This window comes from Gossypium arboreum, chromosome 4, assembly GCF_025698485.1.
Source record: "Gossypium arboreum isolate Shixiya-1 chromosome 4, ASM2569848v2, whole genome shotgun sequence".
NCBI classification, from domain to species: domain Eukaryota; kingdom Viridiplantae; phylum Streptophyta; class Magnoliopsida; order Malvales; family Malvaceae; genus Gossypium; species Gossypium arboreum.
The window spans coordinates 10,025,241-10,097,329 of NC_069073.1; the positions used below are offsets into that span (position 1 = coordinate 10,025,241).

General features: G+C 31.2%; 1 protein-coding gene and 2 non-coding genes across 4 annotated transcripts in view; 2 read left to right on the top strand and 1 right to left on the bottom strand.

The window, feature by feature from the left end:
• Positions 1-12,104: 12,104 nt before the first annotated feature.
• Positions 12,105-12,211, bottom strand: LOC128292552 (small nucleolar RNA R71). The gene has a single exon (XR_008282537.1). It is a non-coding gene; the product is annotated as a small nucleolar RNA R71 (small nucleolar RNA).
• A 20,133-nt stretch (positions 12,212-32,344) lies between these two features.
• LOC128292465 (small nucleolar RNA R71) lies at positions 32,345-32,451 on the top strand. The gene has a single exon (XR_008282450.1). It is a non-coding gene; the product is annotated as a small nucleolar RNA R71 (small nucleolar RNA).
• Positions 32,452-61,433: 28,982 nt separating this feature from the next.
• LOC108460256 (inositol hexakisphosphate and diphosphoinositol-pentakisphosphate kinase VIP2-like) overlaps positions 61,434-72,089 on the top strand; it is a 16,287-nt gene continuing 5,631 nt past the window's right edge. The window contains exons 1-20 of one of the 2 annotated variants that reach the window (XM_017759689.2): positions 61,434-62,023; positions 62,208-62,267; positions 62,832-62,878; positions 63,413-63,496; positions 64,398-64,461; positions 64,860-65,013; positions 65,734-65,804; positions 66,029-66,133; positions 66,546-66,638; positions 67,588-67,662; positions 68,539-68,624; positions 69,531-69,737; positions 69,828-69,927; positions 70,015-70,079; positions 70,622-70,703; positions 70,966-71,124; positions 71,438-71,480; positions 71,628-71,710; positions 71,877-71,939; positions 72,018-72,089. The exon at positions 72,018-72,089 is cut by the window's right edge and continues 3 nt beyond it. In XM_017759689.2, the coding sequence (XP_017615178.1) occupies positions 61,937-62,023; positions 62,208-62,267; positions 62,832-62,878; positions 63,413-63,496; positions 64,398-64,461; positions 64,860-65,013; positions 65,734-65,804; positions 66,029-66,133; positions 66,546-66,638; positions 67,588-67,662; positions 68,539-68,624; positions 69,531-69,737; positions 69,828-69,927; positions 70,015-70,079; positions 70,622-70,703; positions 70,966-71,124; positions 71,438-71,480; positions 71,628-71,710; positions 71,877-71,939; positions 72,018-72,089 (1,800 nt within the window). In that variant the 5' untranslated portion in view covers positions 61,434-61,936. The remainder of the gene's footprint in view (positions 62,024-62,207; positions 62,268-62,831; positions 62,879-63,412; positions 63,497-64,397; positions 64,462-64,859; positions 65,014-65,733; positions 65,805-66,028; positions 66,134-66,545; positions 66,639-67,587; positions 67,663-68,538; positions 68,625-69,530; positions 69,738-69,827; positions 69,928-70,014; positions 70,080-70,621; positions 70,704-70,965; positions 71,125-71,437; positions 71,481-71,627; positions 71,711-71,876; positions 71,940-72,017) is intronic. The other variant, XM_017759690.2, reaches the window with a different exon arrangement.

A 72,089-nucleotide genomic window follows, 5' to 3' on the forward strand; every position in this document is an offset into this window, starting at 1 on the left:
CAATGGTCAAATAACAACATAAGGACCTCTCATTTAATAAGCCAAGTCAATAGGCACTTTTCACAAACAGTAGGCAACTTTTACATTTTACGCGATTAGGTCCTTTTATCAAATTGAACACACAAATAACCAAATTTTTATACGAAACTTTCACACATGCTAATTCACATATCATAAGCACGGAAAATAATATTAAAATATTATTCTGACTCTGATTTGTGGTCCCGAAACCACTGTTCTGACTAGGGTCAAAATCGGACTGTTACATTTCTAATATTCTAGTATCATTCTGTTTTTATAGAAAAATAATAAGTTTGATTGATTTAAACATCAAACCCATTAAAAAATCATCTCCAAGGCCTTCAAATTCTAGTAAACCTGCTTTAATCCTTTCACTTTTTTGCATGTCATAAAAATTATGATGATCCTTTAGCCATGATCTAAAAATTGGGGGTTTTTTTACCCAAATAATATAAAAATAATTAATTACGAAAAAGGTATAGAAAATAGAATAATTACAAAAATAGTCATTTGTTACAGTGTTCTGACGATGCCACCTGACATATTGGCGGCACTAGACTAAAATGTGATAATCTAAAAATTTTAGGGACCTTATATGCAAATTTTTCGTTTTATTAGGTGCTGAAAAAACACTTCAAAGGGTGACGCATGATAGTATGGCAGCACCAAATTAAAAGGATAAATTGCACCCTAAACCCCCTTTATTTATTATTTATCCTCTTTAACACCAAAAATAGATTGGCCTCTTATCAGTTAGTCTAAAAAGATTTTCTACCAAAAATATTTTTGTAAGTAAGTCAATTCCAATTGGAAATAATTTTTTTAAAATATTTATAATTTTATTATCAATTTGATTTACGGTCACAATATAAAATTATAATTATAAAAACTTTAGAAAAATCTTATTATGTATAAATTATAATTATTAGTTAAATTTATAGTTTCTAAATATAATGAGAGCAAAAGAAAATTACTATAAATACCGTTATGTCAAACATAATTTGAACAATAAAATAGTTTTTGAAAAATAAATAAAATTTATTTGAGTTGAATCGCTTACTTACAAAAATACTTTTGGTAGATAAACATTTTAGACTAATTGATAAGAGGTCGATCTATTTTTAGTGTTTAAGGAGAATAAAAATTAATAATAAATAAGGGGTTTAGGGTGCAATTTACCCTTTTAAAATTTGGTGCCGATATATTATAGGTGACACTTTTCAATATTTTTTCAGCTGCCAATTAAAAAAGAATATTTACATATAAGATCTTGGAATTTTTAGATCATTACATTTTAGTTTAGTGCCGCAAATATATTAAGTAGTATTGTCGGAATACTATTATAAATACTTATTTTCGTAATTATTATGTTTTTATATTTTTTCGTAATTAATTATTTTTATATTATTTAGGTAAAAAATCCGAAAATTTGAGGTATAATCATTAAAAAAGAAAAGGAAGAAAAATGAGCTTCCATAGAGCCAACAATTTAAAGAACAAACATTAATTAAAAGCGGAGTTAAATAAATACATATATTTATAGAAGCCTATGTTTCTGCTAAGTAGTAGGTCATGGAACCAGTGGATGTTAGAAATGCGAATCTTTATTTGCTTTTTACATGTGTCCGAAATAGGATAATCATGAAAGGCATTGATTTCAACATTTAACACATGGCCACTTGCATTTGCACTTGGTTCAATCTTCAAGGGCAAAACAACAAAAAGAGAGCAACTTAATGCATATGGGTTACATTTAATCTTCTTTTTCCATATTCCATCATTGGCTGCCATCCTTTTCTTAAAAACAGTAGCGAGGTGATAAGTCCAACCTTCAAATAAAACCCACTCAGATATTCGTAATTTTAATAATTCAATAGTTATAGATTGCTACTAATCATGTGTAGCTGTAAAGAAATATTGCTATAATAATAATGCTCGAGTTTTGAGTTTTGCTTTTATTAATTCTTAGATATTTTATATTTTATATTTTATTTTTCAATTTTAATATTTTTATAATTACACACGGCTATTATTTGGATTTAAACTTTATGGGCTTATATATAGAATATTTAATAGTTATTATTAATAATTTAGTTAACTCGATTAATTAATTATTTTTATTTAAATTCATTTATTATAAAAAATTCCTTGGATTAATTTTTTTATTTAAGGAAGAAAAAGTGGGAGTTGAATATTATGGCTAAATTAGTTGAAAATGTCAAAAAAAATTATGGGATTAGGCTACTTTTGGGGATATTTAGGGAAATATACTAATTTCGGAGAGAAAAAGTAAAAACATGTCAAACTCCTTTGTTTTGAATCTCGGCACCTTATGAGGACGTTCAGGAGCTTGGGAAGACTTGATATCGCGTTCAAGAGCTTGGGATTTAGAAAACTTGATATTTCGTTTAGGAGTTTGAGAAGATCTAATATTTAATTTTTTCCCCACTAATAATAGAAGGTTGAGGAACTGATCGATCATTATTGTTTTCTAACACTCTTTTCTTATAAAAAAAGATTCAATCTTTTTTTGACCATAAATTTAATCGAAAGACCTAAAGGCTGTAATAATATATTAAACAATAACATATTAGGAAAAGAAAAAAATAATAAGTCAAATAAATAAATAACATAATTTATGCAAAAATATTTATCTAGAGGTCTTTTAAATAATGAGTCGAAAGGAAGATAATTTGTATTTTTTTCTCTATGCTCTCAATTTTGACATCAAACTCTTTTTTTTTCTCTCAAAAGTATTAGCACCTTACTGGAGGTAAATAATTCCCTAGTAAGACAAACAAATCAAAATATAAAAAAGTCGCTAACATAATATGTATGGATAAGGGTTAAATCAATTAATGCTAAAATTTTACTTTAATGTCTACATTCGGCCTCTAAGTTTAGTCTTTCAATGCCCATTATATATTAATATTTAATTATTATTATTAAAGTTATATAATTAAAATTAAAAATATTTTATTAGTATAAAATATAATCTTAAGGGAAAGAATTATATCAAATACAATTTTATTGGGGTGAATGTTTTACAATTTAAACAGTAAATTTAAAATTAATGATAATTTATATATTAAATTAAAAAATTTCAAGGAGGGTGATCGCTCGCCGCGCCCTCCTGATCCATCCTCGATCTACCATAAGTCTCCATTACAACTCCTTCATCGCGTCTGTGCTCCTGTCTCTTCTAAATCACCTACTCAATTCATAATTTATTTTTCCACTGTTTTCTATAAGGGGTTGAGATTTTTTATCTTCTTTCTCGAATCTAGAAAATTTATTATTGTTTTACAATTTTGTACAATTCATTTAACAAATTTCAATTATTTAACTAGATTTTTATTAGCTTTAGTTTTTCAAATGTTTTAATATAACAAAGTGAAATTTTAAAGTTTTATTTAGTTAAAATTTGAAACAAATTGATATAATCTTTTGTAAAATTATTTTTAAGTATTTACAAACTTATCAAATAATTAAAATGGTAAAATGTTGGTAATGCAAAAAGTATTTTCAAAATATTTTTAGTTGCGGAAAATTTTCTAACTGTTGCAGAAAATATTAAGAATATTTTTGGTTGAAGAAAATCTTCTGATATTTTTAGAAATTGACACTGTTATTTTATCATTTTGCCATTCAGAAAACTATATAAATAGGAGTTCATTCTCCTCATTTTTTACAGAACACAAGAAGAGAAAAACAGATTCTCTCTATTCTCTAAATTCTAATGTTTTGCAAAATTACACGAAAGGGAAATTTTGTCTAGGAGATTGGATTTTAAGCAGGACTGTCTGTGACCCCTCTAATGTTTTATGGGAATTAAACCTAGTATGGTTTCGTCAGTTTTCTTCCAGTTTATTTTCCCATCAGATTTCCAACCAACTGCTTTTGTTTTTTCAATTTTGATTCCTTTCGAGAAGAGCAATACAAATTGTATTTCACTTCCTTATTCGGGTGTACGAATATTGAAGCACTATGTTAAACTTGGGGGCAATGTCCATTACACGATTACACCAATCAAGATGGATTTGCTTCTAAGGCAGTGGTTCTTCCACGACATGGTGATTGCTTTATTTACTTACACTCAGTTTGGTTTCCTGTCAGCGCTAATGATTTTATTTTGCAGTAGTATATTTCCAACAATTTATAAGCAAATTATACTACTATTTAAACATGGGAATCGTTTTCATTTCCCACTGCTGGAACCAATGAAGGCTCCTACAGGCAATCGGTTTGAAGGCACCTGAGTAATGCAAGAGTGTGCCTAAGTAGGATTAGAGCGATTGCAAGCTCCATTTGTTTTTGCCAGTGGGCTATTGCAATCAAGATAGGCTTGGAAGGCCTAGCAAGATTGAGTCAAGATGGGTTAGAGGTCCTTTGAGTTTGAGTGGGTCCGAAGGTCATTGAGCTTGAGTTGGTCAGAAGACCTTTGAGTTTGAGTTAGCCAGAGGACCATGAGTGGATCGCTAGATCCTTGTGTTTGGGATAGGGCTTATGATGCCCTTATCGATGATAAGCTACTAATACATGAGATTTGTGGAGATAAACAAAGCATTACTAAGTTTTTAACCAAAGTAGACTGGAAGATTATCGATTCTTAAAGCTTGAACAAGAGAACTAGTAGGGTATGCCTTGTTCAGGAAACTTATGAGTTTGTGTGAATGAGCGTTAAAGTCTAAAATTGAGATTGAGGCTGACTTGGTTTGGTGGTGTCGCATGTGTTGCAGTTTGAGGTGACCATGGAAGGGCCAAGAGGGCCTAAGTTGGGCATGGCCAATGTTTCAAAATTTCCCATGTTGAAAACTTTTGTGTTGGCGTCACAAGGGATAGTTGGCATAAACCATGTCCAGATAGATACATCTAATAAGATGCTGCAAGAGTGTAGTTGGTGCCATATTCAGAGGGATTTTTTTTTAGTATCCAAGACATGGTAATATTCAGTCGACAAAGGGTCATGCCATTAAAGGTTCCTCAAGGTTGTAACATGATGATTATGTGTTGTGGCATTGAATCCGAATGTTTGGTAAAGGAATGAGCATTGACAATACTAGACCAATGATTGAGATAATACCAAGTTTGAGTCTATGTCCGATGAGCGTTGAATGAATCATAACCTTAGGCCTTGAAGGCTCAAAATGGTCTTGAGACTGAAATGTCAACTCGATGTAACAAGGTTACTAAAAGTGTGCATGTTGATGAGGGCATTGACATAGTAAGTGGGGGACTATCATGGTATGCAGTTTACTATGATAGTTATCAAGGTTGAGCTTTCTCCAAATGGTCTTGAGTGAAATTAAAGTACAATAACTGGGAAGTTGGAATTTTTCAGATACCGTGCAGTCTTAGAGGGATGTTGTGATGAAAATTGGATAATTGATAAAGTTAGCTTTACAAGTGGGTATGTCTTTACTTTGGGTAGAGCAGCTATTTTCTAGAAGTCTACTAAATAGACGTGTATTGCTCGTTCCATGATGGAATCAGAGTTATAACTCTTGATGCGTCAGGCAAGAGGCCCGGTGTAATACCCCAAAAATTTTTACAGTAAGATATTATCCTTGATATAGTAAAATAAGGAAATAAAGTGACAAAAAGGGAAATTTTGAGTTATGTCAAAATTGAGAAGTATATTATGATATATTAATTCAAGAAAAGACTGAATTGTAAAAGTGAGAAAAGTTTTGTTGCACAAGATTATATACTCAAAATTTGAGGGGTTAAAGTGTAAATATGAAAAAGTTGAAGGACCAATAGTGTGAATATTTTAAGAGTGGAATGATCTAGAAACTAAGGAAAATAGATGAATTAGGACCAAATTGAATAGGTGCTTATGAGGGACTAAATTACAATTTTACCAAATTAAATGATGACTCAAGGATGGAATTTTAAAAGATAATAAAGGGCAAAATGGTCAATTGGAAGAGAGAGAAATCTAGAAAGCAACGATGATGTTGGAGATATTTTAGATTAAATAAATAAATAAATCTTAGTTTATTAATATTTTAATTTAATTTTTTAAATGATATTTTATTATTTTATTATTATTTTATTTAGTATATATAAGGAAAGAAAGATGAAGAATCATCATCTTTTTCCCATGCACCCAACGTATGAAGAGAAAAGGAAGAAAGAAACTTTCTTTTCTTTACAATTTGGTCCTTCTACCAAAAATTCACCATTTTCACCCAAAAATCAAAAGAATTTCCATAGTTACCAAGAGAGAAAAATGTTAAGGAGGCTATGGGAAGTTAAAATATCAAGTTGGATTCAACAAATGGAAGCTGAAGGAGAGAGAAAATCAAGATGAAGATTGAAATCAATAGAACAAGGTAAGAACATCATGATTTCAATATATTTTTAAGTTTGATATTATTGAAAAAGCATGGGATTGATGTTAATGTAGAGTTTCCTTACATATGATCCTATGTTCTTGATATGTTAGTGAAGAGAAAATAAGAGAAAGTGATGAAAAATAGTGTAGAGAAAGAAAAAAAGGGTGTTATAAACATTGTAATTAATATCTTGCACTAAAACAGTTTTGGACAATAACAGTGGTCTAAATTTGAAAAATCATAAAATATTGTGGAAATTGAATTAGAAGTTGAATAAAATATGAAACTAAATTTCTGAGTCTAGTTTTTCATAGAAGAAATGGCGTAAGCAATGAAATTGTAAATTGTGAGATATAACAAATTTAGTTAGACAACGTCAGAATGATTTTGGGTTTCCCTGTTCTGACTTTGGAAAATCATAAAAAATTGGATAAAAATAATTAGGCTCTTAAATTTATATGTTTAAAATACTGAATGAGTCGATTTTCAATAGAAACAAACGAGAACACCATCCGAATCCTGTATAATGAGATAATTAATTTTTCGTAAATAAGAGTCGGAACATCCAGACAGCAGAATAAGGGTGAATTTAAAGAATAAAATGTAATTATTTCCTAAACGAAAAATTCTGAAAATTTTATGGTAAGAAGATATATGAGTCTAGTTTCAGATAAAATTATAAGATCTTAATTTGGAGTTCTATAGCTCTAGATATAAATAATTTAGTGACTATGACGTAGATGGACAGCTTGAATATTCATAAAAGTAAATAATAAAAATTATAGATAATGTTACTTACAAGTGTGTTATATACATTAAGGATGTGGAATGGAGAGGAGGAGGAGGAAAAATATGTATGAATATTCATCTAGCATGGCTAATTTGCATATTTTAGGCTCAATGACTAAATTGAATAAAATTAAAACTTTATGGGCAATTTTGTAAAAATATCAGAAATGACCAAATTGCATGAAATGGATTATTTTATTATTTAAATTAAAAAATTGAATGAAATTATTAATTTAGATCAAGATCGGGGGAAAACATGTTTTAGGTATTAAATTGAAATGTGTTGAAATTATGGAAAATTCTGATATTTTATAGAATTCATGGACTGTTATCAATATGTATGAGAATAATAGCTGGAAATAAGGATTAAATTGCAAGAATTTTATTTTCCTAACCCTAAGGATGAAATCATCATTAATTAAAAGTTTAGGGGCAAAATGGTAATTTTGACTAGAGCATTAATTAAATGCATTAGAATATGAAATGAATGAAAACGATGATCAAATTTATTTATAAAGATCCGGACGACTCAAATATGAGACTTAATCGTGGAAAAGAAAAGATATCGGATTAATGAAATTATAAACACAAACAAGCAATGAGGTAAGTTTGTGTAACTTAAATTGTATTTTTAAATACTTGAAATATGTGGTTATGTGATGAAAATATGATTTGAATGTTCAATTCATGATAATTGATGAAATATTGATAATACTCGATATAAATTGAAAATAAATCCCGGTTGAATGGAATGAAATTAGATGGATCATTGGAAAAGGAATTGATGGTAAAAAGGATCTAGCCCGGACGGGTGATCCTATCCTGATATAGCCCTCCCGAAGAATATGTGTAAAATGGATTTAGCCCGGACGGGTAATCTGAATTAGGGTCTGAATTTAGCTTGGATTGGTAATTCAGATCCAAGCTCAATAGAGTAATTGTCGTTGCAGGGGATTTAGCTTGGACTGGCAATCCCGCTGTAAGGATGAGGTCGAGAGTGTGCTTTCTGAAATGAAATGTGTAAGACCATGGTTGAAAGATACCATGGCAACATGATATGAAATGTGAGACCATGGTTGAAAGATACCATGGCATTATGATATGAAATGTGTAAGACCATGGTTGAAAGATACCATGGCAACATGATAGAAAATGAATAAAACCATGGTTGAAAGATACCATGGCAACGTGACATGAAATGAATAAGACCACGGTTGAAAGATACCATGGCAACATGATATGAAATGAATAAGACCACGGTTGAAAGATACCATGGCAACATGATATGAAATGAATAAGACCGTGGTTGAAAGATACCATGGCAACGTGACATGAAATGAACAAGACCATGGTTGAAAGATACCATGGAAACATGACAGAAAATGAGTAAGACCATAGTTGAAAGACACTATGGCATCATCTCAAAGATAAATAAGACCGTGGATGGGAGACGTTATGACATCTATTGAACAATTGATATTTAGGTAATATGTATTAGATGACGAATGGTTATATGAAATGGTTGTGTGAAATGTTTACAAGAACTGGTCATATGGAAATATATGTACAAAATAGTTGTATGAAATAATTATGAAGATAGATAAACGAAATAAGTATAAGTACATGGAATATAATTTATGTTAAGTTTGATATAAGCTTTTACGGAATAAATATACATAAAATCTATGAAAATGATAGAGTATAAAATATTGATATAATGAAATGAATGATATATACTTATGAAGAAACAAGATGAGAATGATATGTTTCATGACATGTACATATATGATTATCTTTGATATGTTGATACAAGGAAATTATGTAAGTAAAGACAATTATTAAACTCAAGTGTGACATATTGAGAAAATAAGTATATAAATGTTGAATTTATATGAAATATGTACTAGTATACTAACAATGTTGTTGTTTGATGCTTATCCAAGTGCCAAACTGTTGATTGAATGGTAATATATTTATTTATATGATGCATTGAATCGGTAAGTATTTAAATTTCTTTTAGGTGATCTGCAAATTCTAGTAATGCTCTGAAACCCTGTTTTGATGACGGATATGGGTTAGGGGTGTTACACCAAGTGACTTAAAAATATACTTACAGAGATTTCTTCATGGGAAAATGGAGTACTTGTTTTGGAGTACGTGAGGTCTAAAAGGAACCTAGTTGATCTGTTAACCAATGGGTTATGTAGGAAAACGATTCTTGATTCGTTGAGGGGGATAAGTCTTAAAGCCCAATGGTTGAGGAATTCATGGTGGTGATACCAACGTAGTTAAGCCTAATGGTTGACGAATTCATGGTAGTGATACCCAACTTAGTTCTCTAAGTTCAATTTTATCAAACAAAACTATGGAAGCACTCATAGTGTACATTCTACCTATCCTTATGGCGAACGATGTATATACATAAGATTGAGTTCTCACTTTTAATGAATTCATAATCCAGGATTTAGGTGGTCCAATTGAGACGAACTTGATGAATTCACCAACTTGTGAGATTTAGTTTATTACTCTTAATGAGTTTGTATCCTAGAGTTTGGGTAGTCATATTAAGATGGACTTGATGAATTCACTGAATTTAAATTTGATAAGATGAACTTAATAAATGCTCTTAATGATTTCATAGTCTTGATTCGGGTGGTCTATATTGAGATAAACTTGATGAAATCATCTACGTAAGTGTGAAGGATTAGCCACCTTCTATGAAAGACATTGGGTAACCTTTCTAAAGCACTTACCATCATCTCAAGGCGTATTGGATAAAACTTTTTGATCTATCACGGAACATCAATTGGTTCTGAGATTAGTTGTGTGTCATGAGTTAACCCCTATCTTAACAAGTTCAAGATTCATTCACTTGTTAAAGAGAAGTGATAAACCATAATTTATACATATTTTTCCCCATGTTTAACGCATTTTATGGATGATTTTCCATTAGAATTGGTGAATTCGATGCTCCTAATGCTTTAATTTCATGTTTTATACTTAGGAGAGCATGAGAGAGCGAAAGGAACGAGAAACGGGCCAAAAACGGAGAAAATGGGCCAAAGTACGAAATCAACACGACTTGGACCTCCTCATATGGGCAGACCACACGGCCGTGTCAATCTGGCAGAATTGGAGCACGACTCACACGGGAGCACACGCCCATGCCATTCTAACAGGCTCAAACACGGCCTGAAGTAATCGCACACGGGCGTGTCCCTGCCGAGCCCAAGTTAAGTCCAATTTGGAAAAGGCCACTTTAGAGGGCTTCTAGGCATTCCAAAGCCTATAAATACACCCTAGAAGAGGAGAAAAAGGGAGACGGAGAATAGGGGGTAAGGAATTACTCCAAGAAAGCCGATTGATCCATCTCAGAAGCTGAATTCATCATCAAGGTTGAAGATCTCTCCTCAATTTCCCTTTAAGAGTTTTGGGTTTTCTTTATGTTTTGTATTTGTTATTCTTCTGAGATGTCTTCTTATTTAGTTATGAATTAAATCCCCTAAATACCAAAGGGGAATGAAACCTAAGACGAATCTTGTTATTATTTTCTGAATCGTATGATAAATAACTTGTTCTTAATTATGTGTTCTTAATTCTTGTTTTGATATCCCAGGATACTGATTCAAGACATGCTCTTACTCAGAGGAGGAATAGACCCTATCTAAGAGTACTTTTTTCATAATTAAGCGGAGTTGATTCCGCGCCTAGAAATAGGGTGACAAGATTTTGCCGGATTAGGGTGAAACCTAATAAGGGGATCCATAGATCGAGTTAATGCAACCCTAGAGTGTTAATTAGAGAAAAGTCTTGGTTATTCAATCTAGGGATTAGACGTTATTAGTTTTGAATAAGGATAATAACATAACTTAGGGATCTCTACGGAACAAGTTGAATGAATAAATCGTCCAATTCGAAGCCAAAATAACAAGTAAAGTCTAGGTGGATTTTTCCTTAGGTATTGTCTCAAGTCAATCAATTTCCCAAAAGCAATTCCCCAATTCTTTTCTCTGTGCATTCTTAGTTTAGATAATTAGTTAATTAAAACAAAACCTCATTATTCTTAGGCTAGCTAATAAAAAGACAGTCATTACTAGTACTTTTAGTTCATTTGGGTTCGACAATCCGATCTTACTAAAACTATACTACTGTTTGATAGGTACACTTGCCTACATCGCGATAATAGTTAGTTCAAGAACGAGTAATTATAAATATTTAAAACCTATCACGAAACCCCACGATCAAGTTTTTGGCGTCGTTTCCGGGGAACTAAGATATTAGGAACGCTCAATTTTTATTACTTTAGCGATTTATTTTTCTTGCAATTTAATTTAATTTTATTAATTTACTTTCTCCTTCTCTTGGCAGGTTTTTATAGTTTACAACTAGAAGAAACCCGTCAGGACCATTACTTTTTGACGAAGAAATCGATCGTACAGTTCGTAGAAACCAAAGAGAAATAAGGCGCAGCTTAAGATACACGGAGAACAAGTAAGAAGACAATACTCAACCCCCAATCGAAGAGATGGCTGAAAACCAAGGCAATCAGCTACCTCCTGCAATTGCGGCCAATCAAAATTCTGCTCCACGCACTATATATGATTATGCTAAACCTTCTTTAATAGGAGCTGAATCTAGCATAGTTAGACCGGCTGTAGCTGCAAATACTTTTGAACTGAAACCTAACACAATTCAAATGATACAGTAGTTTGTTCAGTTTGATGGTTTGCAGGATGAAGATCCCAATGCTCACTTAGCAAACTTCCTGGAATTTTGTGATACATTTAAAATCAATGGCGTTTCTGATGATGCCATTCATCTTCAGTTATTTTTTTTCACTGAGAAACAAAGCTAAACAGTGGTTGAACTCATTACCACGAGGGTCAATTTTTACTTGGGAACAAATGATCGAAAATTTTTTACTAAAATACTTTCCGCTGGCTAAAATGGCTAAATTACATAATGATATCTCTTCTTTTGTGCAGATAGATTTTTGAAACACTTAACGATGCATGGGAGAGATACAAGGACTTACTGAGAAGGTGCCCTTACCATGGGTTACTGCTTTGGCTTCATGTACAAACATTCCACAATGGTCTGAATCCCTCGACTCGGCAAATGGTTGACACAGCTGCTGACGGAACCATCAACAATAAAACATCGGAAGATGCCTATGAATTTATAAAGGATATGTCACTAAATAACTATCAGTGGCAAGTTATGAAGATAAAGCCAACGAAAATAGTCGGTGTTTATAATGTCGACTCAGTTACTATGCTGTCAAATCAGGTAGAACTTCTCAATAAAAAGATTGATGGTTTACTTGGTTCTACACAGGTACATCCAGTAATGAGGTGTGACTCAAGTGGAGGAGGTTTGCATACAGAATATCAATCCTTCAATCCTACAACCGAAGAGGAACAAGTCAACTATATGGGTAACAATAACTTTAGATCTCAAAATAACCCATACAGTAACATTTACAATGCAGGTTGGAGGAACTACCCAAATTTCTCCTGGGGTGGTTAAGGGAATCAAAAGCCACAAAATCCTCAGGGTTTTCAATAGCCACCTTATCAACAAGAGAAAAAACCAAGCCTTGAGGAGATGCTCTCAAAATTCATATCAGTGTCACCGAGACAACACTTAAAAATCAACAAGCATCGATCCAAGGACTCGAGACTTAGATAGGCCAGCTATCCAAACTAATCTCCGAATGACCACAAGGTAGCTTACCAAGTAATACTGAACCTAACCCAAGGGAACACCTCAACGCAATTAGTACTCAAGATAAGGAAGGATTCATTGCTCTTGAGCTAGAATTGATGCAAGAAACTGTGGTGAGCAAAGGTAAAAGTGAGGTAAGTCATAACAAAACGGTAGATGAAGAATATAGACCTCGTGTCCCATACCTTAACGCGATAATAAAAGACCGCTCAGATGAACAATTCAGTAAATTCCTCAAACTTTTAAAAAAATTACATATTAGCTTACCGTTTATTGAAGCTTTGTCGCAAATGCCAAATGTAACGAAATTTTTAAAAGAGCTTTTAGTAAATAAGCGGAAGTTGGACGAAGCGTCGCATGTGGAGCTAAATGCAGTCTGCTCAGCTATTCTACAGAATAAGCTACCCCACAAATTGAAAGATCCAAGGATTTTTACAATTCCTTGCTTAATTGGTAGTTTAGATATAAGTCATGCATTAGCTGATTTAGGGGCTAGTATTAACGTCATGCCTTACAAAATGTTTAAGCAACTTGGTCTTGGGAAACCTAAACAAACTAGGATGAGCATTCAATTGGCAGATAAAACTATAAGATTCCCTAGGGGTAATATTGAAGATGTACTCGTGAAAGTAGATAAGTTCATATTCCCCGTTGATTTCGTTATTCTAGACATAGAGGAGGATAATAACACCCCTTTGATTTTAGGGAGGCCTTTTTTAGCAACCGCTAAAACAATTATTGATGTTGGCATAGGTGAGCTTACACTTCGTGTGGGAGATGAAACGATCACCCTTCAAGCTCGTAATTCTGGCATCACATCGAACATTGAAGGTAATAGTCCACACCAATCTACTAAAACTAACAATATGACGCAGCCTACTTTGCAGAAATTAAGTTTCAAAGAAGTTCACGAGCCATGTTCTAGCAATGATAGAGGATACACTCATGAAGAACAAAGGCTACGGATGGAGGAGCTAGACGAACGGCGAGCACATAAACCAAGAACACGCGATAAACCGAAATTACGCCAGAAGGAGTTCGATACATCTCTGAATCAACTTAGGGCTGGTGATAAAGTCTTACTAGATGCCCCAGATCCCCACATTGTCACTACCACACCGGATGAGGAAATCCCTCTTACAATACTCAGTCTTTTTCTATTCGGTACAGTGGAGGTGAGTCATCCCAAGTTCAGCACTTTTAAAGTAAACAACACCCGATTAAAACCTTATCTTGATGAGATTAATAGCAGGAATGAGGAGTACAAACTCCTCAAACCACCCTGACCATTCACTAGAGAGGTAAGTTGAGCTTAGACTATAAATAAGCGCTTCTCGAGAGGCAACCCAAGCACTAACATATTTTGATTTCTTTATTTTTAATTTCTAACACTTTAAATAATTAAATTTATCTTTGAATTACATAGTTTTTCAGCCCACACGGCATGGCACATGACCATGCTTAAAGCCGTGTGACCAACACGGATAGAAACATGGTCGTGCGATATGGCTGTGTAGAAATAGAGTAGAAGATTTCCCTAAACACGGGCTGCAATAAAATGCCATGGCCGTGCGACATGGCCGTGGTTAAATCTGCCAAATAAACACGAGCGTGTGACATGCCCATGTCTAGCACCAGTGGACAACACTGTCAGAATGACACGGGCGTGCGAAAACCTATATGACCATGGAAGAAGCGAACCACACCAGACACGGTCGTGTGACACGATCATATAGCCACATGGCCTATACACACGGGCGTGTGAGAAGGCCGTGTGACGACAACACAATTCGCGACGAACATGGACGGGACACGAACCACACGGGCGTGTGCACCGGCCGTGCCACTTGAAAAATTAGAATAATTATCTTATTTTATTTCTCTTTCATTAAGTTTTTAAGATTCATTTGTTTTCCTTTTAAAAATGGCTTACCTTCAGAGTGAAGCTTGCCATCCAGAGTTATCTCCAATACTCGATCTCGTCAATCCAAGAAAATCATCCATTCTTAATACAGGAAGTTTCACTTCTCTCCCTATCTTAATTTTATATATTTTGTAATACCTATCTTTGTACATTAAGGGCAATGTACATCTTAAATGTGGGGGGGTATTCATTTCATTATCAGAAAAATCCCTGAATGATTACCTTGTTCTCTTGAAAAGCTCTCATATCATATTTAGGATAAATTTTAATTGATTTATGATCTTGATTGATATATCTTTAATTAAAACATAGGGATTTATATATTTATTATTTAAATTTTAAGACATTAGAGAATCAAGCATGATAAGTTGATTTTTAAGAATTTAAAATTATAGGTTGTTTCCCCAAGTCTAGGATTACTTTGAATTGGAATTCACGAGTCTAAACATCAAAAAGCCATAATTTTTGTGATATTTTTTAGCCTTTTGAGCAACTATTCATCCTTTCATGTTCACTTTTATTATTGCTTTGAGTGCATCAGTATTGAACTGTTATTCTAGAACTTGCTTGATTATGCATGTCGAGACCACACCATTTGATTTGATATATCAAAATGATTAAGACACTTAGGATTAACCCACTCATGCCATGAAAATCCTACCTCCACATTAACCCCTAATAAACCCCCTTGAGCCTAACAAGCCATTCCTTGTATTAACCTTAATATTAACCCTTAACTCATTATTGTTGAAATCCCCTAAATTAATCCCTATTTTTGTCGAGATTTGAATTGAATAAATTGTTTAGCTATGTCTTGTTCTTAATAGCAAGTCTATGTTATGTAACTTGTTCTTAAAAAAAAAAAGAAAAACTATGTATGCATATCTGTAATTTCATATTCTAAGAGAAGCTCTGTTGTATGCAAGTGAAGATTAACTATTTTTCTAGTTAGGCAATTTTTCAATTCAATCTCGATTCTAACCTTTTCTTTCAGCTTGTGACCACAACCCATAACCAAGCCTCATTACAACCCTCTAAAAACCTTTTGATTGATGTATCATCTTAAATTATAGTGGTGGAGATTTGATTTTCGTGCAAGCCTATGGCAATGACTTTCCATTATTGACTATTGAGTGCTTCCTTTATTGTCCTTAAAACACCTCGAGTGATTTGAGGGAATCTTTAGTGAGGATATAAAACTCTGTGATATTCTAAATAAAAAGTAATTACTTAGATGAAGGAAGACACCTATGTTTTCAAAATAAAATGCTCAACTTGGAATGATTGAAACTTTTATGTTCTTTTAGTTAAATTCTCAATGTATGGTTACCTATGGATTAATTTGAGACATTATTGATATAAATTATAAGTTGAGAAGAATTTATTTTGATTATGAGTTGAGGATTTTGCTTGAGGACAAGCAAATGCTTAAGTGTGGGGGTATTTGATAAACTGTAATTTATACATATTTTTCCCCATATTTAACGCATTTTATGGATGATTTTTCATTAGAATTGGTGAATTCGATGCTTCTAATGCTTCAATTTCATGTTTTATACTTAGGAGAGCATAAAAGAGCGAAAGGAACGAGAAATGAGACAAAAACGGAAAAAATGGGCCAAAGTACGAAATCAACACGGCCTGGACCTCCTCACACGGGTAGACCACACGGCCGTGTCAATCTGGCAGAATTAGAGCATAACTCACACGGGCATAGCACACGCTCGTGCCATTCTAACAGGCTCGATCACGACCTGAAGTAATCGCACACGGGCGTGTCACAAGGGCGTAACCTTGCCGAGCCCAAGTTAAGTCCAATTCGGAAAAGGCCACTTTTGAGAGCATCTAGGCATTCCAAAGCCTATAAATACACCCTAGAAGAGAAGAAAAAGGGAGACGGAGAATAGGGGGTAAGGAATTACTCCAAGAAAGCCAATTGATCCATCTCAAAAGCTGAATTCATCATCAAGGCTGAAGATCTCTCCTCAATTTCCCTTCAGGAGTTTTGGGTTTTCTTTATGTTTTGTATTTGTTATTCTTCTGAGATGTCTTCTTATTTAGTTATGAACTAAATCCCCTAAATACCTAAGGGAATGAAACCTAAGACGAATCTTGATATTATTTTCTGAATCGTATGATAAATATTTATCTTGTTCTTAATTATGTGTTCTTAATTCTTGTTTTGATATCCCAGGATACTGATTCAAGACATGCTCTTACTCAGAGGAGGAATAGACCCTGTCTAAGAGTACCTTTTTCATAATTAAGCGGAGTTGATTGCGCGCCTAGAAATAGGGTGACAAGATTTTACCGGATTAGGGTGAAACCTAATAAGGGAATCCATAGATCGAGTTAATGCAACCCTAGAGTGTTAATTAGAGAAAAGTCTTAGTTATTCAATCTAGGGATTAGACGTTATTAGTCTTGAATAGGGATAATAACATAACTTTGGGATCTCTACGGAACAAGTTGAATGAATAAATCGTCCGATTTGGAGCCAAAATAACAAGTAAAGTCTAGGTGGATTTTTCCTTAGGTATTGTCTCAAGTCAATCGATTTCCCAAAAGCAATTCCCCAATTCTTTTCTCTGTGCGTTCTTAGTTTAGATAATTAGTTAATTAAAACAAAACCCTATTATTCTTAGGCTAGATAATAAAAAGACAGTCATTACTAGTACTTTTAGTTCCTTTGGGTTCGACAATCCGGTCTTGCTAAAACTATACTATTGTTCGATAGGTACACTTGCCTACATCGCGATAATAGTTAGTTCAAGAACGAGTAATTATAAATATTTAAAACCTATCATGAAACCCATAGATCAAGAAGAATCACTCATTTCATTCTGTATTTGTTCAAATCCACAAGATACTAGTGCTTAAGTGAGTAATTTCACTATTACTCTTCTCACGCTTTATCTTTTCTCATGTTTACAAAAATTCAATCTTTTACATTAGTGGGGGAATGTTGATAATGTAAAAAAGTATTTTTAGAATATTTTTAGTTGTGGAAAATCTTCTGAATGTTGCAAAAAATATTTTCAAAATATTTTCGGTTGAGGAAAATCCTATGCTATTTTTGGAAATTGACACTATTATTTTACCATTTTTTCTTTCAAAAAACTTTATAAATAGAAGGTCATTCTCCTCATTTTTTACAGAACACAAGAAGAGAAAAACAACTTCATTTTGTTCTCTAAATTCTGGTGTTCTGTGAAATTACACGAGAGGGAATTTCTGTCTAAGAGATTGGGTTTTAAGCAGGACCGTCTGTGACCCCTCCAATCTTTCCTAGGAATTGAACCTACTATGGTTTTACCAGTTTTCTTTCATTTTATTTTCCGATCAGATATCCAACCAACTTATTTTGTTTTTTCAGTTTCGAGTCCTTTCGAGAAGAGCAATACACTACCTTTTTTATTTTGGTGTATGAATATTGAAGTACTATGTTAACCTTGGGGGCGACTCCCACTACACGATTACACTGATTAGGATGGATTTGCTTCTAAGGCAATGGTTATTCAATGACATAGTGATTGCTTTATTTATCAACACTCAGTTTGGTCTCCTGTCAGCACTAACAATTTTGTTTTGCAGTAGGATATTTCCAACATAAAATGTCTTTGAAAATATTGATTCAAGACCATTTTTATCTTATTGGGACATTTCAACCGATACAAATGCATACTTGTATCGATAGAAGTAAGTTGGAGAGGGCCCCAAGCATTCCTCCAGACTTCTACCAATACTTAGGGGCTTTTCTATCGATATTAAGGAGAAGTTCTACCAATACAAGTAAATCTGTATCTTCTCTGATACTATTGTCAGTACAAGTCTGAACCCTTGAAACCCTCAGATTTCTATCGATACAAGTGCTCTTCTACCGGTACATCAGGCTCTAACAATCAAATTTTTTAATACTTCTATCGGTATAAGGTCATTTGTATCGATACAAGTGGTTTGCATTCTGCAATTAGTGCTCAAATTTAATGTTACAATGGCTCTAATTTACTCCCAACGTCTCCAAATGTCCCCAAGGTTTTTAGAAGGCACAAATACAAGTCAATTATCCATATCGAAGACAAGGAACAAGTTTATAAAGTCAATTGTACAAAAACTCAATCTTTTCAATGATACTCTCTTTGTAATGCATACACACACTTGGAAATCTATCTCTTTCATTCTTTCAAGTGTTGTATTGTCATTGAGTGAGCTTAATCATTGTAATATCTTCTTTTGAGAGTTATATTTAATCTTTATTCTTATTTCTTTTTTTTTAAGGGTTTCCTTAAGGTTTACCCAAAAACCTTAAGAGAAGTGGCACTATCTTGCTTATTTAAAAAAAAAAAAAGTGTTTGTAAAGGTTAAACATTATTCTTGAAAGGTTCAAATCTAGTGAATTTGAGAAATCTTTAGTTGTGGTAAGCTAAGGTAGTGGAGGTAAGAAATTGGGGCCGAACTACTATAAATTCTTGAGTCTTCATTATTTATCATATTTTCTTTAAGTTTTTAAAACACCAATTCACTCCCTTCTCGGTGATTATTGAGCTTAACAATTTCCTTAGATACTTCTTGAGTTTAATCCTTGTTCAAACTTTATAATTGGATCACAAGATTGAAAGATTATTCTATCATTCTTTATTTGGATTTTTTTTATTCTTGTTGGTGTTTAATCTATTTGATCTTTCATCAATGTTAAATTTTTTGATTTAGTTGTTTTAGGTTTTAAAATTATCATTCTTCAATATTTTGTTTTTTTTTTGTTAATTTTACTCTTTTAAGTTTAAAAAATATCAAAACAAAAGGAATTTTACTATCCAAACCAACCCTTTTTCAAAGATGCAGGTAGTCATTCATCATATTTTCGTTTTCAATTTAGATTTCATTTTCTTCTTTTATTTCTTAGTAGAATGAATCAGTTTGAAAAGTTAACAAAATTGTTCAATAAAAAAAGTTATGAAAGGAGGGGGTGATTTGAAAGAGAAAGGAGCACACTAACGAGAAGAAGAATGAGTTGAAATGGAAACTTACAGCAGCTGGCAAAAATTTTTAATGACATGTAAATCTATTCTTATTTAGCACTATATTATTGACTGGGGGACATAGTTGATGTGGTAGAAAACACCTACATAACAATTTTTCGTTAGATAATCTTACATTACCTTGACAAATGATAATGTGAGTTTTGTAAATAATTTACTTCCATTTTAATGATTTTGATTAATTTCACTTAAAAAAAAACTAATGAATCAAATCTTTTAATTCTTTGGTATATTTTTGAGAAACATTTTGATAATAACATCATCATCATCATAAATTGAGAGAAATTTATCATTTTGTCTATCATATTACAATTTGTCTCTTATATTTTAGTTGGAATAATAATTTATCATTTCCTTTTATCATTTCAAGCAAATTTTCCTTCAAACCATAACCAATAACATATTTTATTATTAAAAAATGTTTTTTTTCCTCTTTAGTTTGATTAAAAAAGAAGCTTTGACCGTTGTCAGTTACTAAAGTTAAAATTACCTTTCAATTTCTTGTTGACAAATTCTACAAAAAAATTGAGTGGGTTTCAGGCGAAATTATTATCTATGGCAAGATGGGTCACTCTTGCAAAATTTGATCTTCTTGCTATATCGGGATATTTTATGCAATACACAATTATCCCAATAAGAGTTTGTCACAAAATTGAATCCATCGTCCGCAATTTTGTTTAGGGTTTGTTAATGGAGATGGGAAGATAGCTTTGGAAGATTGAGGGTCAGTTTGCCAACCTGTCAACCATGGTGCTTTAGGATTGGGACTACTCGTTCCATAGAATATGTCTTTTCTTATGAAATTGGGATTTGATTTAATCACAAAAACTGATGTTTCTTGGGTTAAAGTACTTTGTAACGAGTACGAGATTGATGATAGATGTTCCCACTCTATCCGTAAAATTAATTGTTCCTTTGTTTGGCCCTCGTTCACTAACATTTTGGATTTGCTTCGAGAGAATATTGGTTAGAGCATTGGTAATGGAAAAACCATCATGCTATTTGAGGATCATTGGATACCAAATCTTGGTCTTTTAAAGCATTATAGTACATGGCCATAGGATACATGTGGAGTTTCTAAGTTGTAATAATCTGGTTTTCAACAGTGTCATAAAATTTAGTTTTGGACCAAATTTATTGAGTTAGGTTAGTAAATTATTAAAATAGAATAACTGCGTGTCAGGTACGAATCCAAAAGGTCGAGTTAGTGAGTGTTATTGAATTAAAACGGTTTATAAAAATGGAACAAGGACTAAATTGATTGGTAACTAAATAAGGTGGAATTTGATTTCCTTAAGTTTCCAAGTGCCTTAAATAACAATTATACTAAAGACATATTGTCAATTAAACCATTTATAAATAGGATTCATGATTCATTATTAATAGTTTCATCATTCTCCACTAACAAAAGTCTAAGCTTATTAATCCATTTGATTAACAATTAATTAAGTTGATTAACTAGTTAATTATATATACCATAAAATAGTAGGAGAGAGAAAGTGAGTTAAAACATCATCTTTCCCTCGTCGTCTTCATCGATTGCCTAAGAAAAGTATTCTCTTTTCTCATACCTTTCACCATTGTCGTACGTAGCTAAGAAAATTGGTAAGCCTTTCCATCAAATTTTTATTGAACTTTTGTTAAAATATAATAGATATTAAACACTCATTAGTTAATTTGATGAATTAATAAGATTTTAGATTAAATTCCATTGATGGTAGCTTAAGGAAAATTTAAAGCTTGATGTTCAAATTCATGCATGTTAATATTAGTTAAGATTACAATTATTTATGTTGAAATTGTAGTGAAAATTATTGAATTAGGCTAGAATTAAGCTCAGACTATATAGTTAAGTTGTGTAATTAAGGACCTAATTGATAAGGATCAAACTATAAGGTTTAATAATAAATAATGATTGTAGGATGTCTCTGTACTATATTTATTAAGCCTTATTTAAATTCAATTGGGTGATTTGTGAGATACAAGTGTCTCGAATAATAACGTTGTTAAGGACTAAATCAAATAATGCACATTCACGTTTAATCATCATGTTTCTATGCCCGAATTATATATTTAACGATTTCTTGTATCTAAATTTATCGTATACATCAAAAAGTAAAGGAAAAGGCAAAGTCGATAACAATTAGCTAATATGGTTTGTGCTATCATAATTTGAGTTCATTATATAAATATATGTATATGTTTGATTTGTTAATGTCCAAAAATGGTAATCTAATAATGTGAAATAAAGTACATATATACTTGATTAAATGATTTGTAATTGTTTGGTTGGTTGAATACATGTATATATGCTTGTTGATGAAATACGATTAATAATAATGATATTTCCCTTATTAACATGGTCAGATAGAGTCACGGGTATAATTGTCAAGCCATAGAGCTTGTTTTGATAGGTGAGAGATTCAACGCTATGTGCATACATACCGTGATAGTTCTCTAACACCCTAGGGATTGAGAACGTATCACCAGCTCAAATACCTTGCGGGTATGAGTGTATTATAGTGTGGTTGGTGGGATTGATGCATTTATACCCTGATTAGCACTTTATTGCATATTTAGAGTGATGATGGATTGATTCGAGTATCTATTATTATATTCGATTTGGTTAATATGGATTAAAAATGTAATATTGATTAATGTATACATGTGTAACTAAAATTAGATATAATTGTTGAAATGTTACATGATTTGATATGTTAAACTAGATGCAAATACCTTAATGGTGTATCGAAAACCATATCGAGTAGTTGAGCAAAGTATTAATATGAATCAGTTGAAATGATCAATGAATTATTAGTATATATGTATCATTTATGTTAATATTGAAATGGTTGGTTAACTCAAGTTATCTTGTTACTTATCTCTATTTGATTTTGTTATGTTTTTAATTGAATTCAAATTATGTTAGCACCATTAGTAATCATTACTCAATGTATGGATTTGTTTGTTTCTGTACCCAGGTCTCAGATAAAAGCTATAGAAATTTTCTTGTCAAGCATCCAACTCTCCAGCCGATGATCATTTTATGATTCACTAAACTAGACTATGATCATGACTAAGGCAAGCGCACCTATCGAATGGTAGTATAGTTACAGTGAGTCGGGAATATCGTATCCATAAGAACTACTAGTAATAACTAACTTTCTATTAATTAGCCTATAATTAAAGGGATCTGTTTTAATCTAAAATTAACTAAACTAATTAACTAATGAATGCGACAGAGAGTGAAGGAAATAATCGAATAAACCGATGATAAAGACAATACCCATAGAAGAATCCACCTAGACTTCACTTATTATTCTCACTCTGAATTAAATGATTTATTCACTTGTCTTAATCTGTAGAAATCCCTAAATTATGTTAATATCTTTTTCGAGACTAAGAACAACTGACTCTAGGTTGATTAATTGAAATCTCTTTCTAATTAAAACATCTATTGTCGCATTAACTCGATCTATGGATTCCTTTATTAGATTTGACTCTAATTCGGCAGATTTATGTCGTCCTACTTCTAGGATTGCAATCAACTCCGCTTAATTATGCTAGATCTACTCTTAAATAGGGACTTTTGTTTACTAAATAAGCACATCAAACTTGAATTAATATCCAAAAATATTAAGGCAATAATTAATAACACATAATTAAGAACAAGAATAAGTATTTATCATGTAATTTAGAAAATTAAATAATAAGATCCGTCATAGGTTTCATCTTTCCCAGGTATCTAGGGAATTTAGTTCATAATTTTGGGGGAAAACATCTCAAAAATAGGAAAACAACAAAACATAAAGAAACCCAAAAACTTCGAGAGAAACTGAAGGGAGATCTCCACTCTTGAAGGAGATCCTACTTCTGAGTTGAATCCGTTGGTTTTCTTTGAGTAATTTCTACTTTCTACTCCGTGTGTCCCCTTTAGGTCCTTTTCTAGTGTGTATTTATAGACTTTAGAATGCTCAGAAACCCTAAAAATTGGGTTTTTCTGCGTAACAGGGAAGTAGGGTGCGAAATCAACATAAACGGGTACATAGGCGTGTGGCTAGCCCGTGTGGATCACATGGGCGTGTGGCCAGCCCGTGTGGAAATGCTCAGGCTGTTTCGATCCTGGAAACAACTCTTTTTGCCCAATTTTGGCTCTTTTTTCGCTCCTTTCACTCCCCTATGCTCACCTAAGTATAGAAACATGAATTTAAAATATTAGGAGCATCAAATTTACTAATTCATGTAATAAATCATCCAAAAATGCATCAAGAATGGGATTAAAAACATGTTACTTTTATGGCTTATCAAATATCCCCACACTTAAGCATTTGCTTGTCCTTAAGCAAAATCCTCAACTCACAATTAAAATTAATCTTTCTCAACTTGTAACTCTCATCAATAAGGTTTTGTCATAATTCACAAATAATCACACATTGATAATTCAACTAAAAGAGCCCTAAATATTCAAACAATCCAAGTCACACATTTTTTTAAGACATGAAAATATAGGTATCTCCCCATATCTAAGTAATTACTTTTAATTTAAAATCGACAAGATTTTACATCCTCACTAAAGATTCACTCCAATCACTCAAAGTGTTTAAGGTTCAAAAATTAAGCACTCAAAAGTCAATTACGAAAAGTCATTACCATAGGCTTGCATGAAAATCAAATCTCCACCAAATGATATGATACACAAATCAAAAGGTCTTTAAAGGGTTGTAACGGGGCTTGGGTTAAAGGTGCGGATAAAGGCTGAAAAAGAATGTTAGAATCGAGATCGAATTGATAAATTACCTAACTAGAAAAATAAACTAATATTGAATAATTACATCAATCGAAATTATTAAAGAATAACACGAGCTTCTTCTCAGAAAATGAAATTAACTACTTAAGCTAAAAAACATAGAATTAGTAATAATCAACATAAATGTTTTTTTATCACTTTTTTTTTTCATTTATTTTTTGAGAACAATAGATAATAAGAGAAAATTTAACAACTGAAACAAAAGAACATAGTTAAGCAACTAACCAAATCAAATCTCGACAAAAAGGAAGTCAGTAAAACGGGAAACAATTCTCAATGAATCAAAAAGAGTTATGGGTTAATATTAATGGGTAAATCAAGAAACGGTTTGTTAGGCTTAGAGGGGGTTCACTAAGGGTTAATTATGAAGGTAGGCTTATGGGATAAGTGGGTTAAAACCTAGGTTCCTTTATCATCTCAGTATATCAAATCAAAGGTGTGGTTTCGACATGTATAATTGAAGCAAGTTCTAGAATGATCAATCAGTATTGATACACTCATAACCAATAATAGAGTAAGCAAGAAAAGTGTACTCATAACCAATAATAGAGTAAGCAAGAAAAGTGTATGCTCTAAAAGCTCAAAATCTCTCAAAAATTATGGTTTTTGATGTTAATCTTGCAAATCTAAAACTTCAAGGTGATACTTCAATTTAGGGAAATAACTAAAAATTTTAATTCTGAAAATAGACTTATCATGCTTGATTCTCTAGTGTCTTAAAGTTTAAACAATCAATGCACAATTACCTATGAATTTAATCTAAGACACATCAATGATAATCATAAATCAATAAAAATTCATTCTAATAGTAATATGAGTGTAACACCCCCTACCCGTATCCATTGCCGAAATAGGGTACGAGGCATTACCGGAGTTTACTAAACATTTTCAGATAATTCTAAGTCATTTATTATTCATATTTTGAAAATAATCATAACGTCTCTCTACTGGGCTATTGAAGCCCAAAACATACATTAGAAATCAACTGGAATAAAATCAGGATCATAGAAAAAAATTTCGCAAAATCTTAAATTATATTTTCATCTAAGTATTTACCATTTCAATGCTCCTTATAATTAAATATGTTACCATTCAGTCAGCAGCTTGGTACTTGGCTAAACGTCAAATAACAACATTGTTAGTATTCTTGCACATATTTCATATAAATTCAACATTGATATACCTATTTTCTCAACATATCACACTTGAGTTTAATAATAGTCTCAACTTACATAATTTCCTTGTATTAACATATCAAAGATAATTATATATGTACATGTCACAAAATATATTATTCTCTTCTTGTTTCTTCATAAGCATATATTATTCATTTCATTATATCAATATTTCATGCACCATCATTTCCTTATATCCTAAGTATATTTATTTCGGTAATAGTTCGTATTAAACTTAACATAAATTAAATTCCATGTACCTATACTTATTTCATTTATCTATCTTCTTAATTATTTCATACAACTACTTTGTACGTATATTTCCATATGACCAGTTCCGATAAACATTTCACACAACCATTTTGTATAACCAATTCATATAACCATTTATCATCCGGTACATATTACCTGAATATTAGTTGTTCAACAGATATCTTGGCGTCTCTCTTCCACAATCTTATTTATCTTCGACATGATGCCATAGTATCTTTCAACTATGGTCTTACTCGTTTTCTGTCATGTTGCCATGGTATCTTTCAACCATGGTCTTATTCATTTCATGTCACGTTGCCATGGTATCTTTCAACCATGGTCTTACACATTTCATATTAGGTTGCCATGGTATCTTTCAACCATGGTCTTACACATTTCATTTCAGAGAGCACACTCCCACAAACCTCATCCTTACAGTGGGATTACCAGTCCAGGCTAAATCCCGTGCAACAACAATTAATCTAATGAGCTTGGATCTGAATTACCAGTCCAGGCTAAATTCAGACCCTAATTCGGATTACCCGTCCAGGCAAAATCTATTTTACATATATTCTTCGGGAGGGCTATATCAGGATAGGATCACCCCTCCAGGCTAGATCCTTTTTACCGTCTCGAGCTATTTAACGGAAAGCTCATAAAGAGCCATATCGGGAAGCTAATCCGAGCTATAACGGGAAACTCAATAGAGCCGAAATCAGGTAGTTCACAAAGAACCATATCGTGAAACTCACGAAGAGCCTATCGGGAAGCTCCGGATAGCCATATATCAGGAAGTTCAAGCGAGCACTATCGGGAGGCTCACAAAGAGTCTATCGGGAAGCTCACGAAGAGCTGTATTTCGAGACTCTCTTAAGAGCTACAGTGTGTCCACAACACATGCGGATCATAACCTATCGGGACGCTCCGAAGAGCTATAACGGGAAGCTCACAAGAACTATAAAACGGGGAGCTCGAGAGGGCTAATATCGGGACACTCTTTCGAGCTATGGTGTGTATGCAACATATGCAGAACTACAACCAATTCGGGAAACTTACATCCATCGATTTTCCTTTGTTCAACGGGATGTATCATTTTATCGGGCATTATCAAATATATCCATATCAATTTCTTATGCATGACAAAAATACAATTCACAAGTATGATATTTAATTCAAGCTTATAATTATCCATAATTCTGTTACACGAACTTACCTGACTAAATTACAAAAATACCCAGATTTAGGGGCATTTTGATAAAAAAAATTCGTTTTCCTAGATTTTTCACCCGATCTTAAATTGACAATTTCATTCAATTTATTAATTTAGATAATAAAACAATTCATTCTCTTCAATCTGGTCATTTTTGACATTTTTACAATATTGCCCCCTGAAGTTTTACTTTTATTCAATTTAGTCCTTAAGCCTAGAACATACAAATTAGCCATGCTAGCTGAATATTCATATATATTTTCCTCCTCCTCCTCTCGATTCCACATCCTTAAAGTATATAACACACTTGTAAGTAACATCATCTATAATTTTTATTATTTATTTTTATGAATATTCAAGCTGTCCATCTGTATCATAGCCACTAAATTATTTATATCTGGAGCTATAGAACTCTAAATTAATATCCACTAATTTTCCCTTCTTCAATAAAAATTAATTATCTCCTTGTACAGAATTCGAATGATATTCTTGTTTATTTCTATTTAAACTAGACTCATTCAGGATTCTAAACATATAAATTTAATCCCCTAACTATTTTTATCTATTTTTTTATGATTTTCCAAATTCAGAATAGGGGAACCCGAATTCATTCTAACCTTGTCTCACAAAATTCATTATATCTCATGATTTATAAATCCATTGTTTACACGTTTCTTCTATGAGAAACTAGATTCAATAAGATTTAATTTCATATTTTTTTCATCTTCTAATTCAATTTATACAATTTATGGTGATTTTTCAAAGTTAGTCTACTGCTGCTGTCTAATATTGTTTTAGTGCAAGTTGTTTATTACCATTCTTCCCCCGAACTTTAATAAATAACAATTTCGTCCCTACTAAATTAGCCTCTCAATTGAGCTGATTTTTCTCAATTAAAACTTTATTATATCACCTTAAACTACTTTACAACTTTTGGAAATCATAATTTCAGCACTAGACTTTAATTCCAAACATTTTCACAATTAGGTGCTAAAATCAATTTCCGTCAATTTTACTTAATAAAATTATCTTATATCAAAATTAAAGCTTCAATTCTATGTTTATTCATCATATGATTCCAGCACTCATCCATAATAACTTTAAAAATTAGCCCTTCAACATAAAACTTATGAATTACTTTACAATTCAATCATTATTTCATTTCTAACTTGAATTTCTATCAATTAAACCATTACTTCATCATTTTACTCAACATGAACATTATCTAGAAATCTAACAACTTTCAAAATATCAACTTAATTTTATCAAAATCTTGTTTCAAAGCTTCTAAAACATCAAAATTAAGTAAAAATGGCTAAATTGACTTACCTATTAAACTTCCAAACTTCACACCTTTAATTTTCCTTTTTCTTCTTTCTTTTCTCTTTTTCTTTCTTTCCTTCCCCTGCTCTCTGTTTCGTTTGCTTTGTTTCTTCCTTTCTATTCTCTTCTCTTTTTTTTTTTCTTTTTTTTTCCTTTTTATATATATATACACATGTATTTATACTTAAATAGTAAGTATTATTTATTTATTTATGTGTATATTATTAGTACATTTATATCCATTTATAACCATACATTTGTCATTATTTAATATATTTATCATATAAAATCTTATAATATAATTATTTAATTAATAAATATCTTTTATAAAATAATAAATATCTATTTAATATCTAATACATGTTTTCCAAATGTATGTATTTTTATCCATACACTTGTATATTTCATTTACTATACATTTGTCTTTGTACTAATTTATTTATCATATAAATATCTTATAATATAATTATAATAAATTAATTTAATATCATTTATTACTAATAAATATATATATATATTTTATAATTTGAAATCTAAGTAAAAATCTTAGATTTTTACTTTATATGTCACTCACTTATGCTAAATGGCATAATTCCATTTTGGTCCTTTTATTTTCTTTTAATTTATAATTAAACTTTCACACTTTATTCAATTTAATCCTTTTATCAATTACCCTTAATTAAGCTAAATTCACTTAATTAAACTCTAATTAACCACTCAATTAACTTTTTAAATATTTTTATAATTATTTACCGATCCATTTTTCAGTAACGAAGACTCGAAAATACACTTTTTCCGATAACCGTAAAATTTGGGTTATTACAATGAGAAAATTACTTAAACACAAGATATAATTCAGAGATTTTCTAATAATTCTCTAGATAACCACCCAACACATAAGATGTACATTGTCCTTAATGTACAAAAATATATAATCACAGTATAAACAAAATATCATAAGAGAGGGAGAAAACTGAAACTGCCCTGAATATTGGATGAAATCTTCAAAATAGTGGAAAGCGGAATTGTAGTCAAATTTAAATGTAACTCATGATTCCGAGAAAACTAACAATAAAATAAACACAAATAATAAAGAAAATTAAGGGTTATAACTCGATCGAAACAACCATAAATCTTTCAAAAGATAATAATGAAAATAAGTTGAAGAGAAAAAATAAAAGAACTAAAACAAAATTAAAAAGAAAGATATAATAATGATAATAATAATAAACTCAATGATATCAATAAACTTAAAAGGTAATTGTAATGATAATATTAAAAAATACGAAAGAAAAAATAAAAAATAGAAATAGCTAAATAAAAATAAAAATAATAAAAGTATATAAAAATAAAATATAAAAATATAAAAAATTAAAAGTATAAGTATTAGATAATAAATTAATTAATTAATTAGTAAAATAAAATAAGTAAAATAAAATTGGGGTGATTAACCCAGTTTTCGCATGGCCATGGACATGCCTGTGTGTCCAGGCTGTGTAGGTTACATGGCCATGTCGCCAGGCCGTGTGTGTTTTCCTTCGCTTTCCCCACGCCCATGTGTTATCCAACACGCCCGTGTGACTAGGCCGTGTGCTCCACACACTCGTGTGGCCAGGCCATGTGGGTCAAAAACACACTTTTTTTTTAGATTTTGAAAATTAATTAATTTAAAAAAAAATCATGAAATAATGTTAAGAAAATTAGTAGTGTTAACACTCGGGTTGCCTCCCGAGAAGCGCTTATTTAAAGTCTAAGCTCGACTTACCTCGTATTCGCACAGTTACGGTGGTTCACGGAGTTGAAACTCCTCTTTTTCACTGTCAATTCTATTATCAACATAAGGTTTTAGCCGAGTAATATTTACCTTAAAAGTGCCAAATTTAGAATGATTTACCTCGACTGTACCGTATGGGAAAATATTCACTACCGTAAAAGGAGTTGCTCCATTTACATTATGCTCTGAAGTGGCGATTCGAGGGTCCGTTTTATCCAACAATACCTGATTGTCAATCTTAAATTGGTTCGTCTCATCTTTAAGCTCATGATGGAGTCGCTTTGGTTCATCATGTATTCTAGGTTTCTCCTTGACGTGTGTCTGCCATTCATCTAGTTCATCGATTTGTAATCTTCTTTCTTCATGATTTGTTCTATGTAAACTGGACCGCGGCTTTGTCACGTTTTTCTGAGGTATTTCCTGCAAAGAATGTTGAGCCACAAGGTTATTAACATTAACAGAGCTCATAATATCATCTCGATCACTAGATATCCTAACAAAATCACAAGCTTGGAGTTTAATCATGTCATCACCTATACGAAGTATTAACTCACCTGTACCAACATTTATGATAGTTCTAGCAGTTGCTAAAAAGGGTCGTCCTAAAATCAATGGTACGTCACTATCCTCATCTATGTCTAGAACAACAAAATCAATTAGGAAAATGAATTTATCAATTTTGACGAGTACATCTTCAATAATACCGCTAGGAAATCTAATTGTTCTATCTGTCAATTAAATGTTCATCCTAGTTTGTTTGGGTTTCCCAGGACCTTGTTGCTTAAACATTTTGTAGGGCATGACATTAATACTAGCCCCTAAATCAGCCAAAGAATTATTAACACTTAAACTACCAATTAAATAAGGAATAGTAAAATTCCCTGGATCTTTCAATTTGTTGGGTAGTTTATTCTGCAAATGGCTGAGCACACTGAATTTAGCTCCACATGCGACGAATCATCTAACTTCTTCTTATTTGCTAAAAGCTCCTTTAAAAATTTAACGAAATTTGGCATCTGTGAAAGAGCTTCAATAAACGGTAAGTTAATATGTAAGTTTTTCAATAGTTTAAGGAATTTATCGAATTGTTCGTTTGTGTGGTCTTTCCTTGTCGCATTTGGATATGAAATATGTGGTTTATATTCCTTACTGACCGAATCTTGCTTATTTTGGCTTACATCAACCTTACCATTGCTTACTACAGTTTCTTGCCTCGGTTCAGATTCAAATTCAGTTAACTCTTCTTCATCTTGAACAGTGACCGCATGAAGCTGCTATCTTAGGTTAGTTTCAGTGTCACTTGGCAAGCTACCTTGTGGTCGTTCTGAAATCATCTTTTTCCAATTGACCGATTTGATTCTCAAGCCCTTGAATCGACGCTTGTTGATTTTTGAGTGTTGTTTCAGTGTTTTGGAAATGAGTTTCTGACACTGAAATAAACTTCATCAACATCTCCCCAAGGTTCGGCTTCTTCTTTTGTTGGTAAGGTGGTTGAAAGCTTGGACCACCCAAAGAGAAGTTGGGATAGTTCCTCCAACTTTGATTATAAGTGTTATTATACGAATTATTCTGAGGTCTAGAATTATTACCCATATAGTTGACTTGTTTGTCTTCTATGCTTAGGTTGTAGGATCGATTTTCTAGATGGTTCCCTCTTCTATTTACGTGTATTGCATCATCAGATGTACTTATGTAGAACCATATAAACCATCAATCTTTTAATTCAAAAGTTCTACCTGATTTGACAACATGGTGACCGCATCAATGTTAAAAACGCTAGTTGCTTTCATTGGCTTTGTCTTAATGAATTGCCACTGATAATTATTCAGTGTCTCCTCTATAAACTCGTAAGCCTCTTAAAGTGTTTTGTTATTCAAAGTCCCACCAGTGGATGCATCGATTAATTTCCTAGTTGAGGGGTTCAAATTGTTGTAAAAAGTTTGAACCTGTAGTCATAGAGGTAAACCATGGTAAGGGTACCTTCTCAATAAATCCTTATACCTCTCTCATGCATCATATAAAGTCTCTAAATCCATTTGTACAAAGGAAGAGATACCATTCCTCAGTTTGGCTGTCTTAGCCGATGAAAAGTACTTCAGCAAAAACTTCTCGATCATTTGATCCCAAGTAGTGATAGAACCTCATGGTAGGGAGTTCAACCACTGCTTAGCCTTATTTCTCAACAAGAAGGGGAATAATCGTAGGCGAATTGCATCATCAGAAACGCCATTTATCTTCAAAGTGTCGTAGAATTCTAAAAAATTAGCCAAATGAGTATTTGGGTCTTCGTCCTGCAAACCATCAAACTGAATAAATTGTTGAATCATTTGAATAGTATTAGGTTTCAGTTCCAAATTATTTGCAGCAACAACAGGTCTAACAATACTCGATTTAGCCCCAATTAAATTGGGCTTGGCATAATCGTACATAGTAAGAGGAGCAGATTTGGATTTACAGGATTTACAGCAACCACAGGAGGTAACTGATTATTATGATTTTCTGCCATCTCCTCAGTATTAATAATAATATCCTCTTACTCTTCTATTGTACTTTGTTGACTTTGCCTCGCTTCTCTACGGTTTTTATGAGCTGTACTTTCGATCTTACTGTCGAATACTAGAGGTCCTAACAGGTTTCTTCTATTTATAAACTAAAGGAACCTGCCAGAAGCAAATAAATGAAAAGTTAGTAAATTAAAAGTAAAACAAAAAATAAAATAAAAATAAAAATGGCTAAAGTAATAAAAATCTAGTGTTCCTAATATTTTAGTCCCCAACAACGGTGCCAAAAACTTGATGATCATTTTATGATTCACTATACTAGACTACGATCACGACTAAGACAAGCGTACCTATCGAATGGTAGTATAGCTACGGTGAGTCGGGAATATCATACCCACGATGACTAAAAGTACTAGTAATAACTAACTTTCTATTATTTAGCCTATAATTAAAGGGATTTGTTTTAATCTAAAATTAACTAAACTAATTAACTAATGAACGCGATAGAGAGTGAAGGAAATAATCAAATAAACCAATGATAAAGACAATACCCAAAGAAGAATTCACCTAGACTTCACTTATTATTCTGACTCTGAATTAAATGATTTATTCACTTGTCTTAATCTGTAGATTAATTGAAATCTCTTTCTAATTAAAACCCCTATTATCGCATTAACTTGATTTATGGATTCCCTTATTAGATTTGACTCTAATCCGGCAGATTTATGTTGTCTTATTTCTAGGATTACAATCAACTCCACTTAATTATGCTAGATCTACTCTTAAACATGGACTTTTCCTCCACTAAATAAGCACATCAAACTTGAATTAATATCCTAAAAATATTAAGGCAAGAATTAATAACACATAATTAAGAATAAGAACAAGTAATTATCATGTAATTCAGAAAATTAAATAATAAAATCCGTCATAGGTTTCATCTTCCCTAGGTATCTAGGGAATTTAGTTCATAATTTTGGGGAGAACTATATCAAAAATAGGAAAACAACAAAACATAAAGAAACCCAAAAACTTCGAGAGAAATTGAAGGGAGATCTTCAGTCTTGAAGGAGATCCTAATTCCGAGTTGAATCCGTTGGTGTTCTTCGAGTAATTTCTACTTTCTACTCTGTGTGTCCCCTTTAGATCCTCTTCCAGTGTGTATTTATAGACTTTAGAATACTCAGAAACCCTAAAAATTGGGTTTTTCTGTGTAACAGGGGCGTAGGGTGCGAAATCGACACGGACTGGCACATGGGTGTGTGGCCAGCCCGTGTGGAAATACCCAGGCCGTGTGGATCCTGAAAATAGCTTTTTTTCTCGATTTTGGCTCGTTTTTCGCTCCTTTCGCTCCCCTATGCTCACCTAAGTATAGAAACATGAATTTAAATTATTAGGAGCATTAAATTCACTAATTCATATAATAAATCATCCAAAAACGCATCAAGAATGGGATTAAAAATATGTTACTTTTATGGCTTATCACCAGCTTAGCTCAGAAGTCATTATAATTCTATTTTGTATGTATATATGGTTTTGAGATCATATGGCATGTATCTAGGTTAGTTGGTTTGTTGCTTAAGTTAGCTTTGATAATTTTGGTAAATGACCTTAATGTCATATTGGTTGAATTTTATTTTTTGATTACTAGTTAATTATGCTTTATTATGTGATTTTGAATGTGAAAATTGGTAGGTTTAATAATGATGTATTGAAGGTCATAATTTGATAATGTTTGAACATGTTTAGATAGGTTAATTGGATGAATATGTTTTGTGGTGCATTTTAAGTATGTTTAGGTTCATTTGGTTAAGACTTTGTACACTTAAAAGTGTAGGATTTTGACCATTTCATCTTTGAATCTCGAGATAGACAAACATGTCTCGAGACTGCAAAACAAATTTCATTTCAATTTTACATTCAAAATCTTGAGATTTCAAGACATATTTGTAAGTCTCAAGACAATATTTCCTAGGTCTTGAGACAAATGACCTTTGCCTCAAGATAAAAGAGCATTGGGGCGAAATAGATTTTGCCCTGCTCCAAGTCTCAAGACATTTAAACACCGAAGCAAAATTAGGAAAAGTTGGTCTCAAGACATAAATGACCTTGCCTCGAGAATAAAAAAGTGAATATTACTTTTATTTTTCCCTCGTATGCGCTTGTAAGGCCTTTATCACGAATTATTGGATAGTCTTGTTCAGTCTTGACTTTATTTGGTTTGCTTTCAACCTCGTAATTGGGCCTTGTGGTGTCACACCCCAAAAATTGGGTTAAAAGAATCGAGCTTGTGAAAATTGAAAGTGGTCATGCCCCGATTTATAAGGTTATTTTTGAGCATTTGTCAATCAAGGGTTTGAAATGGATACCGAAATTAGGTTATAAATAATTAATTAAAGTGTTAAAATAATATAATCAAAATGAAACTTAATTACAAGTTTTAATTTGAAAATAGTGTATTTTAATTGAGTTAGGACCTAATTAGAAAAATCATAAAATGAATTAAAATATTAATAATGAGACTTAACTATAAGTATTAATTATTGTATATAAACTAAAATAGGGATGTGTTAAAAATATAAAGTTAAATAATAAAAAGAAACAGAAAAATTGAGTAAATGTGTAAACTAATGAAGAATATGTAAGTTGAGCTCGAAAAAATATATATAATTAAGTGACTAAAATAAATAAGAAAAAAGATATAGACTAAGTGGTTAAGTAGTTAGCACATAACTTAAAGGTTTTAGATTCTATTCACTCCTCTCCTATTTCTTTTCTTTTTAAATTTTCAAGCAACATAGGATAAAAGACAAATATTATTTGAGTTTACAAATTAAACAATAAATAAGCTTAGCCCAATGGTTAGTACGCTAGTTCTTTTCTAAATTAACCCAGGTTTGAATCCCTTCTTTCTTTTTTATTTCATAATTTCACCAAAAATGCCCTAAAAACATATCAATACGATTAAGCATAAAAAATAAATAAGGAATGGGTAATAGCCCAATGGTTAATGTGTTAGCCCCCTTAAGTGACTAAGGTTTGAGCCTCTTTCTTCTTCCTTTTAATTTTAATTTCAAATTTCGACAATATCTTGGGAAAATTGTAGGTGACGCCCCTTAGGTATTGACCCAATTCTTTCCTAATTAGAATTCATGTCTTACTATTTCTCAAAATTCCAATAGACTTAGAATTCTACCATTTTTTTTAATCCTCTTCTCCTAATTAGAATTTCAATTTGTCAATTTTCAAATCCTAATAGAATTTGTCCTTCATCCTTTTATTTATTCTCTTTTTATTTTCATTCTCTTTTCTTTACACCATATTTTCAACTTTCTTGCTATTGATTATTGTACTTTCCTGTATTTAAAACATTTTTCATTCAATCGTTCTTTCTATCAGATTTGTGATTGACGTCAATAGCAAATTTATTATTGCCAAGAATCAGTAAGTACATATTGTTTCCAAGGTTTAAATCTCAAATTTTCTTAATATTACTATCCAATGCTAATTCTACGTTTGATTAATCAATCCTTTACGGTTCTTGCCGAAATCTTCCATTAATCTTGATACCCAATGTTAAATCGTGTATAAATATCATTTGAAGGACTCGTTTTAGGTACCCCGGATCAAATTTGAACATGAGGAACATTGCTTGAGAACTTGGTGACAGGTATGTGTCCTTTTACAAGTGAATTAGGGCAAACCATTTCTTGGAATGGGGCCACATGGGCAGCCACAATGGTGTGTGGGCCACCCGTGTGGATCACACAATCATGTCCCCCTGAAACCTTAGATTTTTCAAATCTCACACAGCTTAAGACCCTTCACACGACTTGATACATGGTCGTATCTCCTCTGTAGGTTGATTTTGCAAATACCACACGACTACAGCCTGTCACATGGCCTAGCCACACAACCTTATATCCCCTCCACACAATTCGATCACACGGCTGAGTGTCCCCTGCTTTACAAATTTTATAAGCTGGACTAGAATTTTATGTTTTGTTAAATTTAGTCTCTGATTTATTCTCGAACTATTTTTGGTGTTTTAAATTATTCAATTAAGTCCCTGATAATATGAATTATGTTAGAATCCATGAATTGACTGACTATATCAATATGATGTTTAAATATATTTGCATGAATTGTGAATAATACATACGTTTATTGTTTTATATCTGTATTTGTGATTGTATATACATCATGCCTTATGTTACCGTTAAATCAAACACTTGATAAGCATGAATTGTGCTACTGAGTTGATCTATTTTAAGCATATTATTTGCTACTGTATTGAATTGTTATAAGCATATTAATTGTTACTGTATTGTCCTGTTAAAAGCATAATTAAATTGTATCATATTAATCCATTTTGAGCTTGCCATATTGCATTGCATGGGGTGGGACAATATATAAAAAGGAAGAATGGCATTTTATCTGCAAATTTGATGTGCACCCACAACCTAGTGGCACTATTTATCCTTTAACTGTAAATATGTTGTACATCCACAACCCATTGACAGCTTTTACCTACAAATATATTGTGCATCTATAGCACAGTGATATATTTTATCTATGATATTTTGCTGTGCACCCAAGCCTAGTGGCAGATTTTATTTGTGATATTTTGCATTGCACCCACAGCTCAGTGGCAAGTTTCATCTACGAATTTTTGTTGTGTATCCACAACCCAATGGCAGATTTTACCTGTAAAACCAGTGGTGGTTAAACCACAACCCGGTGTGTAGGTGGTTGGAGTTTAGGGGAACTCCCATTGTGGTGTGTAACAGTGGGGTAGGTTCTTTTCTATTAAATCGAAACTATATAGCATTCATAAAGCATGTGCAAACAAACTGGATTTTCTGAGATGACATATACACATATATGTGTAAGTTATTGAGTGGTCTGAAATATCAATATTCGGAATTTGCTATTGTAAATTGTTTTACATGTTGTGTTTCTGTATACTTATGTGGTTGCACTAATTTTGCTTATGATGGAACTCACACTGAGCTTCATAGCTCACTCCTTTTTTATTTTCATCTCTACAAATAACCTATCAGGTTAGGACGTAGACACGGCACTCGGAGGGACTCAACTAAGTTTTTTTATTAAATACTTTCTATTTATCATTTGATACTTTCATTATTCAGAGACTGTAATGTTTTAATTTCAATATGTGGCATGGGACTTAGGAATTGGGTTTAAAAAGCATGCATGACATTTAATTTAATTTTAGGATATTGAAATATGGTATTTAATTATTTACGCATATAATATGATTTCAATCTAAATTGAGTATCACTTTTTCACTGCTAGATTGTAAATAAATTTTGAGTAATATAAAATAGAAATTAACTAAGTTTTCAATGGTAATCACCTTTTTTTCAAGAAAAATATTAGATTAGTAGTATTTCTATCCACTCATGAGTTTTTCTAAAAAAAAGCTAATTTTTCTTCTAAAGATAAACAAATGTTTTAAAATGTCTATTTTATAAATTCTGATAACTCTACTAGGCCATTTTGGTGATCGATGTAATCTCCCAAATTCGAGCTAACGTCTAGGCCAAGTTGGGGAAGTTACATGTGGTAGAGGAAGCCCAATGCATCCATGGGCCTAAAATTTGGCCTTGAGCCTCACATCATTCCCCCTTCCTCAAGAAGATTCATCCTCGAATCTTTAGCTGCACAAAATGAAAAATGACTCGAATCAATAACAATGAAAAGAAACAAATACTTACCGAAGCTTTCCTTTTACAGTTGTGAAAAAAAGTTATCTCTGAGACCAAAAGCATGATTTTAATCTCCAAAAATCGCATATTTGGACCAAAATTCAGTTTCTAGATTTTCTTAAAAACAAGAAAGTGAAGCTTGATTTTCATTTTCCCTCATATGCGGTTCTAAGGCCCTCATCATGAAGTCTTAGATAGTCATGTTCAGTCTTAACTTGATCTGTTTTGCTTTCAACCTCATAATTGAGCCTTGTGATAGAGGAAGCCTACCACATCCATGGGCTTGAAATTAGGCCTTGAGCCTCACATCATAACGTGTAACATCTCAATACATGTTAACTTCGAAGCTAAAAATCCCAAAGTTATTTATGACTTTTCTCGAGACATGGAGACCCAGACATAAATTTGAAATTTGATTTTTAAGTTTATATTGAAGTCCTAACTGTGAAATTAACCCTTACAACCCCGTAAATTGATGAAATGAAATCAATGAATGTATAATGCATGTATAAGAATTATTTTAATGATTGAATTAAATGTATTTGTGTTATAGTAACTTGAGTTGCTTCGACGACATAATGTGACATCACACATTGGATCCGGCGATCGGATCGGATGTAAGGTGTTACATAATTTAATCAACATGGTCGATGTAAGTGGTCAATGGAATTGGGAATTACTATCCTTGTTCTTCACTAAGAATATTCTCCAACATATTGTAGGTCTCCCTCCATCCAATGACAATATTGAATCAGGCGAGTGTTTGAAAGTCTTCTAATAGTAAATTTTTGGTTAAAGAAGCTTATAAATGTTTAGTAAAAAATACTTTGTATCCATAGGAAGATAGTTGGTCTAATGTTTGGAAGAATAAATTGCTCCCTCAGATTAAAAACTTCTTTTGGATCGTCGTTTGTGAGAGATTACTCACAAACATTGAAAGAGAATGAAGGGGCTTTACTAATAATGCTAGTTGCAGTCTTTGTGCTGAGTGTTAAGAAACCATTGTCCATACTCTTTGTGATTGTCCCATAGCTAAGGCTAGTTGGTCTCGTATTGTGCTTGGGCACTTCTGGCGATGTTTTTATCAATTATGATTTACATGCATAGTTAGTTGATAATTTAAGTAATCATCACAAATTTGATACAAATACTGCTGAATGGCAAGTCATCTTTGGTGTAGTGTGTTGGTACATATGGAAGAATAGGAATCTCATTATTTTCCAACAAAATGGTAGTAGCTTTGAGGCACTTATGAACTATGTATGGCAAAAAGTATTCAAAGTTCTATATATGATGATACTTTTAGTATGACCAAGATTATTACACAGGTGAAATAAGAGTCGCCTCCTTGGGGTTGGATGAAACTTAACATCGATGGTGTCGATAGTCGCTGGAAGAACTGGCTTCAATCGGGGGAGTGCTTAGGCAAATGGATTTTTTGTTTCCAAAGATGTTTGGGTAAAGGTACTGATACATGCACGGATGGGGTGAAATTTATTAAATTTCAATCACCAAAGCTGCCAATTTTCAGGCTTGAAAAATCAGTAGATTTTTGACGACTTTTGGGTTGAGATCCAGGCATTTCTAAGTTGAGATTTCTTCATGGAGTTTGAATACCTATCTCTTAGCTTCGAAACACATTTTAAATCACTCAATTTTGAGTTTGAGAGCTCAAGTTATGACCGTTTTAGTGAAAATTGCGTGAGCAGAATTTTTGAATGGGATTATGACCGGAATTACGAATTTCGGGCTTTTAATTCGAGTTTAAATCATATTGGATTTGGGTATTAGGCTTAATTTTATTATATATGAGTCCAATATATTGTATTTATCAGCTCTTATTATTTTATTATTATTTTATTCCAAATTTTTATAATTATTAAGTATTTTAAGTTATTTAGAATTTTATGTTAACAAGAAACTTTAGTTTAAAACTACTTCTTGTTTAGATTAAATTAGAGTTCTAAGAGTTTTATTTAGATTTATTTAGCTAGACCATATATAGGCATTTGTATTGTACACAATTCATACAATTCATTATTATTATATTTCTCTTTGAGTTAATAAATTCTCTTTAAGATTTTCTTTTTCAAGAATTTCTCTAGAATTTCTCTTGAGTTTCTTTTAAAAGAGTTTTTAACAATCTTTTTATATTATGGGGATCATCTTCAAACTTTTTCTTACCAAGATTTCTATCTTGGAAGGGAAATTAGAGCAATTTGAAGGGTGTCGTAGATTCTTCGTGTTTCCAATGCTTCTCTAGACTTCTACACGCCACGTTCTATCTTTCCATCTATCTTCTTTATTCGCATTCTAATCTTTGATTTATTATTTTTATTTTAGTTATTTATTTTAATTGTTTTATCTTACTTGGATTCAATTTCGTTTCAGGTTGTGTAAAAATTCAAGTTTCTTTCTAAACGTCTAGAGCCCTAAGTCAAATTCACGACTTTGACAAACTTGACGATCCTCTTCCACATTCATCCGTCTCATTCTTTATCATTTGGTATCAGATTTGGGCGTTTTAGGTGTTCTTTTTATTTTTATAAATTGATTTCTAGCAACAGCTTCAAAACAATTTTTTCACCTCGATACTTTTCGGAAAAAAATTCAATGGGTATATGATTTTCAAATGATCTAAAATTTTACATACTATTTCTTAGCACTATTTCAGAGTATTAAAAAATATTTCCCACAAAAAAAGTGATAGAAAAAGTACCAAAAAATAAAAATATATAAAGAATATTCTGTGGGTTGAATTTTGTGCCGAAACTTTTCAGATCAAATCTACATTATTTGAGGAGGCTCTAGTTTAAATTTCATGATTTTTGGACATTAGGAACACCTCGAACGAAGTTTGTCAAATTGCTTCGCAGTTTTTCGAGTTTTCGGGTTTCAACAATTTTCATTGACTCTTAGCTTTAGTTTTCATTTATTTTTACTTTTTATTGTTCCTTTATGCATTCTAACACTTTCTTGTTTCTTGTGTTAGTAGGTTACAGCATGTTGCATATTTCTTCCTCCGTGCAATAGAATTCTATGATGTCTAGCCGATTTTTGACTCATAGTGCTATTAGGTTTGCTTTGTTAGTTTGATTCTAATACATTATGATTGATTGTTATAGACACTTTTTAAAATACTCACAAGATTAATTGTTACCTCATTGAGAATTTGATTTTCATTTCTGAGTGCATAACAATGAGGTTTACTTAATTTTTCTTTTCTTGAGTGTTGTGTTATTTTCATGCTTTCATAATGATTCGCAATACTATGATTAGGAAGTTGAAAAGGGATCAAGAGGTTTGAAATGCTTGAAATCAGAAACGTGACACTATTCTAGACACAATCAGCAAAAATTTGGAATGTCTCTGTACCAAAATTGAGTGTCAGAATCATAATTGGGAAGATAAGGTTGATCAGTCTTGTCTTCATGCAAATAATGCTTGACGTGACTCTCATGCAAATGATGAGTTTTTGATTAATAATGACCATAGGCAACATTTTTTAGCTAAACTGAAGTTCAACATTCCACCATTTCGAGGAAAGTATGATGTCGAAGCATATTGTGAGTGGGAATAAAAAATTGAACTAATGTTTCGTTACTATAAATGCCAAGAAGAGGAAAAGTCCAATTAGCAACCCTTGGGTTTTTAGATTATGCATTGAGTTGGTGGATTCAACTTGGAATTGATTGTCAAAGAAACCGTGAAAGGGTAATTGAAACATAGGACGAGTTGAAGCAAGTGATGCAAAAGCGTTATGTTCCTTCTTGTTACTATAGAGAGGTCTCAACTAGACTAAAACTCCTTGTTCAATGTAATCGATCTATTGATGAGTACTTTAAGGAGATGGGGATGCTAATGCAAAGAGAAAATATACGAGAGGATGAAGAAACTACCATGGTGGGATTTGTAAATGGCTTGAACGTTTTGATAGCCAATGCTCTTAATCTTCAAACCTATATTGTAATACCTTCTACCCGTATCCGTTGTCGGAATAGGTTACGAGGTATTACCAGAGTTTACTGAGCATTTTCAGATAATTTTGAATAATTTATTATTCATATTCTGAAAATAATCATAATGTCCCTCGATTGGGCCCTTAAAGCCCAAAACATACATTTAAACATTCAATAACTCAATTCAAGTTGCACGAACTTACTTCATTGTTTATTCGTATTTATAGTTTTACTAATCCGAAAACTTTTTCTTTTTCACGTTCAAGTCTCATATTTGAGCCACCCGGATCTTTATAAATAAATTTGATCATCATTTTTATTTATTTCATATTCTAATACATTCAATTAATCTCTAGGAAAAATTATCATTTTACCCCTAAACTTTTGATTAATGACGATTTCATCCTTAGACAAAGAAAAATAAAGTTCTTGTAATTAAATCCTTGTTTTGAACTTAATTATTCTTATATATATTGATAAAACCCATAAATTCTATAAAATAACAAAATTTTCCACAATTTCAACACTTTTAATTTAATCCCTAAAACATGTTTTCACCCGATCTTGATCTAAATTAATAGTTTCATTCAATTTTATAATTTAAATAATAAAACAATTCATTTCCTTCATTTTGGTCATTTTTGGCATTTTTAAAAAATTTCCCTACATTTTTTGTTTTATTCAATTTAGTCTCTGAGTTTAAAACATACAAATTATCCATTTTAAAAGTAAACCTATTAAGGGTGGCAACAAACAACAATATGTATGTTACCCGGATGAAATACTTCTCTAAATTTTTCATCCCATTTGCTTCTGTTCGTTTGGTTACAACTCCTAAGTCTTTGAATCTCAAACTTACTTCATACTTCATCCGGAATTATTACCTTGTTGCTCTAACTTCAACAAGAGCATCATATTTCATCCGGAATAATTATTTTTTTGCTCTAGCTTTAACAAGAGCTTCATATTTTATCCGGATAACTTAGTTATATTTTTCTTCCTGTGTGAAAAACCCAACAACACCCTTACTAGCTGAAAATTCATATATTTATTTATTTATTTTCCTCCTCCTCCTCTCCATTTCACATCCTAAATGTATATAGCATTCTTATAAGTAACATTATCTATGATCTCACTATTTACTTATAAATTTATTTAAAGCTGTCCATTCATGTCAGAGTCACTAAATTATTTTTAATTTGAGCTATAGAGATCCAAATTAAGATCCGTAAATTTTCCATGAAACTTGACTCACATATATTTCCACCATAAAATTTGCAGAATTTTTGGTTTAGCCAATTAGTACAGTTTATTCATTAAAGTTTCCCCTGTTTCACTATCTGACAGTTCTGACCTCTCTTCACTTAAAATTAATTATCTCAAAGTACAGAACTCGGATAATGTTCTCGTTAGTTTATCTTGAAAGTAGACTCATTAAGGATTCTAAAAATATAATTTTGAGCCTCTAATTATTTTTTCCAAATTTTTGTGATTTTCCAAAGTCAGAACAGGGGAACCCAAATTCATTCTGACCTTATCTCACAAAATTTATTATATCTCATAACTTACAATTCAATTGCTACATTGTTTCTTCTATAAGAAACTAGACTCAATAAGCTTTAATTAAATATTTTTTTCATCCTATGATTCAATTTCTACAATTTATGGTGATTTTTCAAAGTTAACCTACTGCTGCTGTCCAAAACTGTTTTAGTTCAAGATGTTTATTACCATTTTTCCTCTAAATTTCACTGGTCATACAATTCAGTCCTTGCTCAATTAGCCCATCACTTAAGCTAATTTTTCCCAATTAACATTTTATTCCATCATTCTAAACTATTACACAACCTTTAAAAAACAGAATTTCAACACTAAACCTTAATTCACAACTTTTTCACAATTAAGTTCTAAAATCAATTTCTATTGAAATTACTTGATAAAATCATCAAAAAATAAAGTAAAAGCTTCAAATCTATTTTAGTTCATCATAAACATCCAACACTTATCAATGGTAACTTTCAATTTTGTCCATAAAATCAAAAACTAATGAATTAAACACTTAGACCTAATTGTAAAAGTCACAAAAACATAAAAATCTCAAAGAAAAGGGAAAGAATTGAACTCACATATGTCAAAGTATGAAATAAGGCAACTTTCAGACCTCCCATGGCGTTTTTGCTGAAGAAGAATGATGATATCTCTAGATTTTTCAATTTTGTCTTGTTTTATATGCTTAATTTGCAAAATTTTCAATTTTGCCCCTTGTTCACACTTGATTTTTATTTTTCCTGCACACACATGCCGTCCAGCCCAATAATGGGTGTTTAATTCGTATTTAGTCCTCCTTTAATTATTACTAGAGCTATTTAATCATATTTCATAATTTTACACTTAATTCAATTTAGTCCTTTTTACCCAATTGACTACCGAAACCTTAAAATTTCTTGACGAAACTTTAATACTGACTTACTAATACTCCATAAATATTTCTAAAAATATTTATGTCTCGGTTTATGAATTTGAGGTGTCGATACCTTGTTTTCAACCCAATTTACCTGATTAATTCTTTTAAAATCGCAAAATTCACTAATTCAAAAATTCTTTTAAATTCGCGCTTGGCCCATAATTATTATTTATTAAAATTTCTAAACTTACTCATTGGATTTTGTAATCTCGAATCACTTTTTTCCGATACCACTGAAAAATTTGGCTGTTACATATATTGATTTTGAGGAGATGGCACACAAGACAATTGAGATTGAGCAACAATTTCAGCAACATCAATCTCGTTTATTTGGCACATCATACTATTTTTGAGGTACAAGTTCTAATTTTACTTTCAATAATTCAAAACTTTCTTATGCTATTTATAAGTTGCTACCAAAACATGCTAGACTAAACCTTTTGAGTGGAAAAGTCGAGCTCCTACAAAACATTCTTCTACATCTTTCAAGAAGCTCATTTCTACTAATTTTTTATTAAAATAACAAAGAGCTCGTGACATTGAATGTTTTACGTGTAAAGGGCGTGAACACAATAGTCTTGATTGTGCCAACATGAGACTTTTGTTAATCAAAGGAGATGGCGAACTTTGTGAACCAGAAAAAAAAATGATAATGAGAGTTTTTTTCCTTGAATCTATAAAGTTAGATGAAATATAAACGTCATGTTATCTTACTGAGATATATTGTACTGAATTGAATATTCATAATACTTGTGAGGGGGATATGGGAAGTGACGAAAAATTATGTGAAAAGACAGAAAGAAAATAGACCTTTAGTGATAAAAGTCTACTTAATGGTCCAAATTTGGTGAGTGAAAATCCATATGAGGTAAAATTGGAGAGTTCTCAAGCAGAAAAAGAAAAGTAAGAAAATACTTATACAAAAGTGAGGAATGATTATGTTTTAACTAAATCTAACTTAAATTTGTTTAGTGGTGTTTCTTTGTTTCAGGATTTCAAGGATCCATTGACGGACTCTCAATTATATTACTCTACCATCGATAGATGATTTTACTTGTGGGAAAGAGGTAATTTGAACATTGATAATTCTCCACAGGTGCTAGAAGGTAAGAAAAGTAATGATACATCAGAAATTGAAATATGTAGGCATACCTCAAATGTTTTTGATAAGTATGCTACTGGTTTTATTTTTTCTTACGACGTGCTTTCTCATTGGTCAAGTTTCAATAAACAATGGTCTGAAAGTTCAATTGATTTTATTAGTTTATCTAGGTATTTAAAGTTTACTTTTGTTGCATTCGACAGGTTTATTAAAAAACTTCATGCATTTGATCTTGCAACAAAATTTTCTATCTTAAACTCTAAATATGAATTTTTACATAATAATATTAAACTACTTGATTTTTATAATTATGTGAAATTCTTGACTCATCTTTGGAAATTCTTATAGATGACCATGCATATTAAAAGAAAGTTACAAGTTATTTTTTACTTGAACACTCATGTGCCTAATATTCCTTTATCTAGTGTTGATGGTTTGTTTTTGAAGGACAGATACTTGACCCATGCTAATTTAGGATATCAAAATCATATCATTGATCCTGGAGATAGTTTTGGCGCACAAGAAAGCTTAGGTAAGTATTTTATTCATTTTATTTATTCTAATCCCTTTTCTTTATATGCAATTAAAGATTCGGGGACGAATTTTCTTGAGGAAGGGGGAATGATGCGAGTCTCAAGGCACAATTTCAAACCCATGAATGTGATGGGTTCACACTACCTCAAGGCCCAACAACAATGTCAAAGGCTAAGTAAATCAAATCAAGATTCGATTAAAGAAAATATTAGAGGACGAACTTTTTGAGGAAAAGGAGAATGATACATGCACGAATGGATGAAATTCATTAAATTCCAATCACCAAAGCTGCCAATTTTCAGGCTTAGAAAATTAGCAGACTTGTGATGTAACGCCCCATACCCGAGACCGTTGCCGGAGTCGAACACGAGGTGTTAACGGACTTAATTCATTACTTAAACAGCTCATACAATTCATTTTAAAATTTCCAGACAAGCTGACTAACTACATCATAGTCGCTTTAAAAATCATATCTCGAGTTCCAAAACTCGAAATCCAATTCCGTAAATTTTTCATGAAACTAGACTCATATATCTATCTAGTAATTTTTTTCTAGAATTTTTGGTCAGGCCAATTAGTACAGTTTATTAGTTAAAGTCTCCCCTGTTTCAGGGTTCGACTACTCTGACCTCTGTGTATTACAAATCAGATATCTCCCTGTACAGAGCTTCAATGACTATGATGTTTGTCTCTAATAAAACTAGACTCAATAATAAATCTGTACATATAAAGCATGACTTCTAATTATCTTTGTAAAATTTATGGTGAATTTCCAAAGTCAGAACAGGGGATCCAGAAATCACTCTGGCCCTGTTTCACAAAAATTTAAACATCTCATAAAATATAGCTCATATACCTGTTTCGCTTCTTCCATATGAAAATAGACTCATCAAGCTTTGATTCCATAACTTATTCATTATTTAATTACATTTATACTATTTTTAGTGATTTTTCAAATTCACATCACTACTGCTATCTAAATCTATTTTATGGTAAATTTTACCTATTTCATGGTTTCCATGGATTAGCTAGTAATTTGACATACATAACACCAAATATGATCATGATTAGCCATCCCAATGGCTAATCATTACCAAGCATTTCCATACCACTCAATAACCATATCATAAGACCATATATACAAAATGATTATAATGCTATACATGCCATACTCAAAATATACAAGCCATTATGCCAAGATGGTATACGGATAGTGTGAGCGAGCCTCCGACCGTTCCCGATTTCCGAGCTGGCTTGTCAAAACTACAAGGAATGAAAAGGAGGGAGTAAGCATAAATGCTTAATAAGTTCACATGCAAATAGCAAGTAACATAACCATATAAGCAAACATAAAACATCATTTGCATAATCATCACCAAGACATTCATATCACATTTTCATTTATCATCTTACCATATTGTTGTTATATCGATTTTTCAACCCGAGGGTTAAGTACATACCTGTTCAAAGTATCCATTTCACAACACTTACCAATACGTCCCTTTCATCTTGAGTATTCCTCCATTTGAGTAGAACTTTACCGTTGAACACATCGAATATAATTCGGATACATGGAAAGTTTGCACATAAGTGCCACATATGTAGCCAAGCTACCATGTAACCCGCCCATAAGTGAACTCGGACTCAACTCAACGAGCTCAGGCGTTCGCATCCATAAGTGAACTCGGACTCAACGAGTTCGGACATTCGCATCCATAAGTGAACTCGGACTTAACTCAACGAGTTCGGATGCCCAAATATCCCAGTGATATGTCACTTGTATCCTAATCCATTCCTAAGGTTCAACAGGACCTTTTTCCCAATCATGTGTCTCAACCATCTTCTACGGAAGTCATTATGATACTCGGTAGTATTTCACATTTTCCAAGTATATCACATAATTTGACATATTAACAAACAATTATCACAAGATAATATTTCATAATAATTATCATATCATTTAAATAACATTAAAACATTTAAAATAATAACTATGTCACCAACATTTACATATGAACTTACCTCGTATGCGAAAATGGCTACTTTTACCATTTCGTCCACAACTTGGTATTTTCCCCATTTTAGCTCGAATTTCAGTTTTCCTTGCTCTATCATTTAAAATATAGTCTAATTAGGACTCACATTATTCAAATTGACCCAAAATCATATTTTTGAAAAATTACAATTTTGCCCCTAAACTTTTGCATATTTACACTTTTGCCCCAAAGCTCGTAAATTAAACTTCAGCCTATTTTCTTATGTTTTATGACATGCTGATCATTTTTCCCTTCTATGGAAACATCAAATTCTCACTCTAACATGTACTTATGACTATTAGGTATTTTTACCGATTAAGCCCTTTTGCTCGTTTTCGCTTAAAACCGAGTAGTACAAGTTGTCTAACATAATTTAAAACCTCATATTCTATCATAAAACACCAAAATACACAAATTTCACCTATGGGTATTTTTCCAAATATGAACTCTAGGTTGAATTATTGCTAGCATAAGCTAAATCGAGCTACCGGGACTCCAAAAAACGTAAAAATCATTAAAAACGAGGCTAGAACGGACTTACAATCGAGCTTGGAAGCTTGAAAAACCCTAGCCATGGGGTTGAATATGAGCAAAATTGGCTTTTAATTTTGTATTTTAATTCATTTTACCCCTAAATGACCAAAATGCCCTTACTACTAAACTTTCCAAAAATTCCATCCATGTCCAATTTTTGTCCATAGACTTAGAAATTGGTAAAATTTCTATTTAAGACCTCCTAATTAATATTTCAAAACAATTTCATACTAGAAACTTCTAGAATGCAAGTTTTGCAAATTATTCGATTTAGTCCCTAATTTCAATTTAAGCACTTTATGCATAAAATTTCTTCACTAAATTTTCACACAATCATGCAATCATATCATAGACCTTAAAATAATCATAAAATAATTATTTCTATCTCAGATTTTGTGGTCACGAAACCACTATTCCGACTAGGCCCAAAATCAGGATATTACATGTGATGACTTTTGGGATGGGATCCTAGCATTTCTTGCCACACCCTAATACCCGTGTCCAATATTAATTTAAGTAATTACAACAATAATAGCACGTTTCCATGAGTAACTTCTATAGTATGCACATACTAACACAAGGGTAAAAATGTAAGGTGATTTTTTTCCTCTTGATCAAATATACATACATAATGTATCTCGAATGCTTAACATGTTAGTTCAAGCATAACATAATCACACTCATCACAATATGAATTCATATGTCAAGTTGATTTCACTTCAAGATTTATAATAAAACCATTATCACATCCATACATAGAACTTTAGCCATATTCACATGGCCTTATATATATATATATATATATATACAATACTATCAAAATAGCAACCTCCCAAAATATTATTCTATACATGCCATAATGTCTATTTGAGTTTTAAACAAAAATACCAAAAAGGGTTGTCAAAAGATGTAATGACTTCGTAACAAATCCAAGCTTTCCTCGACAACATGATCTATACAAAACCAATAAACACACCAAGTGAGTTATTAACTCAATAAGTCCTAAGAAATTTTTTTTTAAAAGAATGTAATGATCCAATTAACAAATAAAGCACAAACCAAGCCGCTCCATCTATAAATCAATATCCAATCCATTTAAATTCATTTATCATTAATTTATTTCTTTGGTCAATTATATACTAATTGAGCCGATTACCTTTCTCTTCTTTCTCTCTTCCCAAGCATTTATCTATTAATATACAGATATAAATCAAGTCCCGTGTCTAATATCCATGCACATTTCATTACTCCCAGTTTAAAGTTTTAAACTTTTTCATTTGCACAAACAATTCTCTACGATCGATATCGCACACTTAGTGCTCGATTTAAAGGTCCACACACATAGTGCTCTTACTCATTCGCACACATAGTGCCGTGTTTCCTCGCACACATAGTGCCATGTAGTTTTTGCACACATAGTGCCATGTAGTTTTTGCACACATAGTGTTGAAATTTCTTATTTATAGCTACCACTATGTCGTAGATAGGTTGATAAATCTCACATTCGATTTTCACAAATTCACACATACCATGATTTCTTATCCAACCTATTTTATGTGCAATATTAACCGTAACTTAAATTACTTAGGAAGTTACCTTTTTAGTCGGACGAACAACTCCGATCAGCTACTCAACAGCTTTTGCCTTTCCTTTGGCCGAACTTGGCTCCCTTTGATTTTGAGCTCCAACTAAGCAAATAAAATAATTCAATCATCGAAGCCCCAATTTATATTCATTCCTCATAGACACACACACATATTCGGTATTCCATCTAATATTAACCAAGCCATAACAATTTAAAGTTTAACCCTTAAACTTAATGCACATCCAAACATACTTCTCATCAATTTATTCGCTACATATATAAGATAATTTCGGCAATTCACATTTCCAAACTATTTTAATCAAATTCTCCATAGCACATAAACTAAAATATGTACATATCTCATTCAAAGCATCCACACCAATTTATTATCCAATCAACCATAGCCGAAAACCTATCATACAAATTAAAACCCTTGTTCAAATTATTGTTCACTATAATACTATGGTCGAATCCCTCAATTAGCTAACATAGCCTCTTGTATTCAATCTAATCACGTATATACAACCTAATTCCCTCTTTTAACACATAATTCACTATCTTGGAACTCATTTTCTAACTAATTTAACTTACTCCCAAGCCGAATGCTATTTGAGCATTAAGCTCATGTTCCTTTCATTATTAAGCAAGTATTATAACTCAACTAACATCCATTTTCAATTTGAAACATCAACATTCAAAATTAAACACGAAAATTCATAGCCGAATATATATATACTTTGTCCCAAACTCATAAATTCATCCATTCTAAGCTCAATTTGCCAATTAAACAAGTACTACTAATATTAAGCATTATTTCACAATTTATCTTAAATTGCCGGATGGACTCATGCTCCTAATTCATATACTTAACTTTTAATTTCAATATTTAGCAAACTTAAACATTATCTTTCATCCATTACTAATTCAAAACATTAAAATATTCAAGATCCAACACATAGTAGCCAAAATCGAATATCATAAGCTAATGACTTCACCTTAAACTAACTTATTAAGCCTTTAAATCAACTTCTAACCATCTCACATTTAAAATTATCCATCATCTAATCTTCATGCTTACATGCCATAACCGTATGGTTCTTATCACACTTGGACCACAAAATGCATAAATTTCACAAATTCAAATTACTATCATAAGCTCAATTTTGGCTAACACTCAATTAAATACTTACAATTTAGCATTAATTTAGCATTTCAACATAGCCGATTGTCATTAGATAATTAAGCCACAAATATTAAATTTTATCAAACTCAACCAATTCAAGAATTAAAAAGCTCAAACCTTATCCTTCTACCATATCTATTTCAAAACATTAACACACTATCCATGAAGTAGAAAACTTCCATGGCCGAATATACATGACAACACCAAACTTAAAATATACACATGGGCTAAGTAAAAGACTTAGCAACTATCTCAAATGCACTAAAATTTTAAAAGCAAACTCATGGAACATACCTTAATTCCCAACACAAGATGGCCGAATGCCTTAGGTGTTCTTTCTTCAATTTCTTGTTTAGTTTCGGCAAAAAGGGGAGAAGAATGAGAAACTTTGTTTTTATCACCCTTTTTCTATTATTAATTCATGGTTTTCTAATATAAAACTATTTAATATTATTTCACTAATATAAAATACACAAAATGCCACATTTTTCATCATCATTACCGTCCACTATAATCATAATGGTCCAATTTACATGCAAGTCATCTATGATGCTATCCATATACAATTTGGCCACTTTAACTTTTACCCATCACATTTTTATGGTTTCTCAACTAAGTCCTTTCAAGTAAAATTCCCATTCATAAGACTAAATTAAAACATCACACATGCACTATCACACATAGAAGTTATGCAAATAAAATTTTAAATAAATTTTATGACTCGATTTTGTGGTCCCGAAACCACATTTCGACTAGGGTCAAATTAGGGCTGTCACATTTCTGAGTTGAGATGTCTTCATGGTGTTTGAAGATCTATCTCTTAGCTTCAAAACACATTTTGAATCACTCAATTTTGAGTTCAAGAGCCCAAGTTATGACCGTTTTAGTGAAAACTGCGCGAGCAGAATTTCTAAACGGGACTATGATAGGAATTACGAATTTCGGGCTTTTAATTCGAGTTTAAATCATATTGGGTTCGGGTTTTAGGCTTAATTTTTATTATATATGAGTCCAATATTGTATTTATCAACTCTTATTATTTTATTATTATTTTATTCCAAATTTTTATAATTAGTAAGTATTTTAAGTTATTTAGAATTTTATGTTAACAAGAAACTTTAGTTTAAAACTACTTCTTGTTTAGATTAAATTAGAGTTCTAAGAGTTTTATTTAGATATATTTAGCTAGTGTATATATAGGCCTTTGTATTGTACACAATTCATACAATTCATTATTATTCTATTTCTCTTTGAGTTAATAAATTCTCTCTGAGTTTTTCTTTTTCAAGAATTTCTCTTGAGTTTCTTTTAGAAGAGTTTTAGCAATAACTTTAGATTGTGGGGATCATCTTCAATTTTTTTCTTGCCAAGATTTCTATCTTGGAGGGGAAATTAGAGCTACTTGAAGAGGGTTGTAGATTCCTTGTGTTTCCAAAACTTCTTAGGACTTTTACATGCCAGGTTCTATCTTTCCATTTATCTTCTTTATTCGCTTCCTTATTATTCTTATATTTGATTTATTATTATTTTTATTTATTTATTTATTTTAATTTTTTTATCTGACTTGGATTCAATTTCGTTTCATGTTGTGTTAAAATTCAAGTTTCTTTCCGAACGTCTAGAGCATTGGGTCAAATCCGCGACTTTGACAAACTTTGCGATCTACTTCCACATTCATCCTTCTCATCCTTTCAATTCTGAATGCTGAACTAAGGGCTATCTTTGAAGGGTTAGAAGTTTGTTGGAACAAGGGTGTTTCAAAAGTTATAGTTAACTATGATACCAAAATGGTGGTTGAGCTATTGATTGAACGAGATGAAGATTGCAATCAACCATCACTAGTGCGACGTATAAGGGAGGATTGCTCCAAGGAGTGGACCATTAGAATTCAACATGTTTACAGAGAAGCTAATACTGTTGCGAGCGTTCTGGCGAAATCATGCCTATTAGAAGAAATGGCCTTAAAGCTCCTTAAAAGCCCTTCTTATTATGTTCAACAATACCTTTGTCATGATTCTTTGAGTTTTTCTTATGATCAATTAGTTGGATAATTAATTCTTGTAAGCAGGGGCGGATCCAAGGGGCTGGCAAAGCACTGGCCCCCCCTAAAATGAAAAAAAATTCATTTAAGCTCTTTATAATTTATAAAATTTTAAATTAGTAATAGTAAAATTGCACTTTAGCCTCCCAAAGTAATAAAAATTTGATTTAATCTTCTAAAAGTTATAAAGATATAAACTATTAAAATGGTGAAATTACATTTTTACTATCATAAAATATACAATTTAATTCCAGCCCCCAATAAAAAATTTCTGACTTCACCCCTACTTGTAAGAACTTTCTTTTAATATGAGAAAAATATATAGCTAACTAATAAAAAAAACAGTTGCCGAATTAATAGTTCATTTACATAATTAGTAGTCTGCCAATTTTGATCAATGATTAAATCTCTTAAATATGACTTGATTATAGCTAAGATTATACAATTAATAAAATATTTTATATTAGGATAATTCACATTTGGTATTTATACTTTTGTAAAATGTCTAATGTGATATATATATTTTGAAAATATCTATCTAAACTATCAATTTGTTTATTATTTGGAATATGTACTTTCATTAAATGTCCAATGCGGTATATATACTTTGAAAATATCCAACATGATACTTGAACTGTCAATTTGTGTATTATTTGGTACATGTACTTTCATAAAATGTCCAATGTGGTACCTAAACTATCAAGTTGTGTATTATTTTGGTACCTAGAGTTAACATTGTTATTGAATGCTAAATCAACTAATAAAATTTTAACATGTGAATTTTTTTTCTGAAATCAACCACATGGATAATAAATATTATGTGAAAAACTAATATAGTGTTTGAAAGGTCACCTAGTAATTGAATTTGGGTGTAATTACTTGTAATTACATAAGGTAGCATGTTTGGGTAACCATTGTGATTCATGGGTAATTGCACCTAAATCCAATTAATTACCTTCTCAATTTCTAAACACTTGTGCATTATTTAACTTTAAGAAATTATTCTTGTACAAGTTTAAGTCATAAAAATTATATTATAAGCATGAAAACATATGAGGATTTGGGATGATCAGGACAAAAATTTCTAAAATTATATTGTTAATTTTAAAAATTATATTATAAAAATTAATTTATGCGTATTTTATAAGGTTATAACAAAAATTATATTATTTAAATTCTAAAAAATCTAAATTTATGACCAAAAAGCATATTATAAAAAATAATTTACGTGTTATAAAATGACAAAGTGTTATAATATACTTATTTATAAAAAAATATGACAAAAAGTATGGGTATAACTTATTTATGTGTTCATGCTATATATTATAAAAATTAATATACTTATTCATAAAAAGCTTTTATAAAAAGATTTGACTTGTGAACACTTTAATTTAAGACATTCAAAACTTCGAAATATGGTTGAGAGGATTATTGTTGTTCTAAAAAAAGATTCAAATGATATAGATACAAACTCAAATGATAATAAACTCAGTGAAGGACCAACAAATTATGATAAGGAGTGATGAAGTATATGATAAATGTTAAAGAGGGAATAGCCCAACAATATGCAATGCTAGAAAAATTAGACAAAATTATATATGATATTTTTTGTTATTTTTTATTAATAATCGTATTATCAACTATTTTCTTGGGCTAACATAATTATATATAATGATTTGATTTTAATTTTTGTTACTCGTTTAAATTTTTTATCATACAAATAATCTCATATGTTATATTAGGTAGTACAAATTGTAATTAAACAGTTAGATAATTTATATTACAAGAGAGTGTAATTATTACTCTAATAATTGCACTTTCATTCAATTACTTTGTGTTGTCTAAACAAATCCTAAGTCAAACAACAAGATTAAACTAAATTAAATTTAGGGAAAAAAACAAATAACTAAACATAAACCACCTATATCAAATAAAAAAATAAGTAAAGATTAAACTTACGTACGTAAGAACGTCATATTATCCATTTGAGCAAATACTAAATTTAATTATATTCCCCAATGAACTTCCCATTTAAAGTCAAGTTTCCTCTGCATGAAACTTTAATTGTAGAAATTTGATCATGATTTTCTCCTAATTTTCTTTAAAATACTTCACCCTTCTTAACTTATGAACCCAAACATTTCAGAAGCAAATTTTAGAAAATCTCATGGTCATTCAAGGTCAATTAGAAGCAAAAGACAAATTTCGGGAAATTTTTAAATAATATTATCTATATTATCTTAAATAATATTTATTTCAAAATTTAATATTTAATAATATTTTAATATGAAAATTTTATATATACATTTAATTTTACTATTTGTTAAGTTAATATTTTTTGAATTAGTGCATTGCTAATAAAGTTTTTAGACTTCACTAGTAGAGTTAAAAGTTGACAAGTGTCTTATAAGAATATAGTAAATTATTAAAAATAAATATTTAAAAGAAAGACACATATGGTAATATTTTAAGGTTGCTTGTCGAATAAAAAAGTATACCGCTAATATACCAAATATTGCATCAAGTGCACATTTGAACCCATGTCATCCTAAATAGGAAAATAATATGCTTCAAAAGACTTGAACCTACTTCCTCCTATATTAATAACAGTGTACATATCAGTCTAGCTAAGACTCAATTAATATAACTTTTAAAACCTAAAAGATAATAAATGTTAAGTTCTAATCTAATGTTTTTTAAAACATATATAATTTAATCTAATCTAATAGATAATGAAAAATGAATAAAAAAATTTGAATATGTCACATAATATTGCAAAATAATATTGGTAAAAATTTTGAAAATCTAATTTAATAGATAATAGTAAATAAAAAAAGAAAAAATATAGAAACTACATAAAAAAAGAGATAATATATGTTTGATTATTTGAAAAATCTAATATAGTTTTATTTTTAAATGAATTATATTATATATTTGATTATAGATAATAAAAGTTTGTTTTAAATCTTAAACTTAATTATTTAAATAGATTGTTTTAAATACTTATTCAAATTTATTTTTCATAATTCCATTTAAGATAATATAAATATATAATAATTAATCTAAAAATATTTGAAAGTGGTGATAAGATCTAGTGAATAGATAAGAAAAAATACGTTTTTTAAATGTGATAATTGTTTTTAAAAAAATTATGTTAAAATATAAATTTAAAATAGTAATATATAAAAAAATATTTAATTTAAATCAAATGGATAAAATATTTAATTAATTTTATTTAATTAAAATTATCTAAATTTTAAAATTCTGATTATCTAATTAAATATTTAAGATACTACAAATATATAATAATGATTTTTAAAATTATTTGGAAATAGTGATGAAATCTAATGAGTAGTATGTAAAATAAAAAAAATTAAAATACGATAATTAATTTTAAAAACTTTTATTTAAAATTAAAATTTAAAAATAAATAAATATGAAAGTTAATCCAAATGGATAATTATCTAAATCATTTTTATTTAATTAGATATTGATGTAAATATAAAACCATAAATGCACTATTTGTCGCAATTTTAATGTTTATGTATCTTATTATGTTATATTATATTATATGATTAGATATAATAGATTAGATAAGATATATGGATAAAGTATCAAATATTTTGTCACATATTAAATCATTAAATTTCTTTTATCTGCATAAGAATATATTTTTTGGTGAAAATATTAAGAATATATTTTAGATACAGATGTGTACCACTTTTTTTAAGATAAATATATTTTTAAAGTTATTTTTTTAGTTTTGTGCTATTTAAATAAATCTAGACAATTATTTATTCAGATTCATTCTATATTTATATTTTAATTATTTTTTTTATTTTTTGATGATGTGGCATACCACGTTAATATATTGCCACGTGGTAGTTTTTGTGGTTTTCGTCGGGCACATTAGCACGATTAACAATAAAATATATCATCTAGCAGTTTTTATTAACAAAATGGGTCAATTAATTTTTCTTTTGTCACTGAGGGCTCCGGTAGATGTACTTGTTTCATAAAATGCTCAATTGATTCTTTGATTTTTTATTGAGGACTTTTTTAACATTTCAGCCTAAAAGATATAAGATAGTATAAATTAAAGGAGAGGGATCACTAACTCCGATGTAAAACTAGAGTGGTTTTACACCATTCTATACCTTTTTATTCCGTTAATATTTTAACAATCTAACAGTCATATTTCATGCTCCATTTATATAGATCATGCATGCTAAGTTTGACATAAATTAAAAATTTCTAACTATTCGTTTTATATAAAAAACTTTCAACAATTAAATATATATAGATAATATTTTAAATCTATATGATAGAGATATTGAATCAATTAAAAATTTACATGCATGACAAGTACAAGTATCTTGAAATAGTTGTATTATTAAAATATTAATCGTATAAAAATTATAAAAGAATATAAAACCACTTAAATTTTATATCAAGTATAAGTAGATCTCATCTTAAATTAAAATAGTTTTATTTGAAACTTTAGTCGATGTAAACTAAGTGCTTTACACGTCAATCAAAGTTTTATTATAATATAGTAAAAATTTGATATTTTAATAATAGGTATTGTATAAAATTTGAAACATTAGTATACTTTTATCAGTTTTTATATGGGAAAATATTTGGTACATTACTAGTAGAATTTAAAAATTCTACAAGTAGGGTTGGGATGATGATAAGTGTATATAGGATACAATAAAAATTGGGATAAATATTAAAACTAGACATGAACTATCATATAAGATACAATTTGATACATGAACTATGATTTGATGCAATCATACACTTGAAACTTTGATAGTTGTTCAAATATATACATGAAACACTAATTTTGATTCAATTACATACATTTTAAAAATAAAATACATTAATTTATTTTTATATTGAATAAATATAATTATTTGTGCATGCATCATGTTAGTGTAAATTAGTGTTATATCAATAATTGTGTTAGTGATTAGTTTTGTACTTTTATAAAATGTTCAATTTGATACCTAAACTATTAATTTGTGTATTATTTGCTATTTGTACTTTCATAAAATGTCCAATGTGGTACTGAACTATCAATTTGTGTATTATTTAGTCCTTGTACTTTCATAAATTGTCTAATGTGGTACTTATACTTTGAGAATGTTCAATGTAGTACTTGAATTATCAATTTATGTATTATTATGGTATCTAAAGTTAACACCCATAATAAATACTAAGCCAACTAATGAAAATTGGCACATGAATTTTTTCAAATCAACAATTCCATATGAATAACATAATATTATGTGAAATGGAAAAAAAAATGAAATGATATTTGAGATCAAGGTATTCAAACTTTTATTCAAGCTCAATAAGTCAAGTAAGAGACATAAAATTGGGGAAATTTTGGCTTATATAAATTTTGGAAAATTTAGGGTTCTTAACAAAATCTAAGTAATCTTGAGTTAAAAATGATGATTTTTAAAGTTAAACTTATATTGTTTAGATATAGTTATTTTTAAAATTTAGTTTATTTAATTCCATTTTTATGCTTTATTATCTATTTTCATAATATTATTATTCATGTGATATTAATGATTTGGAAAAATTTATATGTCAAATTTTCGTTGGTTGATTTAGCATTTACTAAAGGTGTTAATTCTATATATTATAATAATACACAGATTGATAGTTAGGGTACCACATTAAACATTTTCAAAATATAAGTACCACATTGGACATTTTCAAAGTAGGGTACCACATTAAACATTTTATAAAAGTACCAAGTACCAAATAATACACAAATTAATAGTTCAAGTACTATATTAGACATTTTTAAAGTACAGGCATCATATGGACATTTTATGGAAGTATAGGTACCAAATGTGACATTATCCCTTTTTTTAAAGTTGCCGGATCGAATCGAGATTGAGTTTAGACTGCCCTACCCTGGGATATTTACAAAATTACTCCTCATTTTATTTTTATTTATGATTTAACCCCTAAATGATTTTATGGGCTGTAAATTTATGTACTTGATTTCTGGCAGTGGTTGTTAGTGATTACACTAAAGTAATGATAGTTGAAATTAGACATTGGATGCTTGAAAGGGACATAAACCTGTAGAAAAGAACCAAATACAAAATTCGTATGTGACAATGTAATAGTGTTTATCTTGTGCTATTTACATGGAGCCATTGATTGAATAAACTCATCTATTGTAGGCAAGTAAATAGCTTTAAACGTCTTATATAAATTCATCTACTGCCTACTGCACTATTGTTCTTACTTCCTGAACTAATAGCTCCAATTGAATCAGATTTAGCAAAGTGACTAATATACATAATTTATATTATCAAGTAAGCAAATAAAAAATAGTTAGCACGTTCTCAAGACATTGTTTCATAATAAAAGATTTCAACATATTAGAATGAATTGTTTTATAATCAAAGAATTGGTTAATTTGAAACAATAAAATAAAATAAACTTCCATCAGGATGGGTCGAAATCGGGCTTTTAATAAAATTTTGAGTTGAGGTTAGGGCAAGTTTATTTTTTTAATGTCAGGATCGAGTTAGAGTCGAGAGACGAGAGTAGAACTTAGGGTCGAGGTCGAGGTGGACAACAATTCACCTTGCACCATTGTCATCACTAATTATACATTTGATCAAAGTTTATGTATGGTTTTAAACTTTTACTACAAATTTTTAAAAATAAATATATAAAAGAGATGTGAATCTACCAAATATAAACTTTTTGTATTATACTATTTTTATATTAGTTTGAAATTAGTACATAATGAAAGTTGAAATTAATAAATCTAAAACAACTTATTTTTATGTTATGATTAAAAATATTAAATTTATTATATATTTATTTTATATTAAAGAAAATTCAAAATTAAACACTCTATTAAACTTATGAAAAATAGTAAATTGTACAAGGGCAAAGTTAGAAAATTATTTAAGAGTCAAAATTAAATTGTAACTTTCTAATGGTTAAATTAAAATTTTATCATTTGGGGAATAAAGTATAATTTTATCTTTACTAATTTAAAATTTTAAAATTTTAAAGAATTTAAATAAAAAATTCATTTTAGGAGTGAGACCCATGCCAAATTTTGGGTTAGCCCTTAAAATTGTACCAAACATTTTAAAACTACAAATAATATTTTAAATTGATTCTCAAACTTTAAAATGTTTTAATCACATTGTCAAAATTAGAAGTTTATACCAATTAAGTCATTTCATTTCGCAGTTAAGTGGTATGTAAAATAATTAAAAATTTAAAAATACATGCGTACATACATACCTATAATGTATCAATGTGAAAGCAATAGGTTTAATTGATATAAGCTTTAAAGTAGGAGATGTAGTTAGAATTTAAAGGGTAAGAAATTTACCAAAAAAACCCCGTAAACTTTGCACGTCCCTGTCACAAAGCAAAATCATCATCCACTTGAATATTCCGGAATCCAATATCTTTCCACTCCAAACACCCCCTCCCTCAATACTAAAATGAATCTATAAATATATTTTTAATTCAAAAAATAGAAGTTTTTCATTTTTGTTCGGCTTGGAAAGCGTTCCATCTCATTTTCCTCTCCGATATTTCTCGCGACTTACTCAACGCCTTGCCTTCTTTATTCTTCGCTGAATCGCTTTCTCTGTTTTTTCTTTCTTTTTTTTTTCCCGTTTTCACTGTTTTATTTTATTTTATTTTTTACTTCTTCTTGATCTTATATTATACGTATGATAATATATATACCTGGAAGTTTCCGATTTGCGTTCTGGCGGTGATTCACAGCGGAAGAGTTTTCCGTCGCAGTGTTCTTTTTTGTTCGCTGAGATTACTTTTCTTTTTTGAGATATAAAGAGTAAAAGGAAGATTCAGAGATGGTAGGAGCAGGAGATGGAAGAGGATATAAGAAGATAATTGTTGGAATTTGCGTCATGGAAAAGAAGGTGAAATGCGGAAGCGAGGTCCTTGTCTCTTTTGTTCGCTCGAGTTTTCTACTAAATATATGAAAAAATTATAATTTTTTCATAAAAAATATAATATAGTTGGACGACGTGTGACTTTGTATAGTAATATAATTTATTATTTATTGCTATGTGTTAATGCTTAAATTTTAAGCTTTTAAAACATTTCCTGTTCTTTTTTCAGGCTTTTTCAGCTCCAATGAGACAGATTTTGGACAGGATTAAGGCTTTTGGCGAATTTGAGGTAGATCAGATATAACTTTTAAACTTTAAATTAATCTGAATTAGAATTGTTTTATTTATGTATGAGTTGAATTTGATGTAACGTGAATTAGTTTACGGGAAATATAAATGGATAAACCATGGTTTGCTCATTTACATTGATGAAATATGTAAATTTTATTTTTTGGTAAAACTCTAATTAAGTGTTTGGAATGATATGCTGGAGTTTGTTAGTGTGTGCTATATTGCACCCTATGTTAATCAAACTTGGGTCTAAGTATTGGATATGATATGTGTTCAACACATGCATGTTAAATTTTTTTCCATGTCAGTTGAAGGGTACTTCAACGGCCATATTTCTTACATCCATGTCCGAATATGCATAAGATATGAGTGCTGGACGCATGTACTTCAAGAAAAATGTTTTGTTGTTTTGTTCTTATGGATTTCTTGCTTTGAAATGTCTTTCTTTTTTTCTTCTTGTAGATTCTCCATTTCGGTGATATGTACTTCAAGAAAAATGTTTTGTTGTTTTGTTCTTATGGATTTCTTGCATTGCAATGTCTTTCTTTTTTTCTTCTTGTAGATTCTCCATTTCGGTGATAGGGTTATTCTTGAAGATCCTATAGAAAGGTACATTTTTGGTTAATTAGTGGAATCACATTGTCTCAGATTTACATTGTGATATTTTTTATTTGGTTACAATTGGTATTGTTGGTGTCGTTATCATTTATTTATTTTTATTTTAAACTTAGAAGACAAAAGAAAGGAAGAAGAAAAAAGGGGTGGAGGGGATCCACAGATTTGCTCATTAAATTTCCAGTTGAAAGCAGTAAATAGACGGTTGCATTTATGTTGAAAAATTTGAAGTCTTCACTTTTAGCTGTTATCTTCCTATTGATTTATTGTCTTGTCATTTGTTTTTTCTTCGAAAGGTATAGTTTGAGTCTGAGCAACTGTGTGATTTGAGATCATAACTTACCCTGTCTCCTTTCATTGGATGATTATATGATTTTTCGAGGGAGTTAAGTTGGAGGATGTGGAGGGAGATGTCCATATTTGTGTAATGAGTGTACTTCTTGTTATCAAACTCAAACGGTCAAGGTTCACATTGTTTTTCTTACCTAGCTGAGAGGTCGTAATTTCTTGTAATTTTGCTTGTTTCAGCTGGCCAATCTGTGATTGTTTAATTGCATTCTACTCCTCTGGATTTCCCCTAAAGAAGGCTGAAGAATATGCTGCTTTAAGGAAGTAAGTTCTTATATATATATATATATATTTAATTTTGTATGCATGTATTCTATTTGCATGTTCACAATAGGGAATCGATTTGTAACTTCAATGTGGGAAACTTAACATAATGATAGAATAACTTTTTGACTGTCATACTTTCCTATCTGGCTACAAGTAATGTGCTAAATGTTGGTCAAGTAACGCCTTAAAAAATTAAAGAATTCAGAGCCATGATGATTACTTCAAAATTCTGATATTTTCTTTTGTACATAGGTCTTAAAATTAGATTCCATTAAAAGTTAATTATTTATATTAATTCTGATTGGATCTTGGGTCTAACTCATCAGCATCAATCCATCAATATGATGAGGTATGAGGTCCATAGATATAAAAGTATTAGGTCTCAATCCAAATGGAGTGTTAGTGAATGCTCAAGAGCAGTGGATTACTTTTTGAAATTCAGAAGATAATTATGTTCAAGGTGATGATCAATTAATATCTCTCTAGTTTAGGTTGGGAAAGTCTAAAGTTTTGCTTTTGCATGATTGCAAGGGAAAGTACCACAGTATGGCTGTTTTATTAAGTGCCATGGTATCCACTATTAGAGTCTAGACCTCCAGTAACTTTAGCCCTATTTATAGTCAATTTAACTTATATCTATCCTTCCGTGTAACTGGAGCCACGATCAGATTATTCCATCTCAACTATGTGTTTTTTTTTTTCAGCAGAATCAATCTCTTAAAGATCAGAGAAAGCTAATTTCTGCCACAGTTCCAATTTTTTAATCTATAGAACATCTACAAGTTTATTACATTGTTTTGGTCATTCTAGTTCTTTGAATAATAACAATTTCTTCTTTTCTATACCAAGCAAGCAGTAATTAATTATGTTTTCCTACTATTTCTGCTCTATGATTCAGACCGTTCCTTGTGAATGAGTTGGAGCCACAACACCTTCTTCATGATCGACGGAAGGTATACGAGGTATACATCCTAAGCATCCATCTTGACGTTGTGGTTTTGACCCTTTTCCAGTTAGAAAAACCAAGACCACTCCACCTCACCTAAGTACTTTGTGGCAATTTTTTTAGGTCATATATGTTGCTTTTCATAGTCCTAAACCTTCATCCTTTGGAATGTAGGTGAGAGGCTCTTAGTGGTAGTTTGGTTCTCCTGTCCCCCATGTAATATTGTAAAGTTTGAATATTGGTTGACAGGAAGATTAAGGCTAGATCTATATCATAATCGGTCAAAGCTTCTATTCTTTGAGCAAAACCATTATCCTTTTAGCTTATCTGAGAACTGACTATATAAATGGTTGAAATGTATGATATTATAGCAGTTGATTGACAAAGACTAACCTTATTATTTTGGGATTCAAGCGACTTGAAATGTTTGGTATCTCTGTTCCAAGATATGCCCTTGTAAATAGAGAAGAACCATACCAAGAGCTGGATTACTTTATTGAAGATGAAGATTATGTTGAGGTCCATGGAAATCGTTTTTGGAAGCCATTTGTGGAAAAGCCTGTTGATGGTGAGTTTGGTCCTTAAACTTCTGTTTATCTTCTTGCATCTGTTAGCTCCTCACTGGTATCCTAAGCATGAACTTAATGTGGTTCTTTGTGGCCTTTTTCTTGTTTCCATAAAATTTGACTTGCAATTTGAAGAGTATGTTAAAGCGTCTATTCTTTTTGTTCTTGAAAAAAGATCAAATACTGGACACTTAATCTATTGCTCATTAATTTCATTCTCGTCTGACAATATTTAAATATGTTCTTTCTGTTTGTATATAGTATGGGGCAAGGATCAATAAAGTTATTGCATGTGCAATGTATTTAGAGAACTGTTTCCTTACATAATATTTTTTTTATTGACTGGCTTGATCTATAGAATTAAAGGGGCATACTTTTTCTTTTTTTGGTTTCTTATACACCATTTTTCTGAAAAAAAAGGATTTTGAATGAAAATATAAGATCTGCTTATTGATTTTATGGTATGTTGAATAACAACCATCCACCTTATGAAAATTGTTAAGACATTTGCATCTACAAACCCATATGCTTACCTAGTTCAGTTTTAAAATTATCTTACCAGTTTAATAGGTTCATGAAGTTGAGTCTTGAAACCTAATTCATGACACTTGGGAGGATTCCTGTTCTTTGATATTCGTAACTGCGCCACCAATCTGGCTTCATTGCAACTCTTTTTCCAGTTTTGCCTGTATGTTAACCGATTTTTTTTTTTTTTTTTGAAGGGGATGATCATAGTATAATGATTTATTACCCTAGCTCAGCAGGTGGAGGCATGAAGGAATTATTTAGGAAGGTCTGAATATTATCTTGAACTTCTGGCTAGAACGTTCTTGTTATGTTTGAAGCTCTGATATGGATTTTATAAGCCTTTTTCTGGGAAATGCTTTTAACTTTTTTGCCTGATTTAAGGGGCAAACTGTTGTAAATGCAGCAGCCAATATGCCAAATAGCTGTTCATGATTGTTTTGATATTCTACTGGCAAATGGTTATAATGTGGTATAGTTTCTCTTTTGTAGGTTGGAAACAGATCAAGTGAGTTCCATCCTGAAGTTAGAAGAGTAAGACGTGAAGGTTCTTATATATATGAGGAGTTTATGCCAACTGGAGGAACAGATGTCAAGGTTGTACATTTTGGCGTACAAGTTTTGTAGTTAATTTAGTTTACTTTGATTGGTTATTATATGAAACCTGATTCTTATTATTGTTGCAGACTTTTCTGCATTCAATAGTGCACTCTTTACATTTAACTCTGTTTGACTAGGAGAGTGGAGGGAACAGCGTATAAGGGTAGCTTCGCATTTGCTGTTTCTGCGAACTTTTATAGTATTAGTTAGGTATTGAATATCAGTTGATTAGGCAGTTATTTGCATTAGGAAGAATCAACTATTCTATATGCAGACTGTACATTTGTTTTTTATGGTTCGGCTGGATCTTTTTTTGAACTTTTAGTGATAGTCATATTGCCGCTTTCTCTCTCTCTGTCTGTCTCTCTTATTGGCAAGGTTGTCTGCTTATCCTGTCAAATGAATATAGGTCTATACTGTTGGTCCTGAATATGCACATGCTGAGGCTAGGAAGTCTCCTGTTGTTGATGGTGTTGTTATGAGAAATCCTGATGGAAAAGAAGTAAGTATTTGGTAATATATTAATCAAGCATGTTCTTTACTTCTTCTCTTTGATGTATGCACCTGAGCACATACTCAGAAATCCCACTTTCTGGTCATTTTGGTTCCTTGACAATCACTTGTTTCTTCGTCAATTCTTGATTGTCAAGCAACCTCTTATCATTTACTCTTTTAGTGCTTGGGCTATGGAGGGATGTTTTATCTGCAGATTAGCATGTAGTTTCAAGTTAAAACAGTGGTTTTTTTAATCATCTTTGAGAGTTGAAGTGGATGATGAACAATATTTGTTGGATTCAAATTATTAGGAGATTGTTTCAGTTGGATTCTGTCATGCTAAAGAGATTAAATCCATGTTACCTGGTGAAAATATATTGAAAGTAAAGTATATGCAAGACATCTATAAAAGAAGTTAATCATAACTAACATCTATAAAAGAAGTTAATCATAACTAAGACATGCTTATGATGTACATATTGCTTGATATGTTTTGATCCAGCGAAATGACTTAAATCATTGCCCTTACCTTTATGGTGCTGCAGAGTGAAGAAGGGCCAATAAAATAGATGGTCAAGTCAATAATTTAGCAGGAAAATCATATGTAAAAGATCATATGCAAAAAGCTGTAATTTGGGTCTATCTTGCTCCTGTAATGTTTTATATTATTTGTTTTGCATTGTGGCAGATCACTTCCTTTAATTGCAGAGTGAAAATGATGGAAGGGTTAATTAATTATTATCGATGCATAGAATGTATAATACATTACATAATCAGCTATCTTATTGGCTACATAACTAATGCAGAAGGTTTTTTAGTTATTACTAACATAGAACATTTCGCACATTACATAATAACTACCTTATTTTCTAACATAACCGATTCACTGCTATTTGATTTTCACATGGAGGTTGGAATATATGATGTTTGAACATATCTCAATTATCTAATGACAGATCAGATATCCTGTTTTGCTGACACCTAATGAGAAGCAAATGGCTAGGGAAGTTTGCATTGCATTTAGGCAAGCGGTATGTCTATTCCATCTTATTTGTGAAATTTGCCTTGGTTTTTGATCCATATCTTTTTATGGCAATGTTTTTTCTGCGATATGATATCTACCGGAAATTACTTATAATATTTGTTTTGCTTTTCTTGCAACTTTAGCTTTTTGTCTTCTGGTTTCTGATGGTTTGAAACGATGAGTTTTGTTGAGATATTATTGGCACTCATTTCTTTGTTATATATTTTACCATCATATTTTAGTTTTTCCTTTTCCAACTAAGTTTTAAGTAATGGGGTTAAAAGATTTGTTCGCATGTTAAAGTTACTATCAGTTGGATTTATGAAGAATGCTTTCATGCAATTGTAGGAAAAAAACATATATTGTCTTCTGGCACTTGTAACCACCTTTTCTTTTTAAATAAACTTAGAAGACGGGGTTTATTAAGAGGTATCTGCTTTCCTGGTGTTGACAGAAATGCTTAACCTAAATCAAGATTTGTTTTTCTCTATTAAGTGGTTTTATCCCACATCTGTTAAATATTAGGTTTCTTGTGGTCTTGTATCAAAGTTGGGCCCCTCCACTTATTACCAATTGATATCAGGTCATATGCTGAACATGATATCAAGGCCCTAGTTTTGTTATTTTGTTCTCCCTACCTGACCCCATGTGAGGTTGATGAGCTTTGGTATGTTGTCCACATTTAGATCTTGTGAGCTACGCATGAGGGGGAGTGTTACTAGGTGTTATTCTACATTTGTTAAGTGTCAAGTTTCCTGTAGTCTTCTATTGAAGTTGTGTCCCTTCACCTATTTCCAGTTGGTTTTAGGTTTGATTCTTAATATCTCCATTTGTAATGGTTTATATGGCATACCGTTTTAATAACCGGTTTGAATTCTTGCAGGTGTGTGGGTTTGATCTTTTGCGTTCTGAGGGGCGGTCATATGCTTGTGATGTGAATGGATGGAGTTTTGTGAAAAATTCACACAAGTATTAGTTTCTTGTCTTGTGATTATACACGGTGTTGTTCATATCATTATTTTTCGTTTGATTACGCTACATATTGTCTTGAATGCAATATCTCAGTTATTATTTTCTGTCTGTGCGTGTAAAGTAATCACTCTTCGTCATTTAATTTTAATTTTCCTTATATCATGTATCACAGACAGAAAGAGGAGAAAGGAAAAAACTCGCATGTGTGCATGCTGGCCCTGAATATATTGATGTCTTTAAGGTGTTGCACAGTGCGGATGATGGAAAGTGATAAATATGAAAAAGTTGTCAATCCAATGGTTAAGCTACAAAGTATGATTTATGAAACCTAACCATTGGATTAGCAAATTTTCCGTACTTACCCCTTTTCCATCCTTCCTACCCAGCAAGCAAAGTCTAAGTGCTTGATCTTGGTGTTCTATTTTCTTTTCTTGTCTATTCTCTGTGCGTGCTTTATTATGTTTCCAATGTAACTTATCTAGTATTTTTCAGTCAATGAAACTAAGTGCAGTATAACTTGCTCACCAATTATTTGGACTTTTATAAAGAAATGCTTCTGCAGTTGTTAGATGCAATAAAATTGAGCTAGATTCCACTTTCAATGTAAAATATTCAAGGTGTTAATGATAACTGCTACAAGTCAACCATGGATTTTGGTTTACCAATTATTAGGAAGATAACAAAAAGCTTCCATCCAAAGCTTTGTTTCTCCTTATATATTATGGGGGAAAAGGAGTTTAGTTAAAGCTTGCATGTTCGTTTCTTTTTTGTATTCATTTAATCAATTTCTATTGATAGACTCACTGGTAGAACTGGTGTTTATTTTTCCTTTTTCTTAACTTACTACTGTCACGTCTCCTTTTTTTTTCATTTGTTATGAATTAGACTTACAGTCCAATACAGGTATTATGATGATGCTGCTTGTGTGTTGAGGAAGATGTTTTTAGATGCAAAAGCACCTCATCTTTCTTCAGTAATACCACCAACATTACCATGGAAAGTAAATGAGCCTGTCCAGCCTTCTGAAAGACTTACACGCCAAGGAAGTGGAGTCATTGGTTCATTTGGGCAGTCTGAGGAGCTACGTTGTGTTATAGTTGTTATTCGACAGTATGTTACTACACTTTCCTTGCTGTTTCTTTTTTGGTTTGTTAGAACACTCAACTTTTCATTGTTAAACTAACTATCCTCATTGAGCAGTGGTGATAGAACTCCCAAGCAGAAGGTGAAATTGAAGGTTACTGAGGAAAATCTTCTAAACTTGATGCTAAAGTACAATGGGGGACGACCCAGATCTGAGGTGACTATTTCAGTTTTGTATACCCTATATTTATTCTGCTGGTAATTCTGTTGTCTAAGAACCTATTCTTTGTCATCACTTTTTCAGACAAAACTTAAAAGTGCTGTTGAACTGCAAGATTTATTAGATGCCACAAGGATGCTTGTACCCAGGTTGCTCTTCATATTTCATACTTCGTTTTTGATCTAGCAGAAACACTTTCAGATATTCCCCTTCCAACATCTCAACATCAAAAGGAATGAAAACAAAAGTTTGTAATGGTTAATTTTTACCGGACAGGAAGAGGATTTGCAACAAATTTAGTAGGATAGAATTTTGGGTTGCTTTAAATGAGGAAAATTTTGGCTATATTGTGGGTGCAAACTAGTGATTTTATGGTTAAATTGGATAAAGAGAAATTGAGAAGGTGATTAGTGCTCCTTGGTTAGATTAAAAGGGAGAAGACACGGTTTTGAGAGCTGGAACAAAAAAAAGGAGAAATAAATTCAGCTATCGTTCTGTTATGTTATAGTAACTTTGAAGGCTTTCTTTCTTTGTATTCTTTAGGGGTTGGGGAAGGGGGGCTGTATACTATCTCAAGAAATATTTGCATAGCTTTACTTTTCTTCATAAGAAAGCACATTATGAAATGGAACATTTAGAACTTATTTTGAAAATTGGTAATGATTCAATGTTGATTATTTATGTGATATAGACCAGGTGTTGGAAGTGATAATGAAGCTGAAGATCTTGAGCATGCTGAAAAGCTTCGTCAAGTTAAGGCAGTACTTGAGGAGGTTATCAAACTTATCTTGAAATTACTTGCTTTATCAATCTATTAGCTCTAGTCTAGGATTTTCATTTTATTGTTCTAGTTACTTTGCTCTTCAAATGATCTCTGTGTTGTGGATAGAGAAGTTCACGGTTCTTTATTCCTTCATTATCATAAATGTAACATTTCTTTATACACACAACACACATGTATATAACTATTTTTTCCCTTTTCTTTTAATTGTTTATTTGGGCTGTTTGTTACATAATAAATTCTTTGGTTTCCAGGGGGGACATTTTTCTGGTATTTACAGAAAGGTTCAATTAAAGCCCCTTAAGTGGGTTAAAGTTCAAAAAAGTAATGGTGAAGGTGAAGAAGAACGGCCTGTTGAAGCTCTGATGGTTCTTAAGTATGGGGGTGTGCTTACACATGCTGGGAGGAAGCAGGTAATAATTGAGCTCTCAACTATTTCATCAAATTATTCTTTAGTTGTAATGTCACTTTTCACTTAAGATGCTAAACCACCCCTGAAAGTTAAGAAGAATTATTTGAATTTAAGTGAGGGTAGCATTGGAAAGTTCAAAATGAGAAGGGCATAGTGAATTTAAAGTGGGCATTCATTTTTAAGACATCTAAGGTTGGAAGGAAGGAAATTCATTAGGCTGAGAGGGATAAAAGTTTCACTAAATTTCTCTCTTCATTTGTTTGATTTTCCTTTTCTTTTCTATTTGATTTTTTTTGTCTCTCATTACCATGCAGGCAGAAGAACTGGGTAGATATTTCCGAAATAATATGTATCCAGGTCACTACAATCAATTCTAACCTTTGACTGTTAATGGTTTTCTGCAACCTATATGAGTGTAACGTGTGTTATATGTGCCAGGTAGATAAAATAGTGATAATTTTAGTTGTATGAATCTTTTCGTGACGAATTTTTATAAAATTACAGGTGAAGGTACTGGCCTGCTTCGCCTACATAGTACATATCGTCATGATCTGAAAATTTACAGTTCTGATGAGGGCCGTGTGCAGGTAGGTATGCTTTGAGTGGTAAATGAGTATATATAATTTCATCTTCTCATTATTCACAAATTGTTGATCTGACTATTTGTGCTTCATTCTGAGCTTAGTTACCAAATGCTTATTTCCATTGCCATTTGGCATCATCAGTAGGTTTTTAAATTAAATCATTTAACAGATGTCTGCAGCTGCTTTTGCTAAAGGCCTACTTGACCTTGAAGGGCAGCTAACGCCAATCCTGGTTTGTAATGTTTCCTTAACAAGTTCATTCTGCCTTTTGACATTGAGCTTGCATGACTGAATTGGTTATCTTATCAAGGTCTCCCTTGTTAGCAAGGACTCCTCTATGTTAGACGGACTTGAGAATGCGAGCATTGAGATGGAAAAAGCG